The sequence below is a fragment of the Euprymna scolopes genome, chromosome 45, assembly GCF_053919585.1.
Source record: "Euprymna scolopes isolate OS-2025 chromosome 45, ASM5391958v1, whole genome shotgun sequence".
NCBI lineage: Eukaryota > Metazoa > Mollusca > Cephalopoda > Sepiida > Sepiolidae > Euprymna > Euprymna scolopes.
Window position 1 is genome coordinate 35,210,357 of NC_136526.1, and position 65,264 is coordinate 35,275,620.

A 65,264-nucleotide genomic window follows, 5' to 3' on the forward strand; every position below is an offset into this window, starting at 1 on the left:
GGTACCGGACATGAGCGCAAGATCTTTCTTGTTAGCGTTCGTTAGGTTCACCAACTTATTTGGTGTACCAACTCATATGTATTCCGACAATGCTAAATCTTTCATAGCGCCGGGTATTATATTATCAGACATATTTGCGTCTGATGAATTTAGAGAATATTTCAAATCCGCTACTATTGTTCATTATACAATTCCCCTGTACTCTGCATGGCATGCTGGAGTATGGGAGAGATTAATTAAAACTGTGAAACAGTGTCTTTCCAAGTTGTTGGGTAGGAGGAGGGTCGGTTATTTCGAGTTCCTAACCGCCCTTTCAGATGTTTAAAACGCCATAAATGATAGGCCACTAACATTTATTTCAGCTTCTGATAGAGGTCTTGATGGGTTGACTCCCAACCATTTTTTGCAGACAGGATATCATCCCCGCCTGCTTATCAATCTTAGCAGTTCAGAGGACCCTTGTCCAGAACCTCCAAATAGAAATTCGCTCTTACATTCCCTTGAAATGAGGGATGAATTTGTCAGTAAATTCAAACGTATTTGGCATAATGACTACTTGCTCTCAATTAGAGAAGTAGACGCCCACATTACAGAAAATGAAACCTCTAAAATATCAGAGGGTGAAATTGTTCTTGTCAAAGCTCCAAATAAGTCCCGGCCCTTCTGGGGGTTGGGTAGGGTAGTAAAATTATTGTTCGGAAAGGACAACAAGGTTCGTTCAGCCTCAGTGCTGAAAGACGGGTGTGTCCAAATTCATTCCTTAAAAAATATTTATCCTTTAGAGATAAAACATAATCCTGAACCTGCATTAGCAGAATTTGCGGAAGAAGGAGGCCCCTTCTTTTGCCCCACATGTTCAGTCGCCAATGACGGAACAACACCTATGGTGTGTTGCGACTCGTGCAATGAGTGGTACCATTTTAGTTGTGTCGGGGTCGACCAACAAGTTACCGTTGAAGATTGGGTGTGTCCGGATTGTGCGGACCAAACACCAAGTTAATAATTGTATATTCCTTTTATAGACTCATCAGTAGAGTCATACCTTTTATTACTAATAAATTCTCTGTTTGCCATAGAGAGATCGTTATAAGTTCAGATTGACAACAGACACACATTGAATTTAATTGCTATTATTGTGTTAATATTAAGTCCTTTGGGACAGAATTTCATTGTAATAACTTGTCCAAATAGGCGACAATCCTTAATTTCCCGATAAAAAAGAAAGAAATGAGTATCCATTTCTTTCTCTTCCTTTCTTTGGCAGTGTGCTAGAAATTTCAGAATGCAAGGGCGATAACCGCATGATTTAGAATCACACGATTATTTCGACCAATGGTATTACGTTGATTCAGTTGCTGCGGAGGATGCAGAAGTGGCGGGAATTTTGTGTTTCAAAAAACAGATTTCAATATGATGCCGAGCAAAGCTGACACACAAAATCTCGCTCCATGCCTAATGAACTAAGGCAGGGTTCTACACCATTTATTTCTCCGCTATTTACGGATTAATTACTTCATTATCATTGCCCGCAAGAGGGCATATTATTTTATGAACATCGATCGCAAAGTGCATTGTTCGTATCGACAGTCTGGAATGATTTCAGGAACCCTCAACCAATTCTACGAGCGGCCAATTCTACCAGCATCTTCAACAAGAAGAAAACTACCTTCGTCTTTCAAGGCAAGAACTACCCGCCATTTGGCAGAAGCTAAAGAGGGCACTCTTTTGCAATATGGACTCCTTTTTTACCCTTTTGTAAATAAAATTATTCTTGGATTTAAGGTGAGCCTTTGTTGCTTTTCTGTGTCTCTTTCATTCTGCCATAGGCAAAAACGAGTAAGAGAATTTCTTACACCATAACATATATTGAGTGAGTTTCTAACAGTATTTTGTATAATTTTTTAGTTTAGACTCATTTTTCTAAACTTAATGTATACAACAGCGAGTTCACCGCCATTTGTTTTTTTCAAATATACTGATAAACACTGCAGGTTTTCGAACCTATTAAACATTTTACATTAAAAAAAAAAACACTAAAAACTTATCCATTAAGGTAGAAAAGTAACTTATCTTGCCTTTGATAACATTTATTTGTTATATATTTGTTTTTCACAACATTTTTGTAGTCTTCTCTTCACAATACTCGCCCCCCCCAAAAAAAAAAACAGTGAATTGTCATTATTTATTAATTTCTTTCTTTTTTTTTTTGCATGCACTATTTTTTATTACAAAAACATTTTTACCTTATATTTGTTTTTGTTGTTATTTCCAAATATTTAGCAACAAATTAATTAAATAAACACACAGAAAACAAAAGAAAACACAGTTTAGGCTCTTCTGCATGTTAGTGACATATTAGAAACAGAGACGAGTTATCGACCCCTGTTCTTCGAAAGGGAACTGACGTCTAGCGGCCATGATGTGAACCTCAAAAATAAACAAGTGTTTACGATAACGCAAAAATAGATAATAACAAAATAAATAACACAAAAAATATATGAAAATCTAAACATTTCTTGTATAAAAAATGTATCAAAATATAATTATTAATATAATTTCTTTTCAATGAGTTATTCATAACTGAAAATAAAACACCAGATGTGATACAAACTCGAAGCATTTATAGATTGTTTTTTTTTTTTTACAGTATAAAAATATATCAAAATATAATTTTTGTTTGTCAATGTAGAAAAATATACTTGTATAAAAATGTAGCAAAATATTATTTTAAAAACTTGAAACATTTATAAATTGTTTTTAGAATAAATTGTTTTTTTTTCACACAAAGATAGTTTGTTTTTGCTTTTTTTTTTTTTTACAATAAGATTGTATAAACATATATCAAAATATAATTTTTGTTTGTCAACGTAGCAAAAAATAATTTAAAAATCATGAAACATTTATAGAGATTTAAGTGTATATATATATATATATATATATATATATATATATATATATATATTGTACAGAAAGATTGTATAAAAATGTAGCTAAATATAATTTTAGTCTGCATTCACTTTTAGAAAAGGAAGAGTTATCGACCCCTGTTCTTTGGCTGACAAGTGACATCTGTTGCACTTTTTGAAATAAAAATACACACATTCGCCTCATGTCACTGACGCAGAAGTGCCGACGTTTACTTACATTTCCTTTTGAAAATTGATAAAAAGTATATTTAAAAAAAAAAGGTGAAATAATTAAAGTAATATTATACTTACATTTATTGAATCTTCTTTCGATTGATTTTGTTTGATGGAAATATCTTTGATGTTTTAAAAGTTGTGTGTGTGTGTTTTGTCTTTTTGTTTGTTTATTTTATTTATTTTTTAAAGCAGAATTAAGTGAGTCTCGTCAAGGTCAAATAACGCATTGTGTCATCATAAAAACTGAGGTTCTGTTCCCCTTTCTTTGCAAAGTTTGTTATTATTATTTATTGTAAACACAATTGTTACATTTTTTACTTATTATTCTGTTGGTTATATTTTTATCGTTATCGTTGTTAAGTTTAAATCTGTAAGTTTAGATTTGTGACCTCATGAATTTAGAAGCTTAGCAGGAGAAAGGCTTTGTCGTCAGATTTGGGGTAATCGGCGCATGCGTCATCAACCCAACATTTTTTTTTTCTTCTACTCTCCCTCTCTCTCCCTCTCTCTCTCTCTCTCTCTCTCCCCCCCCCTCACTTTTAAAATGTTATTCGTTATTATTATTCACGGACTATGTACATTTTTTTTTTTTTTATAATTATAATTTTTTTTGTGCGTGTGCTTCCACACTATTGGGACGAGATTTCGAAAATCGTAAAACTGATTTTCACATGAAAACAATGGTATCTACGTATTCCTCGTATTTTGGTAAATGTTTATTTTAACTGTAACACAATGCCGACCATTCTAGTTTGTGTTTTTAGGGGTTATCGAGGCCGCTGGCAAATGAATCTGGCATTTAAACCCGTCGCAAATTTACCGTTTGCATGGTATTAACCCCTGGAGCCTGGGATTACTTTGCACCATTTCACCGCTTTCGTTAACACTTTTCTTACATGATGCGTTCGCGCATGCATGACTTGTTACATTCACATCGCGGAGGATTCTTTAGCGGATTTGAAATAACAAGTTTTCAAAAAAAAAATGTAGTTCATGTGCGTGTGTGTGTGTTGTTACGTTGTTTATAATGCTTTTTAATTGATCTTAAGGTTTAAGTTTTCACGGGCAGTTTACAGAGACATATTTTGGTAATCGTGAAGAAAGAGAGAGCCTGTTTCCTCGGTTTGACTATAGGTGGCGTTACTGTCTGTCCACCCCGTTACGGAAGCACAAAATGTATATAATGCCACCCTTGAAATAAAAATAAATGTTTTGGTTATATTTTAATTTTAAACGTTTTTTTTTTGTTTTGTTTTTTTTGCAAACATATTTAAGTTTTTTTTTTTTTTTTTTCAAACATGTTTACGTTTTTTTTTGTTTTTGCAAACATATAAGTTTTATTTTTTTCAAACATTTACGTTTTGATGCTTGTTTATTTTCAAACATTTACGGTTTTTTTTGTTTTTTTTTTGCAAGCATAAACTAAATGTTTTTGCTATATTTTTCTTTTAAACATATTTACAACCGTTTTTCCGCGAGTATTTTTTACGCTCTTATGATTAAAAAAAAAAAAAAAAACGTTTTTTTTTTTAAATCTTTTTTTATGGACCCCTCCCTTTTTTTTCTTACTTTTCTGCACTTATTTTACCTTTTCCGCGAGTAGTTATATATATATATATATATTTGAAAAATGATATTGTAAAACCTGAATCTTACTTGAAACTACAATTTAAAAATAGCGCGGTACAATAAGTGCATAAGCAAACTTTTCAAAAAGAAAAATATTTCAAAAATATTTAGTTTATGCTTGCAAAAAAAAAAAAAAAAAAAAACTTAAATGTTTGAAAAAAAAAAAACAAGCCACGTAAATGTTTGGAAAAATAAAACTTAAATATGTTTGCAAAAACAAAAAAAAAACGTAAATATGTTTGAGGAAAAAAACCCAAACTTAAATATGTTTGCAAAAAGAAAAAAAAAAACATGTTTAAAATTAAAATATAACAAAAACATTTATTTTTATTTCACGGGTGGCACATTTTGTGCTTCCGTAGCTGGGTGGACAGACAGTAACGCCACCTATAGTCAAACGGAGGAAACAGGCTCTGTCTTTCTTCACGATTACCCATATTTTTATGTTTTCGTCCTTTTTTGGGGGGGGGGGTCAATTATGTAACGTGTATAGTTTTGGTATTATTTTACTTTAAGGCCCGTCTCACGTTCGTATAGAAGAAAATGTTTTTTTTTGTAGATTCCAGTGTGCTGAAAAAGAATATGAAAACCGTTTCCGTCGGAAATTTACCGTTTGCATGGTATGAACCCCGGAATGTTGGAAGTACGCGCGAGCGCGCGGAAACATAAGCGAGCTTTTTCAATGGCGGAATCGCGCGCGCACTCGCGTACCTGACGGCCTTTTCACAGAGTAATAGTAATGTTTGGTGGAAAATTTCAAAGTAGATGAAAAACAAGAAAAATAAAACAACTTTGCGGGGGAGGGGGATGTCGGAAAGACCCTTTTTTGTGGCGGACAAATCATTTTTTTTTTTTTTTTTTGAGGGCGGGGTTAAGTTGGAATAGCATTAATAATCTCGGAAAGACATTTTTTTTTTTTTTTTTACAAAACAATTCTTGGTAAATATCCAGATAGGCTAATACAGAACACCGACCACTCTAACTCGCTGACAACGAATAACACCGACCACTCTAACTAACTTGTTTTTTTATAGGTAATTGAGGTCGCTGACAACGAATAACACCGACCACTCTGTTGTTTTTTTTATAGGTAATTGAGGTCGCTGACAACGAATAACACCGACCACTTGTTTTTTTATAGGTAATTGAGGTCGCTGACAACGAATAACACCGACCACTCTTTGTTTTTTTTATAGGTAATTGAGGTCGCTGACAACGAATAACACCGACCACTCTAACTTGTTTTTTTTTTTATAGGTAATTGAGGTCGCTGACAACGAATATTTTTTTTATAGGTAATTGAGGTCGCTGACAACGAATAACACCGACCACTCTAAACTTGTTTTTTTATAGGTAATTGAGGTCGCTGACAACGAATAACACCGACCACTCTAACTTGTTTTTTTATAGGTAATTGAGGTCGCTGACAACGAATCTGATAGTCAAACTTGGGTCAAATTTACCGTTTGCATGGTATTTACCCCTGAACCCACGAACTACTTTTCACCATTTTGCAGCTTCCGTTTATGCTACGCGCATGCACGCTGTAGCATAAACGACGGCTTCACTAAGCAAAATACGTTGGGGGGGGGGGATTTTTTTTTCCAGGACATAGAATTTTCTCATTTTCAAAAATATATTATAGCACTTTTGTGGGTGGAAAATTTAAAATTAGCTGAAAAAGAAATAAAACAAGAAAAGGAAAGCACTCCAAGTTGGAGTAGAGGGGGGGGGGTAATTTATCTTTTTTTTTTTTCTTCTTTTTTTTTACCTGGAACATAGAATTTTAAAATTTTCAAAAAGTAACGCACCGACATTTACCAATTAGAACACCATTTAACATTTTCCGAAGATTTTACTGTGTACATTGGGGGCGCGAGCGGGGGGGCGCGGATGTGATGTTGGGGCGTGGGGCGCGTAAAATAAGTGAAGAAAAATAAAGAAAAAAAGGGGGGTCCATAAAAAAGATAAAAGAAAAATGTTAAATTTTTTATTATAAGAGCGTAAAAAATACTCACGGAAAAACGGTTGTAACCATAAATATGGCTAAAAGAAAAATATAGCAAAAACATTTAGTTTATGCTTGCAAAACAACAAAAAAAAAAACGTAAAAACAACAAATGTGTATATGTCTCGTCTACATAACTAACGATAATTCTCTGATATGGCCGAGGCCGACTAGAGACGGGTGATCAAAAAGTCAGATCGAGCGTACCGCGTACGGGAAAACGAAATGAGACTAACGAAATGAGCCAAATCGAAATTGAATTTTATTTACGTTTGAATAAAAACAGTCGAGTTATTTTTTTTTAGTCAAGAACCCCCCCCCCCGAAAAAAAAAACGGGCAAAAAAAAAAAAAAAAAAAAAAACGGGCAAAAAAAAAAAATTATCCACCAAGAAAATAAAACATAACAAATTAATCTGAAAAGCGCAAAGTTCAAGCAAAAAAAAAAAAAAAAGAAAAAAAAAAAAAAAGGCCAATTGTCAATTTGGTCTCATTTCGTTTTCCGGTACGCTCGATCTGACTTTTTGATCACCCGTCTGGTCGGCCATATCAGAGAATTATCGTTAGTTATTTAGACGAGACACACACATTTAAATCATGATTTTCTCTAGTCCAGATGAGTGCAGTAAATAAACTTTTAACTCGAAATGACCCCTAATGTACTAATGTATAACGTAAGACACAGAAAAGAAACATTTATAATGCGTTCACAGCTTTATTTTCTCATAGAACCACCGACCGCTTTCAATGGATTTTACCCTATTTTGCTACATTGACAAACTAAAATGGCTAGTGTGCATTACAGCGGCGTAAATTATTTCACAGATAAAAATTTATAAAAATTATATGTTTATATAAAACATATTAGACCCTAGGGCTGAAATAAAACCCCCAAAATTTAATTCTTCTTATTTTTTCAACATTTTTTATTAGATCAAATATACAACAACGGAAACCGCCATCTTGTTTTGAAATTTTGTCCTTTCTAAGGCTTGCCACATTGGCCTTTTTGAGGCCAAATTTGGCCTTTTTTACGCTCTTGCGTGGAACCATGTTTATACAATCTTACTGTGAAAAATTCTTTTTGAACAACAAAAGTAGTTTCTTGTTCTTTATTTCGTTATTATAGATTTTTGCGTTCTTGGAGACACTTATTCATATTTGAGGTTCACAGACGGCCTGCAGAGAGCATTCAAAGAGCAGGGGTCGATAACTCATCTCGGACGCCTCATGTCATTGACATGCAGAAGTGCCCCTTTTTCATACAATATTTACTGGCGCTTTTACACTATTGGGACGAGATTTTGTAATCGATAAATGGAGTTGTCAGAGAAAAAAAAACAATGGTTTCGACTGATTTTTTGTCAATTTACAATAGTAGCTTACAAATTATGTCAATTTACAATAGTAGCTTACAAATTATGTTTTGTCAAGTTACAATAGTAGCTTACAAATTATGTTTTGTCAAGTTACAATAGTAGCTTACAAATTATGTTTTGTCAAGTTACAATAAGTAGCTTACAAATTATGTTTTGTCAAGTTACAATAGTAGCTTACAAATTATGTTTTGTCAAGTTACAATAGTAGCTTACAAATTATGTTTTGTCAAGTTACAATAGTAGCTTACAAATTATATTTTGTCAAGTTACAATAGTAGCTTACAAATTATGTTTTGTCAAGTTACAATAGTAGCTTACAAATTATGTTTTGTCAAGTTACAATAGTAGCTTACAAATTATGCAGTGGAACTTATCTAAATATTACTGAATTATTAAAATAAAAATAAAAAATAACTATAATCGGGCTAGCAGATAAAACATTGCCGTAACTTTTTCTTTTTAATTGAAACGAAAAATTACCTCCCTTTTGAACTCTCGTTTTCTTCAATTTTTTTATTTTTTTATTTTTTTTAATAAAATTTTTTTTCTACCTCATTGATTTCGTAACTTTTGGATATAATCATCTTAAAAATACGAGGAAAAAAAAACAACCTATTTATAATGCCTCCCCACGGGACAGAGTTAGACACCAGGGTCGTTTTTTTAACGTGGAGAAAAGGTACAAAAATAAAAATTGTTTTAGTCGTGAAGGACTGACTGCTCCTCCTCCGCCGAAAGAGAACAAGAAATGGAAGTGCAGTATCTGAAGAACAGATACTACACTTTGATCTTTATATTTAATTTATTTCGTTTAAAGAAAAATTTACAATGAAAAAAATTCCAATATAAAATTAAAACATTTTAAAAAGTAAAATCTCCAAAAGACAAAACAAATTTAGGCACAAGGCCCTATAAGATTGTGGGAGGGGAGTTTTGCAGGGTCTTTGTAACTAAAGTAAAATTGGAGTCTGTGGCGACTTTACTCTTGACTGGCAACATTTACCACAATACCTCATTCACTCTGTGGGATCTAAAGCTAACTAATGAAAATCCCAGCGTTTTTACAAAAAGGATATATATATATATATATATATATATATATATATATATATATATATATATATATATATATATATATATACAATTTCTGTGTGTGTGTGTGCGCGCGCATTTTTTTTTTATATTAAAATTGTGTGTGTGTGTGTGTGTGTGAAAAAAGTTCAATTCATTGGAAAAAATTAAAAGTTCTTGAATTTGGAAGAAAAATAGTTCGTTGGCGAGTGGGAAATATAGAAAAAAATGTACAAAAAATAAAATTGCCTAGTGCATTGCATTGTTAATAAGGTCCCTCCCTAAGCTAATCTAAGTAGTTAGATCGCCTACTGTTTTCCGGAGCACCGAAAACAAGCAGGGAGATCCCTAATGGGGATTGGGAAGACTTCATATCGGGTGTTGGGAGTAAAATAAATAGATTGTTAAAAACAAAAAGGGGGAATATATTAGGTGGCGACCTTCGGGGTTGATCAGGGGATTATAAAACAAAAAGATAGGGGGTAGTGGTAGGGTAGCCTCGGAAGTTCTCTAGTGCCAAAAAACAAAAGATCGAGGGACAGGATCTCATTTGTACCACCGGTCAAGAGTCTCTTTACTTTTTATTTGTCTAACCTAGCGGGATGGGCTCCGTAGGATCCAGTACCGCATGTGCCATGCCTATGGTGGTAACACGAATTCAAACTTGGTGCCTCGTCAGATGCACAAGCTAGCGTCATGCACCCACCTCTTGTCAAAGGCCACTTGAGGCAACCTCTTCCAATCGCATCTGATCTTTACTTTAAGCAGATGTTTAAAGTAGACTATCAGATCCCGATCCGGAACAGATATCCCTTCGCGGACTCGCTTGAGGCGTGTGATCCATATGACCATCCTCGCTACTGCTAGTATCGCTAGAAATACCATTCTTTTCTCCCTAGGCAGCGGCGGATCAATGTTCTCCACAAAATATGATTCGTCGAGTTCAAGCCAGCGCTTGGCATCGATGCGAGCTGTTACCTCGTTGACGTACCCTAGGAGGGTCTTGAGCCTGCTACAGCGGAAAAAGGCATGACCAGCTGTTTCTCTCATGTCTTCCTCACAGCGCAGGCAGTAGACCCGAGTTTCTTCATTGTAAAGGTTGAGTTCCTCAAGGAGGAGCAGTGCGTTCCGGACAAGTCGCCAGGTAAGGGAAAATTCCGAATTTGTAAGAAAGTCCCGTCCCGGCGCCCAACTCCACTGGGAGCGGACCTCCTCCAACGACATCCCCGTCCATTTCAGTAGCGGTTCCTTTTTGCTACGCCCCACTAGCTCCCAATAAAGCCTGTTCCTAGACTGTTCGAGGACACTGGTCCCCGGCAACGCTCCAAGTGTGGACCGGCATTCGGTGTAGAATGTTTGTTCCTCCCTCGGTCGAAGCACGGCGGAGACCGAGGGGTCAGGTGTGAGATTGGAAAACGAGCTTTCAACCGCAGTGACCCATGGAACGTCTACGTACAATGAACGGCTCAGGAAGGCCAACCTCTCTGCGTACTAGTGACACAGGAGATCGGGCAGTCCCAAGCCTCCCTCGCTCGGATTTCGAACACAGACCTCTCTGCAAACATAATGCTTACCCTCGTTCCACAAGAGTGTGTCGAGGTGCTCCTGTAAGCTGATTCGTCGTTTTGCAGGGAGGGGAAGTACAGACAGACGGTAAAGGATGAGCGGAAAGACATATGTAGCAAACGCCTCCGCCCGACCTTTCAAGGACAATTTCCTTCGAACCCAAGTCTAAACAGAGGATTTGACCTTGGCCTCTACTTCCGACCAGTTTTTCTTCAGCTGAAGACCCGGTCCGAACCACACACCAAGGATCCGGACCGGGCCGTCGGTCCAACTGAAGATGCCCGAGAGCGAATTTACTTCGGTCCAGGCACCCAACCCCAGACCCACCGACTTACTGCGATTGAAGATGGCCCCCGTAACTTCTTCATATCAGGCGAGCGCCTCGATGACCACTTGAATGTCCGTGGGGCAAGACACGAACATGGTGACCTCATTGGCGAACGTGGAAACCCTGGCTCATGTGCCTCCAGGGAGAGCTATCCCGCGCAGGACTGGTGTGTCGCCTCGTCCCTTAACTTGCGAAGAAGAGGTCCCAACGTCAGGACGTACAAGAGAGGCGACAGCGGACAACCCTGTCGCACCGACCGGGAGACGGCAAAAGACTCCGACAGCTTACCGTTGATCTGCACCACTACTGTCGGCATGTCATACAGTACAGAGATCCACTTGCGGAAATCCAGATTAAATCCGGCGGCCTCCAGCACAGATCCCAGGAACCTATGGTCCACCCTATCAAAAGCCTTGGACTGATCCAAACTGATCAGCGCGGTCTTGGCGTTGTCTTCTGTCCCCTCTATGATCGTGCGTATCAGATGAAGATTGTCCTGAATCGATCTCCCCTTCACAGCATAGCTCTGGTCTGGTTCGATCAAGTCAGTGATGACAACCTGCAACTGATTTGCAAGAACTTTGGTCAAAATCTTTAACTCTGTGTTTAGCAGAGTCAAGGGCTTGAAATCGTCTAAATCTTCCTCACCACCTTTCCTCAGCAATGTGATTGGTCACCTGCCCAGGGATGGAGCCCTGAACAAACATATCCTTCAGAATAGGGACCAACATGGGCGACAGCCTCAAGTAGAATACGTAGGGTAGACCATCAAGCCCCGGGGACTTGTTGCAGCCGACCTGCTTCAACGCAGTAATGATCTCATGTTCCTCGACAAGACCATCACAGCTAGCCGCTCGAGCCACCATTAGGCGGGGCGAGTCGGCCAAATAGCTGCCAAACTCTTCGACCCTGAGTCTGGGTAGTTGGGTGAAGCGCTCCGATAGATGCTTTCGAAACCCCTCGCAAATCTCCCGCATCGACATGGGGGCGTGCCCTTCCAGGTCGTTTACTTTTCGAATGTACCCGTCCGAGCCACGCCTTAGAGCAGCCTTACGCTCCACAGTGTCTACATTAACAGCCTCGTTCAAGACTTTCATTAGCCTAGCCCTAACTATCTGGCCCTCGTACTGCTCGCTAGCCAAGCGATTGAGGTCTTGTTTAGCTAGTGCTATCTCTAGTGGGTCCCCACCCTCCAATGCCTTGGTCAGTCTATTCTCTATACGCTTCTTGGCCTTAGCCTTATCTAGTGCGAGGCGTTGACTGTACTTGACCGAGAAATGTCTAATCTTAGCCTTGAGACTAACCCACCACTTACTCCCAGTAACCGCCCCCACTAATGCCCGTTGGATTATCTCTGTAACCTTCAACCGGTAGTCCTCCAGCTCCAACAAGGTGCTGTTGAACTTCCAGTATCTGGCCAGTCTAGGCCTAGGGCTCAAGTTCAGACGGGCCATAACTAGTTTATGGTCCGAGTGTCCTAAAAAGTGGAATGTGGGGCAAGATAGGAAATCTACATCGCCTCTTCTAACTAACATCCGATCCAAGGTAGTACTTGGATAGGGAGGCGTATTAGGATGCCACGTCCACATCTCCCGTCCTGGGTGATCCAGGCGAAATCTGTCGACCAGGTCGCATGAAGCCATCAGGTCAGACAGACTGCTGTCACACCACACCGACCCGCTAGTCCCCCCGACCTTATCTATCCTGGGATCAAGGATGGCATTCCAATCACCCATTAAGACTACCCTTTCCGGATCATCTGTAAAGCTCACCACCCGTCGAAAGAAGGAAGCCCTCTCCACAGCGGAATTAGGCGCATAAACTGTGACTATCCGAAATACACTGCTATTAGCGGCAACATCGAAGACAATCACCCGCCCGTCCCCGTCCGCGTGAACAACATTCACCGACTCTGATAGGGTGCGATTTACTAGCAAGGAGATTCCACGACTATAGGTATTGCCATATGCTGAGTAAACATTGTAATCGTTCACCAGCACCTGACAATCCCCGTCACAAATAAAGTGGGTCTCCTGTATCAATATCTACCTTGAGGGACACCAGACCTCTCAGCACGCGCGCGGCCTTGCTTTGACATCTGAGGCCGCTCACATTATAAGTAGCCAAGTTTAAAGCCATGGTCACCTACCTTATTCAGTGTCACACACGGACCTGAAGTCCTCGGGGGTGAGGACGTGGCAGGCTTGTCCAAGGCTACCGGTCAGTAATTTAGCTGAGGGTAATTCATTCTTGGCCACGCCTCCCACGTCCAGGGGAAAGATTATTTTGAGTGCCCTGTAAAAGGAGGGGTGGATGTAAACAGGGACTCTGCCCTCACATTTGTAAAATAAATTGTTCAGCGAAGGATGCTCCGTGTCCACCAGCTGCTGGCCCGGGATTGCATTCTTCGTGGCATCTATCATGGCCTAGAGAGCCTCTGTCCTGGAATCCTTGTTGACCACATTTGTTAGGGTCAACAAGGAAGCGTCTTTGAAGTTAGTGGGATAAGTGATATTGTCCCCGCCGACATATGTGAAGTTTCTTAGTTGGTTGTAACGGACTTCTGCTGGCCTTTCAGCTCTGGTGTTGCCTGCAGAGGGCCCGTCTCACATATCCTTCCTCCTGGAAGGAAGGGGAGTTTCTTGTCCGCTCCGTGCGGACAGTTGTGGTTGAGGTTGGTTTCTCTTTAGTGGGGGGAGGAGGAGTAGGGGAGGAGGAAGTGGGGGTTGGCGTGTCTGGTGTGGGGGTGTTTGGTGCTGGGGGTGTTGCTTTTTTGGGAGCGTCATTTGTCCTTTCTGGGGATGGGTTACTTGCTAGAGTCCTTGGGGGTTTGGGGATGAAGGGGGGTTGTTGCTCTGGCTGTTTGGGGGTTGGGGTTGAAGGGAGATCAGCCTCGGCATTTGAAACATTGAATTTCGGGGTTGCTTCCTTTTGTCTTCCTACTCTTTTCTCCTCTTTGTACTCTTCTCTGCCGTCTCTGCTGCTTCTGTTGATTGCACTACTGCTGATGCTGCTGTCTCTTCTTCCGACGCACACTCTTCCTCCGAGTCTTGAAGTTTCCTCTTGTTCGAGTAAGAGGGTGCCGGGATGTCCATGGGAGTTTGCTCTGGCTGGTCTTGGGTCACTGTTTGCTTGGGCATGCCTTTGGGGCGTCTGCCCTTCTTGGTGACTGTCGACCAACCAGCCTCTGCTGCTTGTCCCGGTTCAGCTGTAGTAGAAGTTGTTGGTGGGGCTGCAGCCGGAGTTTGGGTTGGTTCTTTGGTAGGGGCCATCCCTTGTGATTTGGGAGGGGCTGTGGCCGGGAGTCTTTTTGGGCAGTCCTTAGCCATTTGCCCTTGTTTTTGGCAGTGCCAACATTGGGGCCTCCTGCCCTCCACAATGATGGTCATCGTCCACTCGTCGAATTTCATCATTGCAGGGATTTTATGGAATTCAGCTTTGTCCAGGACCATCTTGACCTTATGATCTCCGGTCATCACATTCCGTTGACCGCGGACAGGCGTGACAGATTCCACGTCTCCATACTGGCTTAGTATAGCCCCGACCTGCCGGGCTCCCATGAAGACCGGGACATTCAGCACGGTGACGTTCGTTCTCCTCTTATTGAGGTACTCTAGTTGGTCGAATCCTCTTCCCCCGGTGGTCGGATTTTGCTAGCCTTATCGCGTCTTCTGGGCTGGGGAGCAGTACGTCCCATGTGGCATAGCTCCTCCTGCAGATGTAACTGGCTGGAATGTTAAGCTCTAGGAGGACTGCCACCATGCTGTCCTTATCGACTCCTGTCAGGCTTCTGGTCTTTAAGTCAGACGTGGTCAGGGAGAGAACTCTTTTCTCCAACTTCACGATTTGACCTGGGAGGGGTTTGACGATGTTGCCCACTGTATAGTCCTTGTAGGTGGAGTTAAAGAGCTCTCTGTAACCCTCCGGAGTCAGTTGGTCTTGCTGCGATTTTTGGCCCCACGCTGTTTCCAGCTCTTGTGGTGAGTTGGATGGCCCTCGACGTGGAGCTGCTGGCACTGCCTGTGGTTGAGTTTGAGGCGTAGTTTTGGCCTTGTTGGGGGTCAGAGTCGGCCAGTCAGCGTCAAACGTTGCTTCCTGGCTTTGTCCAGCTCCCTAGCCACCTCTCTTCTTCTTTGTTGCAGAGTCACCTTTGAGAGGATGCTTCGCGGAAGTTTTCTCCTTGGATGTTTCATTATCTGGAGTTGGAGCTTCTCCAGTTGGTGATGAGGCACCGCTTCTTCCAGTTCTGCTTTCCTTCTGGAGCGTTGCCTTTGGGTGCGGGTCGTTCATTTCATCTCTGAGAATTTTAAGGGAAGCTAACGTTTCTTGTATTAGCTTCCTGGTTCTCATAGTGACTCCGCTTTCCTCCTCCTCCTCTTCCGCAGATGGGGGATCCTCTCCGGGGGGGAGTCGGTGGGTTGCTTGAGGTGGCTAGCATCTGTGGAGCTGGGATTGCCACTGGCTGTGGTTTTCCAGCTGCTTTTGCTGTCTCCTCGTTCTTCGTCCTCTTTTTTTTCTTAGGGTTGCCCTCTTGGGGAGCTGGGGTGACTCGGTTGCCATCGGCAAATGAAGATTGAAGTTCGGAGGGTGCCACTAGTTGTGGATCACTTGAGTGGTACCTCGTTCCCTCATCCGCCGCAGGCATGGAAGCTTCCATCTGGGAATGTTCCTCTTGGGGAGCCTGGGTGGGAGTGCTATCTCCGACCGACGAGGATTGAGATGGTGGAAGGGGTGTCGCAGGATGTGTATCACCCTGATCGCATCTCGTTCCCTCGTCAGTTGCTTCTTTGACTCCCCGATTTGGGGAGTGGCCCTCGTGGGGAGCCAGAGCGGGACTGGTTGCCCTCCTGATGTTGGACCTACCTGGGTCGCTGCGGGCTGCGGCCCTACCCTGGCCTTCTCCTCCTCTACTTTGTTCGTGGTGGGTGCTCCCTCCGATGGGGAGTACTCGAGTGGGGCGATGTTGCGCATCTGCAGTGGTATACGCCTTTTCCCCGGCATTGTGTGGAAAAACTGCACCGGCCGCTGCCGCGGACCAAAGTGTAGCAGGGGAGAAAAGAAAAATACAGGGAAATGGGGGGTGGGTGGAGGGAAGTGGGTGAGGTCAGAAGAGAGAAAGTGGATTGACCTCCCCTGACGGGGATATCGGATTAGTCAGCTCAGGTCCCCCACAAGGGGGGAGAGCAGTGAAGGAAGACGCAGTGAGTGCTAGCGGGTCAGAGTGCCGCGTCGCAATTAAGATAGAGAGGGGATAGACATCTCTGCCCAGAGAGGGGAGCAGAAACGAAACACCCGCCCTACCCACGTCACCCTGCCCGCAAACAACCCCAAGGAAGCAAGAAAGAGAGCCCAGTCTGCTCAATCCACTGGGAAAGCAGCGAAGGAAGACAAAGTGTAGGCCTGGCAGGTCAGAGTGCTGCACAGGCAATTGAGAGGGGAGAAAGTAGACCATTTCAAACTCAGAGGGGAGGAGGAAACGAAGTACCTAAAAGAAAAAATGCTAAGCTAACCCGACCAGGTCACGTCTACCAAAGAAAGTGTTGTTGGTCCCGAGAACAGCAAACTCCCAAAGAAGGGATCGGTTTTCGGGCCCAGACTACCACACAATGGCGTCGGTCCAGAAAAGGGTCCAGACTCCCCAAAGAGGGGGTCGGTCCCACTAACCAAGGTTAGTAAAGTCACAAAAGTGACCAAAGTGAAAGCCTTAAACTTGACGGATGGGTCAAGTGCCGGACCTCTTTAAAAAAAATCAAAAATGAGTAACTGGGAGAACAGATAGTACACTTTGATCTTGGCCAAAAATCGTGTAAGCGACAAAAAATGTTTATAATAAAATAAATATATAACTGTAAGTATTTGGCGTGGTCGGGAAATAATAATAACGAAAACAAGAGCAACAAATTAAAAGTTATGAGCGAGAGAGAGAGAGAGAGAGAGAGAGAGTGAAAAAAAAGAAGCTGGTTGGGTTGATGACTGTTATAATTAAGACAAGCGTATGGTAGCAAGAAAAACGTGAACACGGAGATTGTGTATATACATATATATGCGTATATTTATTCTCGACAAACGAGATGTTAGAAGAAAAAAAAAAAAGGAAAGATTGTTAGTATTTACTCGAAGTTGACTGGGACGACGATAAGGTATCGGCTGTGGCGTCGTTGGTGAGAAGAGAGGTGGTTGAATGTTTGACTCGTGCGTCGGTGAAATAGCAGTCGTGGCGACGGTGGAGACGACAATTAAGACGGCGTCGAAGACGGCGGAGGAAGCAGCAAACGCAAAGCGTGATGTGTTTGACTGGTCGGTCTGTCTAAACTGCCGATTTGAACATGCTGCCCCTTTTTTATATCGAGGCACGATGAAAAAGTGGCTCGAGAAAGCCTGTGTTTAATTTAGGCGGGAGGCATTGTTATTGGCCGAAAAATATAAATGTTATTTTGCCAATGCCTGCGGAATTGTGCGTAAATCGCCTGAGATTTGTATTTCTGTTTTATAACAAAGCTCCCCCAGATCTCAGACAGATTTACAATTTGTGGGTGTGTTTAGTAGTGTAGTGTTTAGATCATGACAAAGTCCCTGAAGCAGGTGAGGAGGTTCCCTCTTGTTGTTCTCACTGGGGGTAGGGTCGGGATAGTGTTATTGTTGTGTGGTGATGATGTTGAGGGATTCATGTTTTGATTTTGTGGGGGGTTATTTGGAAAATGTTGTGTGGCGTGAAGCTGGTTGGTGTTGCAAGGTGGAGGCAGGGGGTTTGTTTTGCACAAATGCGGTGGGCGAGGGGCCAAGCGTCTGATATGTGCGCGGTGGATCCAGGCTGTATCGCCCTTTTCATTTTGCACCTGAGACATCATGTCATTTGTTTTTATGATTGTGAAGTCACCTACCCATGGTAGATGAGATAATTGTGCCGTTGCTGATTGTGGCCGATGGAGTAAAACTTTATCACCTACTTGTATCGGGTCTCGACAGGTAAGGTGATGGGTGCCTTTCTCAAGTTTGTGATCGGCCTCGTCGTTGGCTAGGGTGACATGGTGGTGGACCTGTCTTAGCAAAGCGTTGATTTGCATGCCATATGCTCCCGGGTCCTCGCTTTTAATTTGTTTATTATGAAGCGTAGGCAAACCAATGTTGGGGTGACGACCGGTGATTGCATAATGAGGGGAGACACCGGTAGCGCTATTAGTCGTGGCGTTCATGGATGAGACTACCGATTCAAGGACGTCAGTCCATTCACAATTCCTCTCCTCGCATAGCATGTATAGGGCATTTTTCATTGTCCAATGTTGCTGCTCAATGTTCCCTGAGCTTTGTGGACGCCAGGGGCAGTGGAGCTCCTATGTGATGGACAGCTGGTCACAGAATTGTCTATAGACTTCTCCCGTGAAGTGTGTGCCCCGATTAGAGGAAACAATTCTTGGAATTTCCCTGTGCTGAAGAAAAAACTGAAACAGCCCGCGGGCCGTGTCAATGGCACGGTCCCTTGCACATGGTATCGCCGTGAAATACCGACTAAAGCTGTTCAAAATCGTCAGTATGTACCGTTTTCCTTTCGAATTTGGCATTGTTACAAAGTCGATAAAGACCAGCTCGAATGGCCTTTTTCCACGTTTGCAGTGACCGATCGGCCAATGGGTGCGTTTACCATAGTTCCCTTTGCATTTTGCGCAGGTTTCGCAAGCGTCGACATAGGCCTTAATGTCGCGGTTCTTGAACTCCCACCAGTAGCCGGACAAGAGTTCTCGCATGCGAGTGATGCCTGAGTGGTTGCTGCCTTCGTGGGCCTGGAAGAGGTATCTGGGACGAAGTTTATATGGCACAACCAGTTTGGGGGAGTTATTGCTGTCCCTCATCATCAGCACGGCGGTACCCGGTTCCAGAAAAAATTGTTGGAAGTGATGTTTGAAGAGCGTAGCTCGGTGATTGCTAGGATCAAAATGTGGTTCACTGGAGTTGGTTGACTGGAGGGCACTGATGATCTTTGCTAAGGTTTCATCCTTTCTGTTGTTCGTTTGCAACGCCTAGGTGGTTGCAGATTTTCTCCGTAGGGATGGTAGATGAGTGATATGCGAAGAATGCATTGCTGATACGTTCTTGGGTGTGGGCGTCCCGTGTTGTGTGTGTCTTGGGAATGAGTTGTAGACTGTGTGAGTCGTTGAGGCACCAAGATGGGATGTATATGCGTAAGGTTGATCCACTTAGCTCGAAAGTCTGGCCTGCTGGGGTCGGGTCATGTGGAGTTTTGATTTTTCTTTGTCCATTACCTCTGCTGAGCATGTCGGCCCACATGTTGGATTCACCCTCGATGTATTCCAGGACAAATTTATAGCATGAAATTTCTTCCTGCCATCTTTGTATTTTGGCGTTATTGAATTCTCATTGATCCAAATATGTTAGTGATCGATGGTCGGTGAAGAGAACAAAAGGGCAGCTTCGGAGAAAATAATCGAATTTGATTATCGCCCATTTGACAGCGTAGGCCTCCCGTTCCGTCGTGGACCAGTTCTGTTCTGTGGAGTTAAAAGTATGGGAGGCAACAGCGACGATATTTTTCTTCCCGTTGTCAGTCTCTTGCATTAGTATCGCACCACATGCCACATCACTAGCGTCGGTGGTGAGTGTAAACAGCTTGGAAAAATCCGGAAATGAAATGATGGGTGGTGAAGAGAGTCGTTCTTTAATTTTTTTGAAGGCTTTGTCGGCGCTCTCTGTCCATATGAAGGGTTTATTGATCTTGTTGAGATCATGTATGGGAGACATGAGTTTTGAGAATGTGCCCGACCTGATTTGTTCCTGCAGGCGCGTCTCAAGGAACTGTCTGATCCATACCAGTCGGCCGATGAGGCTTTGTAGCTCCTTCTTTGATGTTGGGGGCTTCATTTCTCGGATAGCTCGAACATATTTGGGGTCAGGCTTGAAGCCTTCCTAATACGACCCAGGAATTTTGCCTCGGTTGTGAGGAATGAGCACTTGTCAGGGTTTAGTTTGAGTCCAAAATTTCGGAGGGCGGTGAAAAGTTGTTCTAGAGCGAGTAAGTATTCGTCAAAAGTTCTTGCCTGAACCAAATTGTCGTCGATGTAGGACGAGATGTTATCACGCGACGTGACTGTAGCCAGAGCTTCTGCTACACAGCGGTAAAAGATCTGTCCGGCTGAAGTAAGACCGAAAGCCAAACGAGTGTATTGGTAGCACTGGTCTTTCCACGTGAATGCGGTTTTGTATCGTTCTTGCTGATCGATTTTGATTTGCCAATATCCGCTGCGTAGATCTAGGAAAGCAAAGTATATGTTGCCTTTGCCGATCTTGTTGAATAACTGGTCAATTCTCGGTATTGGGTAAGGGTCTAGATCGACCAAGACTTTGTTCAGTTTCCTTTTGAAATTGGCTACTACGCGGACCGAACCGTTTTTCTTGCGTACGGCGAACACTGGGCTATTGAAGCCTTTGGGGTCGGTGCATTTTTCAATGATGCCTTCATTTGCCATGCGATTGATTTCCACGTCGACATCCGCTTCTAAGGCCTGGGCGATCGGGTGTTGCTTTTGACTGCGGGACTGACCGTTGGTTGGTATGCGGACGGGTCGGATGAATGTCCCCTTTTCGCTGTTATTTGTACCAATGATGTCTGCATATCTAATGAGTAGGTCAGCTGTAGCCCCAATTCGTCACGACGAAGGTGGCTTGGTAATGACAGTCCAGTGTTTTGCTTCAGCCAGGTAAGTTTTTCCTCTAGTGTCCGGTTGTTGGGCTGGAGTTTCGTAGTTAAGTGACTTCGGAAGACAGCAGTTTGGGGTTCAAATGCCGAAATGTGGGTTAATGAAGCCGGCAGTGTGATGGGCGCTGAGTGTGTTAGGTGTCCCGAGAGAAGTATACGTCTGAATTCTACGGTAGAGTTCTGGTTGTCAATTACGTATGAGTTGAGCGTGTTATGGCGCAGGATATTTTGGCTGATCAGAATTGGAGTGTTTTGGGTTGTTACGAGTACGTTCACCCCTCTAAAAGTGAGGGAGTCAAAACTGCCAATAGTGACGTCACTGGTTAATTCGCCGAAGACGGTGATGCTGCCGTTGATGCCTTTCACTCGAACGTTAGTGTGGGCAATGTGTTTCTTAGCTTCTTTCGGAAGCTGACATAAAGTGATGATGCATGTAGAGCATCGCGAGTCTAGCATCGCAATGGCAGAGAAATAAATATCTTCGATTCTGAAAACAGACTGGACGAGTGGTGACTGGTGGTCAGGTCTTTGATGATTGAACATGTGATGGTTGATGTGGGGGTAGGGTGAACGAGCCATCACATTTCGTCCTGCCCGAAGTGAAAATCCTGGAGGTTTGTGGATTGTTGCGGCGATGTGGGTCTATCGGCTGATGGGTCGTCATCTGTCGTGGCGACGTGGGCTTGAGCTTGGGTATGAGGTGGGTGACGAAATGGGCAGTTATGCCCACGGAAGCAGGGTCGACCTCCGAGGTAATTCTGACACAGTGGCGGTCTATGCTGGCGCTTCTTGTGGTATTGAGGGCGGTCCTGTCTTTGTTGTTGGTTGGTTGGCCCGGTTTGTTGAGGGTGTGGCTGTCTACTAGATCGGGGTGATAGGTTCGACTTGGGTGGCGCATTCTCCCGATTTGACTGCCATGGTCTTTGAGTGTAAAATGATTCCTGGGCAGTCGCGTGTGTGAGATCAGATTTTATACCGCGATCGAGGTACCTTTGGGCCTCGCAAGCTATACCGATCGCGTTGTAGTGGGAGTCCATAGTTTTGACCAGATGGGGGGTAAAGACTTGGGTTCCAAGCCTTCACCTTCTCGCTCATCAGCATCGCGCCTATGATGGAAACAAGGCCGTCCACTGTTAGTTCGGTGTTTTTATCTTTTTTAAACTTGTTTTTAATGTGGACGGCCGCATCTCTGAGGGTGCTTTCTAGGCGAGATGCGAAGTCCGGTAGTCTCTCGCCATCCAGTCGCTCCAGGTCCCAGGCATGGCTAAGGTGTTGAAAATTCGTCATCTGGCTGCTGTGTGCTGCCTGTAGGTAGTCTTTCAACGCGTTGAACGTGGATGTGTCAGCCTTCAAATCGACCATTTGTTGAAAGATTCCTTGGTCGAGGAGATCCTTCGCAGATTTGACAAACTCGCCCTCTAGACTGGGGTAGTTGTCTAATTCCGGTGCGACGTGGATGGCGTAAGCCTTGGACAGCGCTGTGAAAAACTGGTTGACATCGTTACCCGGTCGGAAGGACTTTTGCTGTCTTATAATGTCCCGTATCGTCTGCTGCCGTATAACCAGATTGTAGTCGCCTTCCGATCAGTTTGTGTGGGGTGTTGTTGAGGTTGATAGCCTCATAGCCGACAACATTTCGTCGATGTCCTCCTATAACTCGCGGAGGGTATGTTCCGATGGTTGTGTGTCTCTGGTTTTTATGTTGAACATCAGTGCTTTCTGTTCCCGGATAAGGGTAAAATGATCGTGTGAAGTCTGAATATTTGTTCATATTTTCCTTGCTGCACGCTCTGACACCAATGTTATAATTAAGACAAGCGTATGGTAGCAAGAAAAACGTGAACACGGAGATTGTGTATATACATATATATGCATATATTTATTCTCGACAAACGAGATGTTAGAAGAAAAAAAAAAAGAAAGAAAGGATCATTAGTATTTACTCGAAGTTGACTGGGACGACGATAAGGTATCGGCTGTGGCGTCGTTGGTGAGAAGAGAGGTGGTTGAATGTTTGACTCGTGCGTCGGTGAAATAGCAGTCGTGGCGACGGTGGAGACGACAATTAAGACGGCGTCGAAGACGACGGAGGAAGCAGCGAACGCGAAGCGTGATGTGTTTGACTGGTCGGTCTGTCTAAACTGCCGATTTGAACATGCTGCCCCTTTTTTATATCGAGGCGCGATGAAAAAGTGGCTCGAGAAAGCCTGTGTTTAATTTAGGCGGGAGGTATTGTTATTGGCCGAAAAATATAAATGTTATTTTGCCAATGTCTGCGGAATTGCGCGTAAATCGCCTGAGATTTGCATTTCTGTTTTATAACATGACGCATGCGCCGACTACTCCAATCTGACTACAAGCCTTTGTCTTGCTCAGCATAAACGCTCATGAGTTCACAAGGTTAGACATATAGATTTAAATTTAACAACGATAACAATAAAAAAAAATAATTTACAGAATAATAACTAAAAAAAAAATGTAACAATTGTGTTTACAATAAATAATAACAAACTTTGAAAAAAGAGGGAGAGAGAAACCCAGTAGAAAACCTCAGTTTTGATGATGACACAAATGCGTTATTTGACCTTGACGAGATTCACTTAATTCTGCTAAAAAAAAAAGAAACCACACACACACACACACACACACACACACACACACACACACACGCAAAAAACTCTTAAAATATCAACGAAAGTTTCCATCAGAAAAGTCAAGCGAAAGAAGATTTAATATATGTAAGTATACTTGAATTATTTCACCTTTTTGTAAATATGTTTTTATTAATTTTCAAAACGAAATGTAATTGCCACTTCGGCACTTCTGAATGTCGGTGACATGAGGTGAATGTGTGTATTTTAGTTTCAAAAACCGCCGTGAGATGTCACATGTAAGCCAAAGAACAGGGGTCGATAACTCTTTTCTAAAAGTACGGACAAACTAAATTATATTTTGCTAAATTTTTATACAATTTTTCTGAACAAAAAAATTATTCTTAAACCTCTATAAATGTTTCATGTTTTTTGAATTATATTTTGCTAAATTTTTATAAAACTTTCCCGTAAAAAAAACCCCGAATAATAAAAAAAAAACAATCTCCAAATGTTTCATGTTTTTTAGATTATATTTTGCTAAATTTTTATACAACTTTCCCGTAAAAAAAACGAATAATTTAAAAAACAATCTCCAAATGTTTCATGTTTTTTAAATTATATTTTGCTAAATTTTTATACAACTTTCCCGTAAAAAAAAAACGAATAATTAAAAAAAAAATCTCCAAATGTTTCATGTTTTTTAAATTATATTTTGCTAAATTTTTATACAACTTTCCCGTAAAAAAAACGAATAATTTAAAAAACAATCTCCAAATGTTTCATGTTTTTTAAATTATATTTTGCTAAATTTTTATACAACTTTCCCGATAAAAAAAAACGAATAATTAAAAAACAATCTCCAAATGTTTCATGTTTTTTTAATTATATTTTGCTAAATTTTTATACAACTTTCCCGTAAAAAAACCCGAATAATTAAAAAAACAATCTCCAAATGTTTCATGTTTTTTAGATTATATTTTACTAAATTTTTATACAACTTTCCCGTAAAAAAACCCGAATAATTAAAAAAAACAATCTCCAAATGTGTCATGTTTTTTAAATTATATTTTGCTTAATTTTTATACAACTTTCCCGTAAAAAAAACCCGAATAATTAAAAAAACAATCTCCAAATGTTTCATGTTTTTTAAATTATATTTTGCTAAATTTTTATACAACTTTCCCGTAAAAAAAAAAACGAATAATTAAAAAAAAAACAATCTCCAAATGTTTCATGTTTTTTTAATTATATTTTGCTAAATTTTTATACAACTTTCCCATAAAAAAAACCGAATATAAAGAAAAAAAACAATCTCCAAATGTTTCATGTTTTTTAAATTATATTTTGCTAAATTTTTATACAACTTTCCCGTAAAAAAAAAACAAAAAAACCGAATAATTAAAAAAAATCAATCTCCAAATGTTTCATGTTTTTTTAAATTATATTTTGCTAAATTTTTATACAACTTTCCCGTAAAAAAAAAAAAACGAATAATTAAAAAAACAATCTCCAAATGTTTCATGATTTTATTATATTATTTTATTTTCAGTTATGAATCACTCATAAAAATTATAATAATACATTAAAATTATATTTTGATACATTTTTTTGTACAATAAATATTTCGGTTTTCGGCGCTTGTACAGTTTAGTCAAGACATTAAAAAAATGAAAATATCGAAAAAAGGTTATATTGCACGTATCCGTTTTAGACTGAAGATATCCGAAAAAAAAAATAATAATTTAATTTAATCGAGTAGTTTTTATTTTTTATTTTTTATTTTTTTTTTTTTGCTGGAGTTGAACAACATGCCACGGGGAGATAACTCAATGTAAAGTGCCGACATCTTTAATTCTAGCTTTTCTTCTTAAAAATCGAACCTTTTGCTTGGTATCATAACAAATTGGTTTTTCGCTGTAAAAAAATAAAAAATAAAAAACTACTTGATGAAATCAAGTGAACTTTTTTTTTGGAGAACTTCGTTTCATGGCGTTAAATTTGAACTAACAAAAGATCAAAAGTCTCAAACTCAAAATCCAACTGTTCTCTTCTCTCTGCACTTTCACTGACGCACAAAATAAAGAAGACGGCTCTAAGACGACTCTATAAAAGAGCCGTCTTCTTTATTTTGCATACCCCTCCCCCCTCTCGTCACATCACGTGATTTTCAGTCCATAAATACCAGGAGGCGGCCATTTTTATTTTCTCTTTTTTTTCTTTCTTTTCTTTCCTAACACGAGCCGCACGATGCATGAGGTAAGGTTCTTTACTTTTAACCACATAACGTATTTTCGATATTTTCATTTTTTAATGTCTTGACTAAGTACCTGATTTTCATATATTTTTGTGTTATTTATTTTGTCATTATATATTCTTGCGTTATCGTAAACACTTGTTTATATTTGAGGTTCACATAATGGCCGATAGACGTCAGTTTTCTTTCGAAGATCAGTGGTCGATAACTCGTCTCTGTTGCTAATGTCATTGTCACGCAGACGTAAGTAAACTTCGATTTCTTTTGTTTTGTGTGTGTTTTTAAAATTAATTAGCTGCTAAATATTTTAAAATAAAAACAAAAACAAAAAAAGTAGAAAATGTTTTTGCAATAAAAAATAGTGGGTAATCGTGAAGAAAGAGAGAGCCTGTTTCCTCCGTTTGACTATAGGTGGCGTTAATGTCTGTCCACCCAGTTACGGAAGCACAAAATGTATATACTGGCACCGTTGAAATAAAAATAAATGTTTAATTTTAAACATGTTTTTTGTTTGTTTGTTTGTTTTTTGCAAACATATTTAAGTTTGTTTTTTTGTTTTTTTTTCAAACATATTTACGTTTGTTTTTTTGTTGTTGTTGTTTTTGCAAACATATTTAAGTTTTATTTTTCCAAACATTTACGTTTTGTTGCTAGTTTATTTTCAAACATTTACGTTTTTTTTTTGTTTTTACGTTTTTTTTTGTTGTTTTTTTTTTGCAGGCATAAACTAAATATTTTTGAAATATTTTTCTTTTAGAAAAGTTTGCTTATGCACTTATTGTACCGCGCTATTTTTTATTTTTATTTTTTATAGTAGTTTCAAGTAATATTCAGGTTTTACAATATCCATTTTCAAATATATATATAAATACTCGCGGAAAAAGTAAAATAAGTCCAGAAAAATTAAGAAAAAAGAGGGGGGGGGGTCAATAAAAAAAAAGATAAAAGAAAAAACGTTGACTTTTTTATTATAAGAACGTAAAAAATACTCGCGAAAAAACGGTTGTACCCATAAATATGTTTAAAAGAAAAATATAGCAAAAACATTTAATTTATGCAAAAAAAAAAAAAATATTAAAATTAAAACAAAAATAACGTAAATGTTTGAAAATAAACCAGCAACAAAACGTAAATGTTTGGAAAAATAAAACTTAAATATGTTTGCGAAAACAAAACAAAATAAAACTTAAATATGTTTGCAAAAAAAACAAAAAAAAAAAAAACAACAACAACATGTTTAAAATTAAAATCTAATAAAAACATTTATTTTTATTTCAACGGTGCCATTATATACATTTTGTGCTTCCGTAACTGGGTGGACAGACATTAACGCCACCTATAGGCAAACGGAGGAAACAGGCTCTCTCTTTCTTCATGATTACCAAATAGTGCATGTAAAAAAAAAGTAAGAAGAATTCACCGTTTTTGGGGAGAATATGGTGGAGAGAAGACAACAAACGAAAAGGTTGTCAAAAAAAAAAAAACAAAAAAAAAATATAACAAATAAATGTTATCAAAGGCAAGATAAGTTACTTTTCTACCTAACTAGATAAGTTTTTGTGTTTTGTCTAATGTAAAATGTTTAATCTAGGTACGGGCAAAATGAATGCCGATGCTCAAAATGTATAAACATTTTAACCCCTCCCTTTCCTTAAAAATTTACCAAAAATCAGGAAATTAACCAATCTTAATGAATTTTTCAGTTTTTATCAAATAATGATCGGGAAATATAATGAACTAATTATTTTTATGTAACTCTCAGTTAAAATGTATTTTGTTTTGTGTTAGTGCACGTACTGATCCGCACTATTTTTTAAATCATATTTCCAAGTTTAAAGTTTTATGAGATGTTTTTTTTTTTATTCAATTTTAAGTATAAAATAGTTACAAAGCACCCTCCCCTCCACATGTTGAGAATTGCTTTTTAAATAATAACGTTATTATTTCAGCATGGATCAATAAGTGCATTAGTACCTTTTGTTTAAACAAAAATGTCTTTACTAAAGTTATGGTTTTCAGTAGGAAATAAAAAAACCGCATGAATTTATTTTTGCTTTTTTATATGAATAAAGCATCATAATTTGTAACAATAAAATAATTTTTACAGGAACATTACGAAAAAAGCCCCTTAAGTCTGTATTAATGAATTTGATATAATTCGAAGAAAAATACATTTATCGAACTACCGATATTACTATTGAATTAAGCAGTGTTTATTTAATATTTTCAAACAAAAAAATTATAATAGCGAAAATATTTCTGCTTGTTTTTTTAATTACAGATTTTGCATAATTTTTATATGCAAAATTTTAATAATTTTCTTGCTTGCATGAATGTGAAACTTTCTGTGTAACATAATTTTTATATCATATAGCCAAAATAATTAAAAAAAATAATATTAATTTGAAAACAGGAACATAGAAAAATAATTAAATTAAAAAATGGTAAACTTTATACAAACGTTTACAATAGAAATATACAGATGCACGTCTGGGGGAAAAAAAGAAACCCAGCACCCCTCCTTGGTTTTAATTACATGATGTTATTCTTAGACAGCTTTTCGACTGTCTCAGATTTTGGGCCTCCATATATTCCGTGTTTCCAAAAGTATGGTTTGTTGTGCTTTTGCGGACGGCAAAACACTCGGTTCTGCATCTAATTCAGCTATTTAGGTAGTTTTTTTTTAAAATTCAATATCTTAGGATTCTACTTTATTAATTATCTTTGAAATAGACCCAGAAAACTAATATTTATCTATAAAAGGATTTTTACAATGAATTTATTTAACTTCAAAATTTAGCTAAATTGGTTAGCTCGCCGTGAAAATATTTTTCGTAACTGGTTTTTTACGTGTACAAATATTTTTTTTTCTTTTGGGAAATTAAGTTTAGTCCTTAATCTTTTAAATACAATCAAAAAGCAGTCGAAACCTACAAAAAATTATGATAAATCGGCTTTTAAAACTAGGTCCCCCTATCCTTATTCATTTATCTTTTGCCCGGACCTAGTTTAATCGGTTTGAAAACCTACAGTGTTTATCGGTATATTTGAAAAAACAAAACAAAACAAAAAAACAAATGGCAACAAACTCAATGTAATATACATAAAAGTGCAGGGTAAATGTGTGTTACATCATACTCTGTGACAGGTGTCGAGGCAAAAAATGGACCCTTTCAACATTATATGAAAAGTAACTAACCTCATCAAACTGTTTCTTTTTTTAAAAGTTCTGATTCTTTCAACTGTTTAATTTTGAAAAAAACTATTGTCGGCTGTTTAATTTTTAATTGTAAAAAAAGTCTAATTGTTTGAACCGTTGAAATTTATTAAACAAATATAATTCTTGGAACTGTTTAATTAAAAAAAATTCTAATTGTTTTAATTGTTTGAACTGTTTATTTTTTCTAAAAAAAAAAAATTAAATTATTTGAACTGAAAATCTGCTTTGAACCATTGGATTTTAAAAAATTCTAAATTCTTTAAATTTAATTCCTTAATTTTAATTCTTTGCACTGTTTAATTTTTTCAAAATCTAATCCTTTGAACTGTTTATTTTTATTTTTTAAAATTCTAATTCTTAAATGTTGTCTATAGGAATAAATAATATATTCAAAGAGTTAATTTTTTGCCTCGATACCGATCAAAGAATATAACGTAACACACCTTTACCCTCAACTCAGAACGTGACTGAATCTTTGCACCCCATCCATTCACATTATTTACGTTATGTTTAAGAAAATGAATCCAAACTAAAAAAATTATACAAAATATTGTTAGGAACTCACTCAATCTATGTTACTGTAACATAGCCTGACATATATAGCCCTAATCTTGAGAAAAGAGAAAAAAAGGCGTCATACCAGTTTCAAATTATGACTGCATATCAGTCAAGGGAGATAACTCAACATGACAGTGTTATTGAGAGTTGTCGTCTGCCTCTTCCATTTTGTGTTTAGTTTTTCTGTTCTAAAGAATAAAGTCTTTTCATTCCTTCAAACGCTTTCTGTGATATACCTTTACTTACTGGCGAAAATATAAGAGTAACTTATCTTGCCTTTGGTAGTATTTATGCTCGATAATTCTTTGAACTGTTTTCTGTGGGGGAAGATAGTGCTATGATGGTCTCTCCTTTGGAGTCCTGAGAATTGCTGAAAGAGTCGTAAATGAAATAAAAACTAATAGCATAAATATCACCGTTGCATTTATTGGTATGTTATCATTACAAACAGTATAAAAATGAAAAAGAAAAAAAAAACACAGAAGAAAACTCTGTTTCGTTTTGTTTCATATTTTTATTTCGGTTCCAGATTCTTAATCAGTGTAGCTAACTGAGATTTTAAAAACCACAAGATCAAGGAAAGAAATCTCCAAACGAAAAATCACTAGATTTTTAACTTTTGCCATATGAAAATTTAAAACAACTAATTTGAAACAAAATCAAATCTACCAAAAAGAATAAAAACTATTTTTTGACTTCCTACTCTACATAAAAATATTATGTGTTTTCTCACTATATATTTTTGGAATTATATTGAAGCGATTAGCTCCCCAGATGGCTATTTTATCAGCTAATTTTATCTGTTTTTCAAAGATTTTGTTTTTCAAGAAACAAATAATAAAATACAGTGTTTATTATAAAAGTTAAATTGAAATATATGACAAATTAATCACAATAATGGCGTATCCAACTATTGAATATTGACAAATAAATTTTCTGAAAATATTAGAAAAATTATTATTTGCAAAATAAAAATTAAAAAAATATATGTGAATTAATTGATGGATTTTAGATCAATTCTGAAAGGGAGATTGAAGAGGCGAATAATGGCACAATTGTAAAAATGGAAAAAAATAGAAAGTGAAAATCTTTGAGCATATCAAGGGAAAACATTAAGATGTTTATCAATTTTCAAAATAAATTATGTCTATATTAAAAACCAAATGAGGACACGTGTCTATTTCCCTAGAAATAATGAAATTCTGCTTTTTTAGGAGAATATGTGTGAATATTTCAAACAAATATTTTAGAATTTAAAAAGGGGGATCATTTTTCATATAATTGTTAACGAAAATAATCTCTCATTTCTAGGACATACTAACTTTTGGGGAAAGGTAACTAATCTTTAATATTTATCTAACCATAAGTCGTAAAATCACATGAAATCACCTTTAAAAGTAAATCAAACAGAACTTATCTTCCAAATAAAAAATACTTCAACCTTGAGTCCGAAACCCTGAAAAAGTCCTTGGAAATAAGGCCGTTATTTTGCATTAAATTGGGAAGCAGTTTTCATGCCCACCACCATTCACAATGAAGTATATTTTGTCTGCTCTGAATATTTTTTAAAATCTAAGCGAACCTTTACGATTTAAATATTTGCCAATTTTACAATATCCGTTTATTTTCGGTTTATTTGTATTAGCTTTTATTTTTCCTAATAAAATTAACGTTTTTATATATAGTATCTTTTTTAATACTATACGTTATCTTTTCTGTCCTTTGTCAATGAAGGAGAAATCCTTTAAGAGTGAGGATTTAAAAGAAAATGTTGCCCCCTCCCATCTTGAATGCCTCTTTCGGGGGTAGCCAGGTTTTCACTACATTAAAAACCGATTGTATGTCTACATTCGGCGTGGTAGCAAGACAAGTAAATATGTATATATATTTTAACATGTGGAAAACTTTTTTCTGTTTTTAATGTTTGCTTAAAAATAAACGCAATAAACTTTGCTGAGGTGTTAGCATATGCTGTGCCATAGTAAACGTAGTTCATTCTGGCAAAACGTTAAAAAATTTGATGAAAAGAAATAAAATTATGAATGTTGGCACTTTGTGGAGGCAACTAAGTAGGAACAACAGTCATACTTTAAAATGTAGAATAATTTACAGTCGAGAAATTGGAAACCATAACAAAAATCAACAAATACCTTATACCAAATGCAGTAAAATTCGAGTATCTTTTATACATACTAAAACTGAGTTTACATTCTTTTATTTCATTTTTTTGCTGTTTTTACAACAAATAATTTGTTGCTTAACCGTTGGGGATTTCATTGTTAAAACACTGTATGAAAAAACCTGATTACCACTAACTCTAAATTTGGGAGTCTAACTTGAACTTAGAGTTAGTGGTAGAATAAGTCATTTGCTTACAATTTTTCAAGAATTAAGCCTCCACACATTTTAAGCCACTAGCGGCTATTTCTTTTAATTTTTATTCATTATGTAAAAAGTACTTTGAGCAAAATATTTTGAAATTTGAAAAACACTTAGTTTTAGTATACAAATTGGTAGATAATTTTATTCTGCTACGTTTGATGGTTGCTTTTTTAACTGTTACTTTTTTATATAATTTTCGACTGTTAACTTTTCTACAGTTTTACCAAGTGAATAAATACTTCTAAATTAAGACCGTATTTTAAACTATGGAGGGTGGAACGCCCTGCCCTAAAATGTATGTAGGAGAATCAATTTTAAAGCGAGTTTTAAGAATGGTTAAACAAAAACAAATGGTGAAAAAAATAAATAGTCGTTAAATAATTGTTACTAAAGGCAATAAATGTTACTTTTCTACCTACCTGAATGAGTTTAGTTTATGTTTTAAAGTATTTTCAAGCGCTTTTCTTTATTTTTCAAATCTAAAATTGCAGATGTGTGGATGTCAAATATATAGAGATTTTTCTAGAAAAAAATCTATCTGTTAGATCAAAATTTTACCGGCTAGATTGCAAACAAAATCTCCAGGTCTGGTGAGAAAACCACTAAATTTGCAACACTAGGCTAACTCCAACTACAGCATGAACTATTTCATTGGGCAAACTCACACTCATGGTAAAGAACCAGTCAACATTACCAAAAAATTAATTTAATCTTTAAAAATTTTAGGTGAATTCTGTAGATTATAGCGTTCTTTCAAATAAGCGAATACAAGAAATCGAATTTATCATCGAATTAATGTTTTATCAAACTAAAATAAATGTTGGAAGCCAAATTTGTCAGGAAAAAAATGTTAAAAAGAAGCCAAATTAAAATCTGAAGCTAAAAAAAAGCCAAATTAAAATCTGAAGCCACATTTTTATAAACAAAAAAGCCAAAACCGACCAAACGAAGAATTTATAACAGAAAAAAATAATAGCTATATTGAAAATGTTCATTCTGTGTTATATAGAAGATGTTTGCTTCCAAATATTTGCGTTATTATATTTTTTTAGATTTGCAGTGCTTTCTTAGCAGTGATGAATTAAAGACATTCTCTCTGAAATTGAAATCATGATGTTGGGGGAAATTAAACTCATTTTAGATAAATAACCTTGCGTTAAGGAATATTAATAATACATTTTACAGTTTATATATTATTTTTAAAACGCCAAGAAATTTAGTCAGTATGTAATGTGCAGTTAGTTTTACATATATTAGGTTAAGACAAAACAGTATTTTTAATTTTGATTCCAAATCATGTATTTTAAAATAAGTTTTGGTTGTAAGTTTATATATCATTTTAAGGGGCGTTCTTTGGTCTCTCTAATCGTTTAAATTACATTCGTTTTAAAACAATTATGTCTCCTTTTCAGAACATTGAAAATCAATATGAAAAAAAAGCAAATTCGCACAATTTTCTAATTTCAATTCAAGCTAGACCAAAAAGCTACTGAAACAGTTTGCAATATTAATGAATCCTTTGGCCCAGGAACTACTACTGAACGCACAGTACAATTGTGGTTTAAGAAATTTTCTGGCAGTGATGAGTCTTCATAATGATGAGCATAATGGTTGACCATCAGATGTTGACAATGATCAATCAAGAGGCTTAGTAAAAGCCAATCCACGCACAACTGTTCAAGAACATGTTTCTGAATTAGACGATTTCCAGCCAGTTGAAAAAGATTCGAAATATGAAAATTCTTGATAAATGGGTGCTGCAACGACAATGAATGACAACGAAAAGAAAAAAAGTGTCATCTTCCCTTCTTTTATGCAACAAGAACAACCCTTTTCCTGAATTGGTTTTGATTTGTGATGAAAAGTGAGTTTTTTTTTACAACTACCCGCGATGCTCATCTCAGTGGTTAGATGCCAACAATGCTTCACATCACTTCCAGAAGCCAGAGTTGCACGAAAAGATGCTCATGCTGACTGTTTGGAGGTTTGCAACTGGTCTCATCCATTACATTTTTTTTTAATGCAGACAAAATGACTACGGGCAATAACTAGTCAACAAATGGATGAAATGCATCAGAAACTTTGAAAACACCTCATAACAGAAAAAGCCCAATTTGCCTCCATGACGATGCCCAACTTCACGTTGCTAAACCAACCCTGCAGAAGTTATCCGAATTGTGCTTCAGAACTCGCCTAATCCACCATACTCTCCAGAACTCTCACCTACTGAGTACCACTTTTTCAAGCATCTCAACAATTTTCTGCATGAGAAATGCTCCCAAAACTCAATCAATATCAAAAATGCCTTCAGCGACTTCATCGCCACCAGAATGCAAGATTTTGACATTACTTACATAAATACACTTGTTTTTAAGTTGGAAACAGTATGTGTTATTCTGACGGTGCTTATTTCGATCAATAAATTTAAGTTAGAGCTGTTCATTTTAATTCAAAAGTAAAAAACTGAAATAACTTTCTTGTCAACCTGATACAATTAGCATAAATTTATCAGCTATTTCCGACAAATCGTCTATCTGCGTAATGTTTTAAGTGTAAATGACCAGATTCTTTTCAGTTAAGACAAATAAATTATTTGGGAGAGATGTTTCAAAACTCAATCAATCCTACTAAGAATCCTAAGTTGTAGCTAGACAAGTAAATATGTATATATATTTTAACATGTGGAAAACTTTTTTCTGTTTTTAATGTTTGCTTAAAAATAAACGCAATAAACTTTGCTGAGGTGTTAGCATATGCTGTGCCATAGTAAACGTAGTTCATTCTGGCAAAACGTTGAAAAATTTGATGAAAATAAATAAAATTATGAATGTTGGCACTTTGGAGAGGCAACTAAGTAGGAACAACAGTCATTCTTTAAAATGTAGAATAATTTACAGTCGAGAAATTGGAAACCATAACAAAAATCAACAAATACCTTATACCAAATGCAGTAAAATTCGAGTATCTTTTATACATACTAAAACTGAGTTTACATTCTTTTATTTCATTTTTTTGCTGTTTTTACAACAAATAATTTGTTGCTTAACCGTTGGGGATTTCATTGTTAAAACATTGTATGAAAAAACCTGATTACCACTAACTCTAAATTTGGGAGTCTAACTTGAACTTAGAGTTAATGGTAGAATAAGTCATTTGCTTACAATTTTTCAAGAATTAAGCCTCCACACATTTTAAGCCACTAGCGGCTATTTCTTTTAATTTTTATTCATTATGTAAAAAGTACTTTGAGCAAAATATTTTGAAATTTGAAAAACACTTAGTTTAAGTATACAAATTGGTAGATAATTTTATTCTGCTACGTTTGATGGTTGCTTTTTTAACTGTTACTTTTTTATATAATTTTCGACTGTTAACTTTTCTACAGTTTTACCAAGTGAATAAATACTTCTAAATTAAGACCGTATTTTAAACTATGGAGGGTGGAACACTCTGCCCTAAAATGTATGTAGGAGAATCAATTTTAAAGCGAGTTTTAAGAATGGTTAAACAAAAAAAAATGGTGAAAAAAATAAATAGTCGTTAAATAATTGTTACTAAAGGCAATAAATGTTACTTTTCTACCTACCTGAATGAGTTTAGTTTATGTTTTAAAGTATTTTCAAGCGCTTTTCTTTATTTTTCAAATCTAAAATTGCAGATGTGTGGATGTCAAATATATAGAGATTTTTCTAGAAAAAAATCTATCTGTTAGATCAAAATTTTACCGGCTATATTGCAAACAAAATCTCCAGGTCTGGTGAGAAAACCACTAAATTTGCAACACTAGGCTAACTCCAACTACAGCATGAACTATTTCATTGGGCAAACTCACACTCATGGTAAAGAACCAGTCAACATTACCAAAAAATTAATTTAATCTTTAAAAATTTTAGGTGAATTCTGTAGATTATAGCGTTCTTTCAAATAAGCGAATACAAGAAATCGAATTTATCATCGAATTAATGTTTTATCAAACTAAAATAAATGTTGGAAGCCAAATTTGTCAGGAAAAAAATGTTAAAAAGAAGCCAAATTAAAATCTGAAGCTAAAAAAAGCCAAATTAAAATCTGAAGCCATATTTTTATAAACAAAAAAGCCAAAACCGACCAAACGAAGAATTTATAACAGAAAAAAATAATAGCTATATTGAAAATGTTCATTCTGTGTTATATAGAAGATGTTTGCTTCCAAATATTTGCGTTTTTAACTTTTTTTTTTAGATTTGCAGTGCTTTCTTAGCAGTGACGAATTAAAGACCTTCTCTCTGAAATTGAAATCATGATGTTGGGGGAAATTAAACTCATTTTAGATAAATAACCTTGCGTTAAGGAATATTAATAATACATTTTACAGTTTATATATTATTTTTAAAACACCAAGAAATTTAGTCAGTATGTAATGTGTAGTTAGTTTTACATATATTAGGTTAAGACAAAACAGTATTTTTAATTTTGATTCCAAATCATGTATTTTAAAATAGGTTTTGGTTGAAAGTTTATATATCATTTAAAAGGGCGTTCTTTGGTCTCTCTAATCGTTTAAATTACATTCGTTTTAAAACAATTATGTCTCCTTTTCAGAACATTGAAAATCAATATGAAAAAAAGCAATTTCGCACAATTTTCTAATTTCAATTCAAGCTAGACCAAAAAGCTACTGAAACAGTTTGCAATATTAATGAATCCTTTGGCCCAGGAATTACTACTGAACGCACAGTACAATTGTTGTTTATGAGATTTTGTGGTGAGAGTCTTCATGATGATGAGCATAATGGTTAGCCATCAGATGTTGACAACGATCAATCAAGAGGCTTAGTAAAAGCCAATCCACGCACAACTGTTCAAGAACATGTTTCTGAATTAGACGATTTCCAGCCAGTTGAAAAAGATTCGAAATATGAAAATTCTTGATAAATGGGTGCTGCAACGACAATGAATGACAGCGAAAAGAAACGTTATGAAGTGTCATCTTCCCTTCTTTTATGCAACAAGAACAACCCTTTTTCTGAATTGGTTTTGATTTGTGATGAAAAGTGAGTTTTTTTTTACAACTACCGGCGATGCTCATCTCAGTGGTTAGATGCCAACAATGCTTCACATCACTTCCAGAAGCCAGAGTTGCACGAAAAGAATGTCTTGGAGGTTTGCAACTGGTCTCATCCATTAAAGTTTTTTTTTAATGCAGACAAAATGACTACGGGCAATAACTAGTTAACAAATGGATGAAATGCATCAGAAACTTTGAAAACACCTCATAACAGAAAAAGCCCAATTTGCCTCCATGACGATGCCCAACTTCATGTTGCTAAACCAACCCTGCAGAAGTTATCCGTATTATGTATACATAAAATTTGTTATGTAAAATTGTTATGTATTATGTATACATAAAATTTATGAAGTTATATAGATATATAAAATTTCTGAAATTATATATATATATATATATATATATAAAATTTCTGAAATTATATATATATATATATACATATATATATATATATATATATATATATATATAAAATTTCTGAAATTATATATATATATATATACATATATATATATATATATATATATATATATATAAAATTTCTGAAATTATATGTATATATATATATATAAAAAAAATTTCTGAAATTATATATATATATAAAATTTCTGAAATTATATATATATATATATATACATATATATATATATATATATATATATAAAATTTCTGAAATTATATGTATATATATATATATATATATATAAAATTTCTGAAATTATATATATATAAAAAATTTCTGAAATTATATATATATATATATATATATATATATATATATAAAATTTCTGAAATTATATATATATATATATATATAAAATTTCTGAAATTATATATATATATGTATACAGGTTTTCTGAAATTATATATATATATATATATATATATATATATATATGTTATAATTACGACAAGCATATGGTAGCAAGAAAAACGTGAACACGGAGATTGTGTATATACATATATATGCATATATTTATTCTCGACAAACGAGATGTTAGAAGAAAAAGAAAAAAAAAAGAAAAAGAAAGGATCGTTCGTATTTACTCGAAGTTCTGGGACGACGATAAGGTATCGGCTGTGACGTCGTGGTGAGAAGAGAGGTGGTTGAATGTTGACTCGTGCGTCGGTGAAAATAGCAGTCGTGGAGGCGACGATTAAGACGGCGTCGTAGACGGCGGAGGAAGCTACGAACGCGAAGCGTAATGTGTTTGACTGGTCGGTCTGTCTAAAACTGTCGATTTGAACATGCTGCCCCTTTTTTATATCGAGGCGCGATGAAAAAGTGGCTCCAGAAAGCCTGTGTTTAATTTAGGCGGGAGGCATTGTTATTGGCTGAAAATATAAATGTTATTTTGCCAATGTCTGCGGAATTGCAGGAAATCGTCTGAGATATGTATTTCTGTTTTATAACAAAGCTCCCCCAGATCTCAGACAGATTTACAATTTGTGGGTGTGTTTAGTAGTGTAGTATTTAAATCATGACAAAGTCCCTGAAGCGGGTGGGGAGGTTCCCTCTTGTTGTTCTCACCGGGGGTAGGGTCGGGATAGTGTTATTGTCGTGTGGTGATGATGTTGAGGGATTCATGTTTTGATTTTGTGGGGGGTTATTTGGAAAATGTTGTGTGGCGTGAAGCTGGTTGGTGTTGCAAGGTGGGGGCAGGGGGTTTGTTTTGCACAAATGCGGTGGGCGAGGGGCCAAGCGTCTGATATGTGCGCGGTGGATCCAGGCTGTATCGCCCTTTTCATTTTGCACCTGAGACATCATGTCATTTGTTTTTATGATTGTGAAGTCACCTACCCATGGTAGATGAGATGATTGTGCCGTTGCTGATTGTGGCCGATGGAGTAAAACTTTATCACCTACTTGTATCGGGTCCCGACAGGTAAGGTGATGGGTGCCTTTCTCAAGTTTGTGATTGGCCTCGTCGTTGGCCAGGGTGACATGGTGGTGGACCCGTCTTAGCAAAGCATTGATTTGCATGCCATATGCTCCCGGGTCGTCGCTTTAATTTGTTTATTATGAAGCGTAGGCAAACCAATGTTGGGGTGACGACCGGTGATTGCATAATGAGGGAAGACACCAGTAGCGCTATTAGTCGTGGCGTTCATGGATGAGACTACCGATTCGAGGACGTCAGTCCATTCACAATTCCTCTCCTCGCATAGCATGTATAGGGCATTTTTCATTGTCCGATGTTGCCGCTCGATGTTCCCCGAGCTTTGTGGACGCCAGGGGCAGTGGAGCTCCTGTGTGATGGACAGCTGGTCACAGAATTGTCTATAGACTTCTCCCGTGAAGTGTGTGCCCTGATCAGAGGAAACTATTCTTGGAATTTCCCTGTGCCGAAGAAAAAACTGAAACAGCCCGCGGGCCACGTCAATGGCACGGTCCCTTGCACATGGTATCGCCATGAAATACTGACTAAAGCTGTTCAAAATCGTCAGTATGTACCGTTTTCCTTTCGAATTTGGCATTGTTACAAAGTCGATAAAGACCAACTCGAATGGCCTTTTTCCACGTTTGCAGTGACCCATCGGCCAGTGGGTGCGTTTACCATAGTTCCCTTTGCATTTTGCGCAGGTTTCGCAAGAGTCGACATAGGCCTTAATGTCGCGGTTCTTGAACTCCCACCAGTAGCCGGACAAGAGTTCTCGCATGCGAGTGATGCCTGAGTGGTTGCTGCCTTCGTGGGCCTGGAAGAGGTATCTGGGACGAAGTTTATATGGCACAACCAGTTTGGGGGAGTTATTGCTGTCCCTCATCATCAGCACGGCGGTACCGGTTCCAGAAAAAATTGTTGGAAGTGATGTTTGAAGAGCGTAGCTCAGTGATCGCTAGGATCAAAATGTGGTTCACTGGGGTTGGTTGACTGGAGGGCACTGATGATCTTTGCTAATGTTTCATCCTTCTGTTGTTCGTTTGCAACGCCTAGGTGGTTGCAGATTTTCTCCGTAGGGATGGGAGATGAGTGGTATGCGAAGAATGCATTGCTGATATGTTCTTGGGTGTGGGCGTCCCGTGTTGTGTGTGTCTTGGGAATGAGTTGTAGACTGTGTGAGTCGTTGAGGCACCAAGATGGGATGTATATGCGTAAGGTTGATCCACTTAACTCGAAAGTCTGGCCTGCTGGGGTCGGGTCATGTGGAGTTTTGATTTTTCTTTGTCCATTACCTCTGCTGAGCATGTCGGCCCAAATGTTGGATTCACCCTCGATGTATTCCAGGACAAATTTATAGCATGAAATTTCTTCCTGCCATCTTCGTATTTTGGCGTTATTGAATTCTCGTTGATCCAAATATGTTAATGATCGATGGTCGGTGAAGAGAACAAAAGGGCGGCTTTGGAGGAAATAATCGAATTTGATTATCGCCCACTTGACAGCGTAGGCCTCCCGTTCCATCCATATGAAGGATTTATTGATCTTGTTGAGATCATGTATGGGAGACATGAATTTTGAGAATGTGCCCGACCTGATTTGTTCCTGCAGGCGCGTCTCAAGGAACTGTCTGATCCATACCAGTCGGCCGATGAGGCTTTGTAGCTCCTTCTTTGATGTTGGGGGGCTTCATTTTTCAGATAGCTCAAACGTATCTGGGGTCAGGCTTGAAGCCTTCCTTGGTTATAATGCGACCCAGGAATTTTTCCTCGGTTGTGAGGAATGAGCACTTGTCAGGGTTTAGTTTGAGTCCAAAATTTCGGAGGGCGGTGAAAAGTTGTTCTAGAGCGAGTAAGTATTCGTCAAAAGTTCTTGCGTGAACCAAATTGTCGTCGATGTAGAACGAGATGTTATCACGCGACGTGACTGTAGCCAGAGCTTCTGCTACACAGCGGGAAAAGATCTGTCCGGCCGAAGTAAGACCGAAAGCCAAACGAGTGTATTGATAGCACTGGTCTTTCCACGTGAATGCCGTTTTGTATCGGTCTTGCTGATCGATTTCGATTTGCCAATATCCGCTGCGTAGATCTAGGAAAGCAAAGTATATGTTGCCTTTGCCGATCTTGTTGAATAACTGGTCAATTCTCGGTATTGGGTAAGGGTCTAGATCGACCAAGACTTTGTTCAGTGTCCTTTTGAAATTGGCTACTACGTGGACCGAACCGTTTTTCTTGTGCACGGCGAACACTGGGCTATTGAAGCCTTTGGGGTTGGTGCATTTTTCAATGACGCCTTCATTTGCCATGCAATTGATTTCCGCGTCGACATCCGCTTCTAAGGCCTGGGCGATCGGGTGTTGCTTTTGACTGCGGGACTGACCGTTGGTTGGTATGCGGACGGGTCGGATGAATGTCCCCTTTTCGCTGTTATTTGTGACAATCATGTCTGTATACCTAATGAGTAGGTCAGCTGTAGCCCCCAATTCATCACGACGAGGGTGGCTTGGTAATGATAGTCCAGTGTTTTGTTTCAGCCAGGTAAGTTTTTCCTCTAGTGTCCGGTTGTTGGGCTGGAGTTTCGTAGTTAAATGACTTCGGAAGACAGCGGTTTGGGGTTCCAATGCCGAAATGTGGGTTGACGAAGCTGGCGGTGTGATGGGCGCTGAGTGTGTTAGGTGTCCCGAGGGAAGTATACGTCTGAATTCTACGGTAGAGTTCTGGTTGTCAATTACGTATGAGTTGAGCGTGTTATGGCGCAGGATATTTTGGCCGATCAGAATTGGAGTGTTTTGGGTTGTTACGAGTACGTTCACCCCTCTAAAAGTGGGGGAGTCAAAACTGCCAATAGTGACGTCACTGGTTAATTCGCCGAAGGCGGTGATGCTGCCGTTGATGCCTTTCACTCGAACGTCAGTGTGGGCAATGTGTTTCTTAGCTTCTTTCGGAAGCTGACATAAAGTGATGATGCATGTAGAGCATCCCGAGTCTAGCATCGCGATGGCAGAGAAATAAATATCTTCGATTCTGAAAACAGACTGGACGAGTGGTGACTGGTGGTCAGGTCCTTGATGATTGAACATGTGATGGTTGATGTGGGGGTAGGGTGAACGAGCCATCACATCTCGTCCGTCCTGAAGTGAAAATCCTGGAGGTTTGTGGATTGTTGCGGCGATGTGGGTCTATCGGCTGATGGGTCGTCATCTGTCGTGGCGACGTGGGCTTGAGCTTGGGTATGAGGTGGGTGACGAAATGGGCAGTTATGCCCACGGAAGCAGGGTCGACCTCCGAGGTAATTCTGACACAGTGGCGGTCTATGCTGGCGCTTCTTGTGGTATTGAGGGCGGTCCTGTCTTTGTTGTTGGTTGGTTGGGCCGGTTTGTTGAGGGTGCGGCTGCCTACTAGATCGGGGTGATAGGTCTGACTTGGGTGGCGCATTCTCCCGATTTGACTGCCATGGTCTTTGAGTGTAAAATGATTCCTGGGCAGTCGCGTGTGTGAGATCAGATTTTATACCGCGATCGAGGTACCTTTGGGCCTCGCAAGCTATACCGATCACGTTATAGTGGGAGTCCATAGTTTTGACCAAGTGGGGGTAAAGACTTGGGTTCCAAGCCTTCACCTTCTCGCTCATCAGCATCGCGCCTATGATCGAAACAAGGCCGTCCACTGTTAGTTCGGTGTTTTTATCTTTTTTAAACTTGTTTTTAATGTGGACGGCCGCATCTCTGAGGGTGCTTTCTAGGCGAGATGCGAAGTCCGGCAGTCTCTCGCCATCCAGTCGCTCCAGGTCCCAGGCACGGCTAAGGTGTTGAAAATTCGTCATCTGGCTGCCGTGTGCTGCCTGTAGGTAGTCTTTCAACGCGTTGAACGTGGATGTGTCAGCCTTCGAATCGACCATTTGTTGAAAGATTCCCTGGTCGAGGAGATCCTTCGCAGATTTGACAAACTCGCCCTCTAGACTGGGGTAGTTGTCTAATTCCGGTGCGACGTGGATGGTGTAAGCCTTGGACAGCGCTGTGATAAACTGGTTGACATCGTTACCCGGTCGGAAGGACTTTTGCTGCCTCATAATGTCCCGTATCGTCTGTTGCCGTATAACCAGACTGTAGTCGCCTTCCGATCGGTTTGTGTGGGGTGTTGTTGAGGTTGATAGCCTCATAGCCGACAACATTTGGTCGATGTCCTCCTGTAACTCGCGTAGGGTATGTTCTGAAGGTTGTGTGTCTCTGGTTTTTATGTTGAACATCAGTGCTTTCTGTTCCTGGATAAGGGTAAAAAGTTCAGCCCGTGTGAAGTCTGAATATTTGTTCATATTTTCCTTGCTGCACGCTCTGACACCAATGTTATAATTACGACAAGCGTATGGTAGCAAGAAAAACGTGAACACGGAGATTGTGTATATACATATATATCCATATATTTATTCTCGACAGACGAGATGTTAGAAGAAAAAGAAAGGATCGTTCGTATTTACTCGAAGTTCTGGGATGATGATAAGGTATTGGCTGTGACGTCGTGGTGAGAAGAGAGGTGGTTGAATGTAGACTCGTGCGTCGGTGAAAATAGCAGTCGTGGAGACGACGGAGGCGACGATTAAGACGGCATCGTAGACGGCAGAGGAAGCAGCGAATGCGAAGAGTAATGTGTTTGACTAAAACTGTCGATTTGAACATGCTGCCCCTTTTTTATATCGAGGTGCGATGAAAAAGTGGCTCGAGAAAGCCTGTGTTTAATTTAGGCGGGAGGCATTGTTATTGGCCGAAAATATAAATGTTATTTTGCCGATGTCTGCGGAATTGCGCGTAAATCGTCTGAGATATATATTTCTGTTTTATAACATATATATTTATATATATATATATATATATATATACTTTCTGTGGAAAACTCCTCCCTAAAAAAATCTTGACTGAAAAAAGACCAAAAACCTTGTACTTACACTTAAAGATTTACGGTTAAAAAAAGTAAAATGTTCATATTTTCTTGAAGAAAAAAGGAAACATTTTGGTGATAAATATTTTGCAAAAAAGGTGATTGCTTTTCGTAAAAATATTTTTATGTATTTTCTTATATATATAAAATTTCTGTGGAAACCTCCCCCCTAAAAAAAACTTGACTTAAAAAAAAGACAAGACTTGTATTTGCACTTAACAATTTACAGTTAAAAAAGTAAAACTTTCATATTTTCTTGAAGAAAAAACAACATTTTGTTGATAAGTATTTTACAAAAAAAAAAATTAATATAAAATGAAAATATTTTCAGTCCTTTAAAATAGATTCTTGTTTTTTATTATTATTTGCATTTGTTTTTAAACTAGTGTCTGTCTGTTACAAAGCCTGGCTTGGCCCGATGATTGCTGGTCTTGCACAACCCATGCTTGACGGGAATTCCTGAGAATCCGGGTCAAATTATGCAAGAGTACCAAAACATTAAAGTTCTTAAAAAAATAAAAATGCAAAAAAAATTAAATTTAACAATAAAGCAACAAAAATACTTTAATTAATTTAAGTTATAAAAATGGGAAACTAAAAGTAAACTTGACAAAAAGAAATAATTATTTGAAGTTTATGAGAAAATAATATAATAGTAATGTTCATGAAGTTAATTAAAAAGATAAGATTTGAAGAAACATAAGCAAAGGACAATTTGTTATAAATATAGAAAACATTTACAAGAAATATAAAAGTGTTGTGGTGGCACACATTCATTTGCATATGTGAATAGTAATTACACATAAATAGGAAGACTCAGTTAGTCTGAGTGTGTGTTCACCACAAGCCACTGAAGGCCGCCGAGAACAGATATGTTTCTCCAGCAAAGACTCTCTTATTTGACACCATTCTGTAAATATCCTGTAAATATACCTTTTCCTAATACACTTCTTATTTGATCTACCTTTGTTTGTTGAGTCGTCATTTGTATTGCTTTCTACGTTACTTGTTGCAACCTGCAAACTTAACAAAAAGCTAAAAACATTTAATCAAAGAAGTGAAAAGGGGGATTTTAGAATTGTTTAAAATCAATAATTCATGGGAAAATAATTTGCCATTTTATTTAAATTCTTCAGGTTACTGTTCTCCTCTTGAATGTTCTTTTCAATACATTTCGGTTGAAGGCACTTATGACTTAAGATGTATATTGTAAAACTTATGAATTTTCTGCCATACTTTATTTAAATGATAGAATGTCCTAATTTTATCGGCCGTTACTCAATAGAAGTCGTAATTCACAATTGTATTTTAGGTTGCCTGCACTGAGAATTGAATCTTCACATAAAACCGAATTTTATCCAGTACTATATTGAAAATAAAATACAAAACTAAACTAATTTTTTTCCAATACTATATTGAAAGTAAAATACAAAACTGAACGAAATTTATACAAAACTAAACTAATTTTTTTTTCCAATAATATATAGAGAGTAAAATACAAAACTGAACTAAATTTTTCCAATACGATATTGAAAATAAAGTACAAAACTACACTATTTTTTTCCAATATTACATTGAAACTAAAATACAAAACTAAACTACTACAGATAAACTGATTTAGTGGACTCGTAAGAAAATGACGTTATATTAAAATTGTAACTTTTTAAGTTTTGATTTAACTGTAATCCTTGTCAAGTGTTAATTTAATTGTAATTGCTTCTAAGTATGACTTCAACAGTTATTGCTTATAAGTATTCCTTTAAGTTTAAATAAAAACACTTTTTTTGATTAAATAAAAATTTATTTCATATAAATAATAGACAATGTATTTATACAAATTTTAATTATTTTTTTTGCAAAATATGTATGAAATTAATATCTAATCTTGAAATGTATCTTTTGCAGGATATTCATTTTTGAGAAAACAGTATTGGATTGGAATGGATCTACCTTTTCTTGGTAACTTTTAATATGAAACTTTATTACAAAATATATTTAGAAAGTTTGAATTAGCTGTCTTTCTTTCATCAAATCAAATCTTACATTGTATTTTATTACCAACTCTATCCAGTTCCTGACATAAAATACAGATGATCAAAATTGTATATAATAATATGTCATTTTGAAACATTAGTTAAAATCTACTACTTTTCAAGTATCTGGTTCTTTTCCTACAAACATGCATAATTCATATGCAAACACATACAAGAAACAAAACACATTCTTCTTAATATGTGGCTCTTCCTTTATTTTAATTTTCAAGTATAAAGTCCCAGCTCCGTATTAATAATATCAATCCCCAAGAATTGTCACAGTCTTCAGTGTGATGTAAATGTATATAAATGTCATTATAATTTGTTCTGAGTCCCCCGTTATATATGTCTCCAATATGAACCCCTGCTACACAACATTCTGAGGGTAGAAAGAAATCCCCCCTCCAAAAAAAAATGGTGGCCACACAGTGGGTGCTCATTTTATGTTAAATTATTATGGAAAAGGGATACTCTCTCTTTAAAAACTAACATTTCTTTATATTTCCCTAACTACTTGTTTGCCATAATTGTAACATCTACTTTCGTTTTCAGCACATAAAATTGTAAAGTTTTAAAGAATCTTTGAGCGTTGAGTGATTCTTCATATTTACCAAAACATTTAACTTAATTTGATCAAGTAGTTTTTTTTTTTTTCTTACAGAGGAAAATCAAATTTTTGTGAGATTGATTACATCGTCGCCATCTTGCCTAACAAAGGACAAAATGAAAAAGGAATTTTAAAAAAGACAAGTTTTTTTCTAACAAATTTGCATAATTCATATGCAAACATACAAGAAATAACACACATGCGGACTGGAGAGAATCCATATTCTTGTGAAGTAAGTAGCTCCTCTTTTACACTGAAAACTTATATGGTGCAACACATGCGAATATATACTGGAGAGAACTTGAATGCCTACTAGACACTGTCCTCGAGTGTCTAAGGTCTCTGTGTACAGGGGTTTGTCAGAACAATCTGGCATGAGGATAAACCCTGACCAAATATTCAAAATCACATAGTATTCGCAGCCCAAATAAGATCTCCTCACTATGGCTACCCCACAGCTTTTCTGAGGAATGGTGCACCTTCTCCAAGTAATATTACCTCAAGTAATAGCACGAAGCTTAATACTCCACCAGACTAGATAAATTCTTGTCCTGAAATTCAGTCAGACCAAGAGACCAAAATGAAAGATATACTACAACATATAAAAATGGTTAATTGGGGAGAGGAAATCTATGTTCTCAATTTGTTTACTAACTCAGTGCTTGAGAGATAAGAACTTACATATAAAATTCAAATATCTATGTATCTCATATAGACTTTAAGTGTTAGCCCCAGGTCGTGGGCCCCTTGACTTCTGAGAACTTCGGCTGAAGTAAAATAAAACCAAAAAAAAGAGATAAACCTCATTCTAGATACTGATGAGAAACCATATTCTTCAGAAGTATGTGCCCCGCATTTTGAACGAAAATCATATATGTTGAAACATGCAAAATGATACTGGAGAGGAACACATGCAAACACATACAGTAGAGAAACCATATTCTTGTCAAGTATGTGGCTCTTCTCTGAGAACAAAACAAGGTTTGTTACAACACATGCGAACACATACAGGAGAGAAACCATATTCTTGTGAAGTATGCAGCTCTTCTTTTACACAGAAACAAAACATGTTGATACACATGCGAATACATACGGGAGAGAAACCGTATTCTTGTCAAGTATGCGGCTCTTCTTTTACACATAAACAAAATATGTTGCAGCACATGCGAAAACATACTGGGGAGAAACCATATTCGTGTGAAGTATGTGGCTCTTCTCTTTCAACAAAACAAAGGTTGTTACAACACATGCGAAAACATACTGGAGAGAAACCATATTCTTGTGAAGTATGTGGCTCTTCTTTTACACATAAACAAAACATGTTGAAACATATGAAAACACATACAGGAGAGAAACCATATTCTTGTGAAGTATGTGGCTCTTCTTTTACACAGAAACAAAACATGTTGATACACATGCGAATACATACAGGAGAGAAACCGTATTCTTGTCAAGTATGCGGCTCTTCTTTTACACATAAAAAAAGTATGTTGCACCACATGCAAAAACATACTGCAGAGAAGCCATATTCTTGTGACGTATGTGGCTCTTCTCTTTCAACAAAATATAGTTTTTTACAACACATGCAAAATCATACTGGAGAGAAACCTTATTCTTGTGAAATATGTAGCTGTTCTTTTACAACAAAAGAAGGTGTGTTAAAACATATGCGAACACATACAGGAGAGAAACCATATTCTTGTGAAGTATGCGGCTCTTCTTTTACACAGAAACAAAACATGTTGATACACATGCGAATACATACGGGAGAGAAACCATATTCTTGTGAAGTATGTGACTCTTCTTATAGAACAAAACAAAATATGTTGCTACACATGCGAACACATACGGGTGAGAAACCATATTCTTGTGAAGTATGTGGCTCTTCTCTTTCAACAAAACATAGTTTTTTACACCACATGCGAACACATACAGGAGAGAAACCATATTCTTGTGAAGTATGTGGCTCTTCCTTTATACATAAAAAAAGTATGCTGCTACACATGCGAAAACATACTGGAGAGAAACCATATTCTTGTGAAGTATGTGGCTCTTCTTTTACACAGAAACAAAACATGTTGACACACATGCGAATACATGCAGGAGAGAAACCATATTCTTGTGAAGTATGTGGCGCTTCTTATAGAACAAAACAAAATATGTTGACACACATGCGAACACATACGGGTGAGAAACCATATTCTTGTGAAGTATGCGGCTCTTCTTATAGAACAAAACAAAATATGTTGACACACATGCGAAAACATACTGGAGAGAAACCATATTCTTGTAAAGTATGCAGCTCTTCCTTTACACAGAAAAAAAGTATGCTGAAACACATGCAAACACATACTAGAAAGAAACCATATTATTTTGAAGTAAGTGGCTCTTTTACACTTAAAAAAAATATGTTACAACATATGGAAACACATGCTAGGGAGAAAGCCACACAAACGCAGCTGTAAAAATACTTTACATCAAATTCGGAAGAGAAATCTACTAACCATAGTCTATTGCATTTAACTTCTGCCTTTTGATAGCTCTTTTAAGTAAGCTAATCAAAAAAGTCAAGCACTTACACTCAAGGCTTCTAACAAGAGCCAAACAATATTAAACCACCTGTTTTTTTTTATGGACGACCTCAAGCTGTATGCCAACTCAGACACTGACTTAAGTCGACTCTTACAGGTTTTTATAGCTTTTCCAGAAATATTAAAATGAAGTTTGCTGTGGATAAATGTGCCAATTACTCTATCAAAGCTGGAAGAAAGGATATAATGGAAAACGTACATCTTGATGGAGACAGTGACATGAAAGAGCTAAAATAACATAAAAATACAAATACCTTGGCATAGAAGAAAACGATTCAATTCAGCAGGCCAAGATGAGTGAGAAAAGTAGCAGAGAATATGTTATAATATATATGTTGTGTAAAGAAAATCTATAAAGCAAAACTGACAAACAAAACAAGATCATTCGCTAGCAATGCCTGTTATATAATATAGCTTTGGCATTATCGACTGGCCACAAAAGGACATAAACAGACTGCCCACTATAATACGGAAAATGCTGACACTGTATAAAATAACATACCAAAACCAGTATCTGCCTAGACTGTATCTGCCCAGAGTTGCAGGAGGTATGGGGCTCTCAGAGGGTGACCATCAACATCGTGCAACTATGTGAGAACCAGACAATATCTGATGAGCTCCCAAAATCCAAACCTCAAAATTGTACACAAACACCATGAAATAAGTGCCAGCAGAACTACATTTCTCATGAAAATTGCTCATTTTTTCGAACAAGATTGTCTTACAAATGAGACAGAATCAGAAAACAAGTTTGCTCCAAACATATCTCAAAAAGCATCGTCAGAAATACACAAACAACTTCCATTGCAAAAAACTTAAAGAATGGTTTGAATATTCAAATAAGTAATGATAATCAAGCAATCATTCATATCATAATTAAATAATCATACTAATTTTAATTAAGTAATCATATTAATGATAATTGAATAATCATACTAATGATAATAATCATACTACTTATATTGTATGATAAATAAATAGTCTTTCCACTGTTTTTCGTAAACATAAATGTTTTTTAAAACAAATCAAATTTGAAAAATACAAACTCGTGTATTACCCGTTTCTTGTCGCTGTATGAAATATGAATTTCAAATCACATATTTTTTTATGAATAAATCAATGATTGTGGAAACTTTTTTGCTATTCTATGTTTTTTGTTTTATCACGTGCCGAAAAAGCACAGTATTTGTAGCATATTGATTTTATTTTTGTATGAGTTCAGTTTTGTAAATAAAGGATATTAATCTGCATTTTTTTTTATTTGTGTTGAAAATATTTTTGTTTTTTATATCAGATCTCCTCATTTTTCTGAAATTCTTTAAAACCAAATTAAACTATATTTTAAGAGAAATTTCCCTTCCTCGAGTTCATGGTGAGATACTAATGAGAAATTCAATTGCAGAATTGGAAGTGAAATGATTAGTTGAAATCAGTTTCATATGAGATGCTGAGAAATTGACCGGGTGTTTGGAGGTGTATTTTGAGCAAAAAAGAAAAAAAAAGTTATTTTTTTTTAAATTTGACTCCAATTTAAAGCCCTTAACATTTATCATTTTGGGCTCAACCTCACTGATCAAGTTAGTACTATGTGCAAGGAACCTATATCTAAAATTTCAAGTTATAGATCGAAAATTAGCGGATGAGTTTAGTAGAGTTCTCAAAATTCAAATTTCTGACCGAAAACCGATCACATATATTTTCCCAAATCCCATTACCGTATATATCAAATTTCGAGTCTGTAGACTTAAAATTGGCAGACTTATTGCGTAGAAAAATGTACACAGACACAAAGACAGACACACAGCCCCGTTCACTTTTATAGATATATAGATTGCAGACTATGTAATTCTAAGTGAGTTGTGTACGCATCCCACGAGCGAGAGGAACCTTCTATTATGTCTGAAAATGACAGTATTTAATGAGCGAGAGTAGAGATTTTTTTTTTTTTTTACATAGGCATCACCACATTATCAAGACCAAGAGGCCACTCAAGGATAAGGGTTAAAGAGTGTACAGTAGAAATTGGACATTATAGTAATCATTAGTAATGAAAATTTGGTAAAGTTGATAACTTATATGGAACAGCTCATCAAGAACTTATTTACGTTAGACTTGAAGACAGCCATATTGTAGTCAGCCGGAAAGCAGATGCGTCGCTTTAAAACTCATGCTCTCTACGATCTAAATCATGACAACAGGTTCTTTGCCACCATCCTTAAAATGCATCCCTGGATTGATATAGATAACAGGGGCGTGTCCAGGATCATGAAAACAAAGTTTCCTCGCCTCTTTCCCTCACAATTTGTTACAAGAAGATGACTTTTCATTTTTATATAAGCGTGATTACCTGAAGTTTCTCTAATTACTAAATACAAGAGGACCGAAACATGCATATGATTTGCAGCTACGTATTCTAAAATGTAATATGTAAATTGCAAATATTCCTCTCCCTACTTTATGTTTTCTAGACTCTTTATGTTCCTTTTGATGGCACACACACACACACACAATAGCACACACACAATAGCACACACACACACACACACACAATAGTGCGCACACACACACACACAATAGTCCCCTTTGAAGTAATCTCCAATTGCTGCAATGCACTTGTGTTGTTCCAACAACATTGGGGGGGGGGCATGTTAGTCCTCTTTTGTGAGTGTGTCAGACAGATTTATGAAAGCTACTCTGTAACAAACATCCTGTTGCCAGATAGGAAAATATACCACTTTCTACTTAAATAGTACTCGAGAACAAATACAATAAAAGTCAATATCTGAAATGCAATCAGCTGTGTTTGCAAAAAGGTATTGACTAGATCAATGAATGCGGATCACAAAATCAAAGTAAAATATGTCGTGGAACAAAGAAAGAAAAATCAATGCCAAGGCTTTATATATATTTGACGGTTGGACGTGTGTGTATGTGTTAGAATATATTAAATTCTCAGAAAAAAATTCACTTAATTTCATCAAGTAGTTTTTGTTTTACAGCGTTAAAACAATTTGTCATGATACTGAGCAAATGGTTAGAGTTTTAGGAAGAAAAGCTAGTTATTAAAGATGGGAGGGCGTGTCGGCGCTTTAAACTGAGTTATTTCTAACATCCAAACAAAAATGTAAAAATTCCCAGATGTCTACCTTCAACGTGCTGTCATAAAAACGTATTTTTACGCTGTAAAAAAAAAATTTTTTTTAAAATACTCGATCAAATAAGTGATTTTTTTTTTAGATCTTCACTTCAAATCGGATACTTACAATATAACCTTTTTTCGATGTTTTCATTTTTTAATGCCTTGATTAAACTGTATAAGTACCAAACTATGTAACAGCACAAGCAAAAATAAACCACATTTTTTATATAAAAACTTTTTTAAATCTCCGCTAAAGATTCCTCCGCAATGTTTTGTAACACTGCACTGTTGGAGTTACAGGATTGTATCTCAAATTTACCCTCTTGCAGTCGCTCCTTCACCATTGTGTATAACGTAGAGTATTTACGTCATTTCCTGTTTTCACCAAATTGTCCACATAAAAGTTCGACCTGGGAAAATTCATCTGATGGAAATTTTTCTGCATGATATTTCAAAACATAATTTAATATAAAGGGACTTGCATTGAAACCGAATAAGATGGTAGAGTATCTGTAACAATGCAAGTTGTCGCCTTTCTTTAAAAAGAAACAGAAACGTTTGCAGTCCTTTTCCAGGTCTAGACGAATCATAAGGAATGCTTTCCTTATGTCGGCCAATAACACATATTTGTTGGCCCTAAAGCGAATCTACACTTCCAACATATCTCCCATTAGTTGACTGCTCGATAGGCTGCCTCATTCAGAGATATAGAATTTGCTCCCTTGTAGGAACAATTGGATACAGGTCTAACCTTCGTGGGCGTCTGATCAGCCAGTTTGAGTACCGGTCTGTGCGGAATCCATATATAATTTTGAAAGTCTTCTGGAGTCACCGTTATTTCCTCTATAATTCCTTCGTCTTCCTGTTGTTTAAAGACGTCCAAGTATTGATCATAGAGATCTTTCTTCTCCAGGTCTCTACTCTTTCTAGTGTTCTAGGAGCGGCACTGTGGTTAGAAGGCACAGACTTCACTTTGTTTCATACCATGGCAGCTGTAGATGGTATCGGCCATCTCTGTAGGATATAGTGTTCCTAAACTTCTGTACCATCTCATCCATGGTGGAGAATTCCTGCGACAGTTAACCCTAGTGACTCCATGCTAAACATACTTTCCAGTCCTCTCTGGACGTTTCCTTCTTCAAACCAAGCTTTTAACCGGTCAAGGTATTTCTCCATTGGATTCAGCACAAAATTAATTTTGTACTCTGAAAGTGGAGGTGTTTTTTCCAACAAAGAGGTATAATTAATTTTTGCCCCCCCCCTCTACTTTGTGCCTTGGTTTTAGTTGATTCTCATACATGAAGCAACGGCAGTTGCCAAAGGGTACAAGTCATTTCGGACTGAAAAAAAGCGGCTCCATACATGCAGGGGACGATTTGAAACGGTTCTATGAATTGAATGGCGTCAACTCCCAATAGCCCCTCAATTTTAATACAAATGTCTCTGGGATTATACTTAGTTGCCAATCGATGTCGTTTCAAGTTTTTAACTATCTGCGGAAGCTCCAGTAACTCATGTGAAAGATTCAATTCACAGGAAAGAACTTGAAGAGTGTGAACTTTCTCAGGGATAAGTCAATTCCACAGAGGCCTCCTTAAAAGGTCTTGTTTCTGAGCCCAAAAAGGTTTTTTTTTTTAAATTTTATTACATTTTCCCCACAAACAAGGCGCATTGCCACTTTGGTGTAGGGGCTACTATCAGGGGCAGCAACTACTGGGGCACTATGTTGGGATTTGGGCAGCAAGATGTCGGTTCACGTTGCACTTGAACTTCTGCATGTCAGTACAGTTAGGGAAGCAGGAACTTGGAATGGAATTCCAGAGTCTCGGTTCTGGGGAAGAAACTACTGGAGTAGAAAGATCTTTTACATTTAGGGATCTCTACTGTGTGGGGGCGGGATTTAGCTGCCCGTCGGGTTTGTCGAGGGTGTCTACGTCGTGGGGGCACAAGTGTCTGCAGTTCGTCAGAGCATTCACCATTAAAATACTTGTAGAACAGGCAGAGGGATGCAACGTTTCGTCGTGGGATAGAAGCTGAAGCTTAGATGCCAGTTCAGGGCCTATCAGATTGGCGACTCTCTTTTGAACCTTGTCTAGGAGCGAGAGACAAGCAGCAGATGCACCAGCCCAAATCTGACAACAATACTCCATACATGGGCGAATGGCGGCCTTATAGAGGTACAGGATACTTTCAGGTGTCAATAGTTTTTTAGCACGGTAGAGAGAGCCTACCTTTTTCGCAGCGGCCCTGGCAATGTTTTCAATATAATTGTTCCAATTCATGTTTCCTGTGAACGTTAGGCCAAGCAGTTTAAAAGATGTACTCTCAGACAGGGAGTCACTGGCCATTGCTATTGGTGGCAGAGAAGGTTTCTTGTAATTATTGAAGGAAACCAGTTTAGTCTTGGCAGCATTGAATGTGACCATCCATTTATGTCCCCATTCCACTACAGATTGGAGGTCATCCTCTAGTGTTTTTGCCATTTGTTTTCACTTCTAACCTACTTGCTTTAGCTGTAGAAAGGCAATTCAGTTTTTCCAGCACAGAGGTATCCAAGTAGGTCCGTTGGCTTCCGGTGTCCAGGAGACAATTTATCTCCAACTGACTATTTCCATTTCCTACCATTATACTGATTACTGGCAACATGAAACCGTAGCTGTAATCATTCGTATGTAAACAGGTGTGCACACGCGCCTTGCCTCTCTTGTCTGGGCACATTGCTGTCACGTGACTCTCAACAGTGCGGCTGCTACAGCTACTATTTCTAGCTGTTCTCAAAGGGCACATTGCTCTCCTGTGTCTTTTTTAGGCATCTAAAACACATCCTACGTTCCTTGCACCTTGTAATCGGGGGCTTCATGGGAGATGTAGTAGGGACAACTTTCCGAAGGATGTTCATGCTTCTTACAAAACACACATTTTTGTGGTTTTGATTCCACTTTGGTATTGAAAGCTTTCAGGGAGGAATGAGATTCATCTTTCTTTTCTTTCCTAAGTCTTGGTGGGAGTCTCAGCTTAGCCATAGGGTGCTGTTCAGGTTTCTTAACAATCAAAAACCGCTTAATAATTTCTGGTATCTTTAACAGGATTACTGACAAGGTTGGGTATGACTTTCCAGCAATCCTCATCAGTTCATTTTTTATGTTGGGTTGTAATTTTGCAAACAATACCTGAGAAATTATTATTACACCTGCCGACATGTCATCATATAAATCACTCCTGATTGATGCTCTAAGTTCCCATACACCCGCCTGCGTTTTTATCATGAAGTCCTTCAACCCTACCAAATCTTTAGGATTCTCCAAGCGAAAATCTAATATACCTTGGATTATTTCGCCGCGTATTTCTTCCTCATCCAAGTATTGTTCCTTCAACAATTTTAGAGCCACTGGATAACTGTCTTCGGAAACTGAAAGGTGGTCAATAAGCTGAAGGGCTCTACCCTCAAGAGAACACCTAAAAAAATACAGCTTTCCTGTTATTGACATCGCACAATTCTCAAACTTGGCGAGAAAGTCCTTAAAACTTCTATTTCTTCCAAACTCCCTTTCACTGAAATGTGGCCCTTTCAGTTTGATTTTAAAAGGTTCTACTGAAAAGGAAGAATGTGCGGTTGGGTTGAAAGACTTGGTTGGGTCTGTGATACTAGTGGCTTCCTGACTATGAGGGTTGAAGGTTGGTTCAACGTTGGGGGACCTCCTATCTTCTATAGGGACCTCTGAAGTATTTCCTTCACTGACTTCCCATACAACCCCCAGTCGGTGTCGCACCTCTCTCTTAAATTTAAAAGAAGCCTGAAATAGTTCGGCAAGCGATTCAGCTTTCTCTTTGGCAGCAAGTTGTTCCGCCATACTCCAAGACACACCCTCTTGCTCCTCTATCCATCCTTCTATATCCTTTTCAAAGGATAAAAACACATTCAAGGACAGAGGTTCTTCTTCCATCCCCACCACAGTTGTCCTTATTTTTCTTTGAAGAAGGTTTAGCCTTCTCTCTAGTTCCCTTCGTGTAACAGGGTCGTTCATTTTTTTTTTTTTTTTTTGCGATTCGTTGCAAAGTGTCGGATTCTAACCGACGAAAAGGGGGAGAGGGGGAGGCGTTTCTGCAACTCAACGGGTTAAACCAGAACTCGATGTAGAAGGAAAAAACAATGGAAACTCTTACCTTGAGTGGTGAACCATTCACGCCTTTTCTTGGTCAACAGGAGTTGCAACGAATTGCCTTACAACGACAGATCGTCTTTGTAACAGTAACTATGAAACGGGCTGCTGGACAAAAAAAGAAAGACCAACCAACAATATCACCGATAGGGGGTGTTTTTATACAAACGTTAAGCAAATGTTAAGTCCGATCCACGTGAGTGGACAATAAACAAACACTATTATAAAATCAGTCGACCAAGCGCTTTCAAACCTTTTGCTTCAACGACTGCCACACAGAATTCCATTGCTTCATCCCCCCTCCCCCCTCCACATAGAGTTCCGGTAAGTAAAAATTACCACAATATTCAATGTAACGATAACAATTAAAAAAAATATTAACTTATAGAATTATAAGTAAAAAAATAAAATAAAAAAATAAAACGTAACAATAATAATAACAAAATTTTCAAAGAGAGGAGGGAGAAAACTCCAGTAGAAAACCTCAGTTTTAATGATGACCAAGTAAATGGAAATTAGGAAGATAAAAAAAGGAACGGCAGTCGTTTGACACCGGTTGAAAGAATGCAATTTGATTGGATAGAAAAATCATATTAGAAAACAGATTTTTTTTTTTTAATAGATGATTTTTATTAATGCAGGATTTTTTTTTTTAAAACAATTTTTTTGCGTAATTTTAATTAATTAGAAATGATAAAAAGAAACGCTATTGAAATTGACAATATCAGGAAACAGATTTTTTTTAAAAATTAATATTTGTTTTAGAAATGAATAAATACACGCAAGGTAAAAAAAAAGGGAAGGTCTATGAGATAAATACGGAGAAAGTGAAAAAACATTTTGGCGCATTTCAGGGAGCAACCATTAAAAGAAAACTGTTTACGCGTTTGAAAATACTTCTACATTAATTATTTGTATACTATTATTAAATACTTATTAAATTCTTTTACAATACTTTCAATTCTTAAATTCTATCTTAACTTTAAAAAAAATATTTAAACTGGAGAGCTAATTAACGTTTTCTAATTTAAAATAAAAGTAAAATCAAGTTCACCATAAATCCGCGATCGCGACTTAAATGACTTTAACTCTTTTTTTTTTATTCTAAAAATACTATTAATTATTAAATATTTACTTATTAAATTCTTTTCCAATTCTTTTTCGACAATTTCAATTTTTAAATTTTATCATAGTAATGACTTCAACATTTCTCTATCCAATCAAATTGCATTCTTCAACCGGTGTCAAACGACTGCCCTTCCTTTTTTATATTCCTAATTTCCATTTACTTAAAGTGCAAGAGGGCCGAATTGCCGCCTTCCACGACGTGACAGTCTGTTAACAATCTCTAGCCAGCAAAGCTGAGGTAATCAAAGAGTAGCTTTCCGGCACCAGCCACAAATGCATCTAAATAAAAACTTGACCACTGGGCAGAATCTCCTGTTAAATAACCAAAAGGTCATGTGATTAACTGTCACCTGACCTGAAGGGGGGAACTTTAAAAAGGCAATTTCTTTTTGTTAGTAAGCAAGGTAAGTGTGGTTAAAAGTAAAGAACCTTACCTCATGTATCGTGCGGCTCGTGTTAGGAAAGAAAAAAAAAGAGAAAATAAAAATGGCCGCCCCCTGGTATTTATGGACTGAAAATCACGTGATGTGACGAGAGGGGGGTATGCAAATGAGATGTGGTTGGGTCTCTCTATAAAAGAGCCGTCTTCTTTATTTTGGGCGTCAGTGTGAAAAGAACTTTGGAGAGAGAGTTCAAGAGAACAGTTGGATTTGAGTTTGAGACTTTTGATCTGAGGTTGAGTTCAAATTTAATGGCAAGCTATTTCGGCACAGTGACAAAAATGGGTGACTGAGTAAGATTGAGCAGCGATATCCTGAGGCCATTTACTGGAGAAGGTGACGTGGATGCGTGGCTTAACAAGCTGAAGTTGGTAGCAAGGCTGCAGAAGATCGAGGATGTAGCAACATTAATACCAATGTATTTGGAAGGAAGTACTCTAGCGGTCTATCTAGAAATGGGAGAGACGGATCAGGCCATTGCTGAGAACATTGAAAACCGGTTAAAGACCGCATTTTCCGAGAGCGCGTTTGAGGCTTACAACAAGCTCAAAAGAGTCACCTTGACTGGGGAGTCTGTGGACATGTATGTGGCAGAGATAAGGCGACTAACTGGATTGGGGGACACAGCCTTGAGAAGACTTTAAAGCTGGCGCTTGTAGCTGGTTTCCCTGATCGCATCTCCATGGAACTGCAACGACTTACTGATATTGAAACGCTGGAGGTGGAGGAGATTCTAAGGCATGCTAGAGTTTTGGCGAAACAGCCCGGTGAGCTGGGGGCGGTCGCGCTGCTGTGGCAAGCAGAAAGGAGCGACCAGCGATGAAACAAGGCCGTGGATTTACCGGTAAATGCTTTCGATGCCAATGACCACACCTGATGAGAGACTGTAGGGAGCCACGGCCAGACATTATCTGTTTTCGGTGTGGCCAAGTAGGGCACATTAGCAGGAATTGCCCTTCGCTTCCTGGAAACGAGTAAAGGGGTGCTATTGCGCCAGTAGTCACCCCTTTTATACTGAACAGGCGTATGAGAGTTTGTTGCCACAGTTAGTGATCACAATCAATGGAAAGAGGGCTAGAGCTCTTGTTGATACTGGATGTACAACAACACTCATTACTACGAGCGTCGCCAACTCTTGGAATGGAACCAGCAACGTTAGAGCGGTGGATGGCAGAGAAGTGGAATGCTGTGGAGAGGCCAATGCAGAGATTGTAGTAAGGAATATGCCATTGCGTGCTGGATAGACTGGTCACAGGAATTGAAGTGGTGCTGGGCCTGGATGCAATAGACCGACTGGGAGGAGCTACTATTGCCAAAGGTCAGGTGAAGTTTGGCAATCAGAGTGCATCGGGAATAACAGGAAGTGTAACCAGGGGTGATACCAACAAACCGTCAAAACCCCGACCATGTCTGATTGAGGATGATGACTTTCGAGCCTGCTTCGATGGCGAAAAATGGATGGTAGAATGTCGATGGACAGCGGAGCCACTTGTATTGACGAATCGGGTCAACTGCTACAAAAGCACACTGAAAGGAGCTGCGGAGCCGCAGTTTGAAAAAAAAAAGTTGAGAGATGGATAGATGAAGGAATATTAATGCCATGGTCAGGGAAAGTTGAAGGAATTTTGCCACTCATGGCTGTGGTCCAACCTATTAAGAAGAAAGTTAGGCCAGTGTTGGATTTCCGTGAGCTGAACAAGTTTGTCGCTTGTCACACAAAGGACGGAATCGACGTGTGTTAAGAAGTCGTAAGGAAATGGAGGAGGATGAAGCAGGCAACTAAAATTGTGAACCTGAAGTCAGCCTACCTCCAACTTCATGTGGATGAGAAATTGTGGAAATATCAATTGGTAGAGTACAAATGTCAAGTTTATTGTCTGACCAGATTAGGATTTGGTCTGAACTCCGCACCAAAGATAATGACGGCAGTTCTTAAGACAGTGTTGGCCAAAGACGAGGCAATGAAGAGAGGCATCTGCTCTTACATCGACGATGTACTAGCGGACGAAACAGAGGTGACTGTGGAAAGGGTGAGAGAGCATATCAAAGCATATGGACTGACGACAAAACCACCTGAGTTACTGGAAAACAGAATGACTTTGGGATTTCGACTACAGAACAATAAGGCAGGAAAATTGATGTTTGGGCGAGGAAATGAGATCCCTGAAGCCAAGGGTGACGTAGCCAAGAGAGAGCTTTTCTCTCAATGTGGAAAGCTGGTTGGCCACTACCCAATAGCTGGATGGCTACGAACTGCATGCAGTTTTATTAAAAGGCAGACTGGGACAGACAGTTGGGAAGATGCAGTTGATCAAGAAGTGCTTCTCATGATACAAGAAGTCATTGCAGAAGTGAAAAAATGGACCCTGTGAGAGGAGAATGGCATATAAAGGAGGGCCATGAAGGGGTGATATGGACTGATGCTAGCAGTGTAGCATTAGGGGTATTATTGGAAATAGGAGAAGTGGCTGTTCAAGATGCTGCTTGGCTATGCAAAAAGGATGATAGCGCCCATATCAATGTTGCAGAACTCGATGCTGTGATGAAAGGCATAAATCTGGCTCTAAAATTGGAGCTACAGATAGTGAACGTTAAAACAGACTCTGCAACAGTGGTGTCGTGGATTAAATTGGAGCTGTCTGCTGATAAGCGGATCAAAACAAAAGGAGCAGCGGAGATGCTTATCAAGCGTAGACTTGGAGCGCTGGGAGACTTGGTTCGAGAATTCGAACTAAAATAACTATTACCTTAGTTCCGTCACAAAAAAATAAAGCATATGGGCTGACAAGAGTCAAGAAAGCCTGGCTACACAAGGAAAGAAACGGGGCTCCAGCATGTTGTGAATTAGAGAATTTAAAAGACCTGTATAACCTGCATCATTTTGGATAGGATCGGATCCTTTACATGGCAAGAAAAGTAAACCCGCACGTCACAATGCAAGATGTCCAAAAGGTGGTGGAACAATGTAGGGAATGCCAATCAATCGACCCTGCACCGGCTAGACATAAAAAAGGGGAACTGCCTGTTGAAGAGAATTGGCGGAGATTGGCCATTGACATCACACATTATCAACATGAACCGCATGTAACTATGATTGATTGTGGGCCTGAGAGAGTAGCGATATGGCGGAAAATCAAGAATGAAACAGCAGAAGAGGTAAAGAGAGTTGTTGAGGAGGTTTTTATGGAAAGGGGGTCAGTAGAATAGGTGTTGGTGGATAATTATGCGTCTTTCCGCTCGGAAGTTTTTAGAGACTTATGTGCGACATGGAATGTGGGGTTATATACCTGTATACCATCCAAATGGAAATGGAATTACAGAGAGGCACCATTGCACTATAAAAGCTGTGGCATCAAGAAGCCAGATTTCGCCCCAAGAAGCAATTTTTTGGTACAATATGACGCTGAAGGCTGGTCAAGACGAAAATTCAGTGCCGCACCGGTCTATTTTTTCTCATGAATTGGCTGTAATGCAGAAAGAAGAACAGACCTGCATGGACATCACAGTTGGTAAGGTGTGGGTGAAACCACCCAATTCTCGTTGCATTACTTGCTGGGGAAAAGGTACAGTGACTGAAGTCCTCTCCAAAAACAAAGTAGCGATTGACGGAATGCCTCGTCACATTTTAGATATAAGGAGAGTCTCCTTGCCATTAGAGGAAGTGGAGGTTGATGCTGATGTTGAAGTGTCTGAAGAAGAGCCTCTTCGACGATCGCACCATGAACGAAGACTCCCAGCGTAGATGGTGGACTATGATACTAATTATTGATCTTAGAGATCAAGGGGGCGTGTGGTTAAAAGTAAAGAACCTTACCTCATGCATCATGCGGCTCGTGTTAGGAAAGAAAAAAAAAGAGAAAATAAAAATGGCCGCCCCCTGGTATTTATGGACTGAAAATCACGTGATGTGACGAGAGGGGATAGGGGGTATACAAATGAAATGTGGTTGGGTCTCTCTATAAAAGAGCCATCTTCTATATTTTGGGCGTCAGTGTGAAAAGAACTTCGGAGAGAGAGAGTTCAAGAGAACAGTTGGATTTGAGTTTGAGACTTTTGATCTGAGGTTGAGTTCAAATTTAACGTCAGTAAGTGCACACTGCTCTCCCTCTCTTGAGCAATCATTAACCCCCCTTTTTTTTCACAATGTGTGTGAAATATATAATTAAACTGTTTTCTGTGAATCGTGACCAAATATTAAAACCTGAGATACCAATTAAAAATTAAAAACGATTATTTAATTATAATTTTTTTTTACTTTTAGTCAGGTGTTTTTCTTTCTTTTTTTTCTTTCTTTTTTTTGTAATTTCATGATGATTTTATCAGCATGTATGAGTACTGGAATTTATCTTCAATATGCGTTCCAATATGGTTTAGTTGTAAGAGACAATGTACAAACTCGACAAATTTAATTGCAACAGAGAAATCCACAGCATTTTAGTTTCTATTGCAAGATATTCAACATGTGTAAATATATATATATATATATATATATATATATATATATATATATATATATATATATAACTGGAATCTTAGTCTCATTATTTTGCAATATATTGGATTTCAACATGTGTAAATATATATATATATATATATATATATATATATATATATATATATATATATATAAAACTGGAATCTTAGTCTCATTATTTTGCAATATATTGGATTTCAACATGTGTAAATATATATATATATATATATATATATATATATATATATATATATATAAAACTGGAATCTTAGTCTAATTATTTTGCAATATATTGGATTTCAACATGTGTAAATATATATATATATATATATATATATATATATATATAAAATTGGAATCTTAGTCTCATTATTTTGCAATATATTGGATTTCAACATGTGTAAATATATATATATATATATATATATATATATATATATATATATATATATAAAACTGGAATCTTAGTCTAATTATTTTGCAATATATTGGATTTCAACATGTGTAAATATATATATATATATATATATATATATATATATATATAAAATTGGAATCTTAGTCTCATTATTTTGCAATATATTGGATTTCAACATGTGTAAATATATATATATATATATATATATATATATATAAAACTGGAATCTTAGTCTCATTATTTTGCAATATATTGGATTTCAACATGTGTAAATATATATATATATATATATATATATATATATATATATATATATATATATATAACTGGAATCTTAGTCTCATTATTTTGCAATATATTGGATTTCAACATGTGTAAATATACATATATATATATATATATATATATATATATATATAAAACTGGAATCTTAGTCTCATTATTTTGCAATATATTGGATTTCAACATGTGTAAATATATATATATATATATATATATATATATATATATATAAAATTGGAATCTTAGTCTCATTATTTTGCAATTGAAAGATTAATTTTGTGTCAAAGTATAAAAGAAACATTTAAAAAATATGATTTTACAAATCATTCTTTCCTTTCATTAATAGCAATTCATTTGTGATGAACATTCCATCAAGTGCATTGCAGTCGGAGGAGATTACTTCGAATGGGACTAAAGTTTAATAACAATTTGTGGTGATATATTAAAAAAGTTGTTAACGGTCATTATTTAGCTGCTATAAAACAAAAAGGTTTTGCTAAAATATTTCTCCTTTTTTCCTTAATCTAAAAATAGTTTGCATTTTTTCCTTGATTTCATATTGTTCAACTACGAGTAGGATTTGTTGTATTTATTTACTTCCCCACCAAATCAAATTAGGCACAAAGCCGTTTTTAATGCGGGGTAAAAACCAGCTCCCCTAAAAGTAGGCAAAAATGGGACACTCTGGTTACCAAAAATAATAATTGTCCCAGTATAGAGGGTTTCCCTTCCATTGACTGGTACAAATTATCTTAAGTGCAGCATCTGCAGAACAGATACAAACTACGAGTAGAATTTGTGCCTAATGGTTTTTTTAAATATTATACGTGTGTTAAAATTTCTAATTTAAATGTTATCTGTAAATCGTATCCAAATATTAAAACCTGAGATACCCATTTAAAATTAAAAATGATTATCTATTCATAATGTTTACCTCTCTCGTATTAGTTCATCATGTAAATTTACAAGGTACCTTTTCATAGTTTTTTTTTAATATAATTTTATGTTTATTTAATTAGCATGTACCAGTACTGGAATTTATCTCCAATATACGTTTGCAACCATATGGTCTAGGTGTAAGAGACAAATTTAATTGCAACAGACATCTTTACAGAATTTTAGTTTCTATTACACAATATTCAACATGTGTAAAAATTTTTATATTAAACTGGAATCTTCGTCTCATTATTTTGCAACATATTGGATTTCTTTGAAAATTAAACGTCACATATAAGAATAATTGTTTACATATGACACAATTTATTAAAACTGAAAGAGACCTCAGCACTATAGTTTCAATTAGGTACAGGCAAAGACTGGCGGACGAAAATAGGAAGACCTAGTTTTGAAAGCCGATTTTGTATGTTTCCGACTACTTTTTGATTGTATTTGAAGGAATAGAGACTAAAGTTAATTTCCTAAAAGAAAAAAAATATTTGCACACGCGAAAAAAAAAAAAAAGACATAACTCTTTGCTCGCTTCATGCCACAATGCACGCACCAAGCACTGTCTGTCAGATTGTGCCAATGTCTTTCTCCTGTGTTTAAAATCAACCCTGTTCACTCCTTAAGGCCTTAGGATTCTGGACTGGACTGTAGCATTTTCAGACAGTTTATAGATGTCAATACATTTTTGTAAGTCTGTCTTTTTTTCAATAACTCAGCTTGTGTCTGGGGGTTGTGTATTCCCAGTACTACCTGATGTATGAGTATTGATGAAACACAACTGTCACAAAAATTGCACGTTTTTATCAACGTCCGAAGTGCTGTAATAACGGATTCCAGTCTCTGATTCTCCTTGCTTTCTAGAATGAAATATGTAATGCTCGTAGGTTTCATTCGTTTCCCTTATAGTATATTTATCAAATGTCTGAATAATTTCGGTGGGTGATTTTTCGTCTTCAGGTGTTGAAAATTGAAACCCGTAGTAAACTTCCAATGCGAGGTCTCCCAACGTATGAAGCAAAAGTTCCCTCTGATATTGTAATGACTGTTTCTCAAACACATAATAATGGCGTAGTTATACCATTTCAGTTTAAACAACTTTCAATTCACTGGTAAATTGTCTTCCATACAGAGGGGCGTCAGAAGCCTTATGCCAGCCACTGGTCTGTTTGTTTCATCCATGTCCGCTTCGGACATTTTTTGCTCGTCCACGTGACGTACATATAAATTACAATTCGAAACAAGAACAATAAAGTTACATATCTGTTTCTGCAAATAACTTTCCGCTTCTTATTCTTTTCTACATCTTACTTACACTCTTTCCATCCCACCGCTGCTGCCATGTGTCAT

At 37.4% G+C, this 65,264-nt stretch overlaps 2 long non-coding RNA genes across 3 annotated transcripts in view; one reads left to right on the forward strand and one right to left on the reverse strand.

Moving 5' to 3' along the window:
* LOC145269417 (uncharacterized) overlaps positions 1–3,632 on the reverse strand; it is a 27,537-nt gene extending 23,905 nt beyond the window's left edge. For both annotated transcript variants that reach the window (XR_013865044.1, XR_013865045.1), the window contains exon 1: positions 3,219–3,632. This is a non-coding gene — a long non-coding RNA (uncharacterized LOC145269417). The remainder of the gene's footprint in view (positions 1–3,218) is intronic.
* A 21,935-nt stretch (positions 3,633–25,567) lies between these two features.
* On the forward strand, positions 25,568–50,064 carry LOC145269418 (uncharacterized). Its single transcript, XR_013865046.1, has 4 exons — positions 25,568–25,681; positions 25,833–25,922; positions 45,603–45,656; positions 46,392–50,064. It is a non-coding gene; the product is annotated as an uncharacterized LOC145269418 (long non-coding RNA).
* The last annotated feature ends 15,200 nt before the right edge of the window (positions 50,065–65,264 follow it).